General features: G+C 35.8%; 1 protein-coding gene and 3 pseudogenes across 1 annotated transcript; all 4 read left to right on the forward strand.

The window, feature by feature from the left end:
* The first annotated feature begins 2,180 nt into the window (after window positions 1-2,180).
* On the forward strand, window positions 2,181-3,143 carry LOC138920009 (olfactory receptor 2T5-like; annotated as a pseudogene).
* OR7A246P (olfactory receptor family 7 subfamily A member 246, pseudogene) lies at window positions 22,244-23,010 on the forward strand (annotated as a pseudogene).
* Window positions 25,580-26,533, forward strand: OR7A264P (olfactory receptor family 7 subfamily A member 264, pseudogene; annotated as a pseudogene).
* LOC138923116 (olfactory receptor 7A17-like) lies at window positions 41,269-42,237 on the forward strand. The gene has a single exon (XM_070259831.1). The coding sequence runs from the start codon at window positions 41,269-41,271 to the stop codon at window positions 42,235-42,237; it is 969 nt and encodes a 322-aa protein (XP_070115932.1).
* Window positions 42,238-72,089: the final 29,852 nt, after the last annotated feature.

Raw genomic sequence — 72,089 nt, forward strand, 5'->3', positions numbered from 1 at the left:
TATATGCATTTATTTAAAGTCTGATATCATAAATATTATTGTCCAAGACTACAGAATTTATCAAATCCAGATTCATTTTTTTGGAACTAGATATTTTTTATGCTTTATTTTTTAAGAAAAGTTTCCACACATTAAATATTTATCATGCTCAAGCTCAGTGATAATATTTGGGCTGAAAATGTGGTTAATAAACATTTTCTAAAAAATTAACATATATATATTTGCTTAGCGTATCTGAAAAAACTTGCCTTAATGTCAGAGGAAATTTCACATCTAGTTCACAACTTTGAAATATGCAGTACAGTGTTATTAACTGTTAACTATAGTTAACTATCATTGCCATGTTGTACATTACATTCTCATGACTCATTTACTTTAGAAATGGCAGTGTGTAGATTTTGGCTACCTTCACCCATTTCCCCCACCTCCTACGCTTTGCCTCTGGCAGCCCATGTGTTCTCTGTATTTATGAGCTTTTTTTTCAGTAAGATTTCATTTTTTATGGCTGAACAGTATTTCGTTGTATATACATCTACACACAACTTTTTCTTTATCCGTTCATCCACTGATGGAAATTAAGCTTGTTTCCATATCCTAATTATTGTAAATAATGCTGCAATAATCATAAGGGCACATATGTCTTTTTAAGCCAGTATTTTCATTTTCTTTGCATAAATACCCAGAAGTGGAATTACTGGATCCTATGGTAGTTCAATTTTTAATTTTTTTGAGAAACCTCTATACCATTTTCCATAGTGGCTGCACCAATTTATTTTCCCACCAACAATGCACAATGGTTCCCTTTCTACACCTCCTTGTCAGCATTTGTTACCTCTTGCCTTTTTGATGATGGCCATTCTAACAGGTGTGAGGGGATATCTCATTGTGGCTTTTATTTAATTTCCTTGGTGATTAGTGATGTTGAGCACCTTTTCGTGTTCTTGCTGGCCATGTGTATGTCTTCTTTGGAAAAATATCTATCCGGATCTTCTGCCCATTTTTAATTGGATTGCTTTTTTTTATAATGAGTTGTATGAGTTCTTTATGTATTTTGGCTATTAACCCCTTATCAGATAAACAATTGGCAAATATTTTCTCCTATTCAGTAGATTGCCTTTTCATTTTCCAAAATCTTATATATATTAATAGTTACTAAAACTGGTGAGTTGAAGAAATGCATCTCATATCATAGGTCAATAATATAAAAATCATCTCTTACATAGATTCTGTACAATAATTACTATAGATATTAAGTCTTTAAACTAAGAGTATATGCACTTATTGATCTGTAACTGTATATGTACTTATTGATCTGTAACTGGTAATGTTTCTAGCACTTTTATTATTTTACCTCATTTAATCCTTATCACATCCAAGGTCAAACATTTTTATCCTCTTTGTAGAGTGGACAGAGGAATGGTGGGTACAGGATAAGCTGAACCCATAGCCACAGTCGAGCCTCAGAATTTGGACTCCTCACTTGGTGACCCTAGGATATCTAAGGGTTTGGTCATTGGTGAGGACCCCAACCTGCTCCTATTTATGTGTTCTTGCTCCACACAACCACAGAGCATCACAACATGGTACAATAATACAGGCAAATGGGGTACAAATTTTTGGTATAGACTTTACCCAAATTGTGTTTCATTTACTTTCGAAATCTTTATTATATGAAATACACCTCCCAGATTTTTAAGATCTCTGTTGAATACTTAAATCAGAGAACTTGATTCACTTCTGTCTCCTATAACAAAAAAATCTAGAAATAAGGTATTTTATTTATCTTTTTTCAATGATTTATTTTTGTGTTTGCACAGGTCAGTGATTTTGCAGATTTCCATACTTATTGATAAACAACACTATCATCAGGAAATCCATGACCTTCAACTGTGTCAATCTTACTATAAGTTACTGATTTCCTTGACATGCAGTTGAGGATTCTTAACTGAGGATTCTTAGTTTTTTGGTAAATATGTTGAATTACAGATAATTTACAACCCTTAAATCTGAAGGCCCATGGAACTTCCTCCTGTTAGCACAATTGGTTTGGCATGCACACACACACACACACACACACACACACACACACACAAGCTCACAAAACATTCATTTCAGGTGATCATATCCCATGAGTAATCTATTAATGTCAAGCTCTCCTTGACTGATCTAGGTGAAATCTCATGGACAACACCACTTGGGAGGCCAACCACACTGGAGAGTTGGATTTAATCTTGGTGGGACTCTTTAGTAAAACCAAGCACCCAGCTCTTCTTTGTGTGGTAATATTTATGGTTTTCCTGATAGCCTTGTCTGGAAACGCCATCCTGATCCTTCTGATACACTCTGATGCCCACCTCCACACCCCTATGTACTTCTTCATCAGCCAGTTGTCTCTCATGGACAAAAATGTACATTTCTGTCACTGTGCCCAAGATGCTCATGGACCAGTTCATGGGTGTGAATAAGATCTCAGTCCCTGAATGTGGGATACTGATGTTCTTCTATGTTACACTAGGAGGTTCGGAATGTTTCCTTCTGGCTGCCATGGCCTATGACCGCTGTGTGGCCATCTGCCATCCACTCCATTATCCTATTCTCATGAACCACAGGATGTATCTCCTTTCAGTCTCTGGCTGCTGGTTCCTGGGAGCTGTGGATGGCTTCCTGTTCACACTTGTCACCATGACCTTCCCCTTCTGCAGATCCCAGGAAATGCATCATTTCTTCTGTGAGGTGCCTGCTTTAATGAAGTTTTCCTGCTCAGACACCTCTCTCTATGAGACACCCATGTACCTGTGCTGTGTACTCATGCTCCTCATCCCTGCAACAGTCATTTCAAGCTCCTATACTTTCATCCTCCTCACCATCTACAGGATGAATTCAGCAGAAGGGTGGAAAAAGGCCTTCACCACTTGTTCTTCTCATGTGACTGTGGTCATGCTTTTTTATGGGGCTGCTGTCTACACCTACATGCTTCCCAGCTCCTACCACACTACTGAGAAGGATATGGTTGTCTCTGTCTTTTACACCATACTCACTCCTGGTCTAAACCCTTAATCTATAGTCTTAGGAATAAGGATGTCACAGGGGCTCTAAAGAAAATGTTAAACGTGGGATCTATCTTTCAGGAAACTATAAAGTAGGAAACTTTGGTACCAAAGGTTTATTTTCCTTCTCTCTACACTTCAGAAGTTTAGGATCTTATAGCAATGTTATTCCTCATATTCTCATACCATATGTCACCTTATATTCATCCCTTTTGCAGGAATTGTCTTCCTGTCCTGGAAAGCTCTTCGGTTTTACACTCCTTTGCTCAACCTTACCAGGTTACAGAACCCATAAGCACAGTACCAGGCCAATATTTCCAAGTGGCTTTATTCCAGAATGTCAACCTTCATTCCTCAAAAGCTGTCGTGTTATATCCAAGCCTGTATTTTTTTTTTTTTAAATATGATGTTCCAGTCAAAGCCTTGGTAATATAACCAGTGTTTCCAATTGTGTCCTGTTAAAAGAGGACCAGATTCTTATTGTACTCATGCAAACAACTATATTGCCAGGAGAATAAGAATACTTATTCATCAGGGGATTTTACGTTTTGGAGGGAGGAAAAGACAAATGTTTCAATTTTGTTTATGAATGGCTGTAAGTCATAGTTCTTTAACAGAATAGAGAAAAAGGTTTTCTTAACTCTGAATAAAAGCAAAACATCAAAAACCAGAAATATCTCAATCAAAAAGTCATAAAAATTATAATCATCCCCATCAGTTTATTCTGTCCTGTGTAATTGGTTCTTGATCTTAATCTTCTGTCAGCAGTTTGTGAGGTCATCGGTTTCTCTGTGGGAGTTCTGTAATTTTTACCCAGTTTAGTTTTACAATCTGAATGTTTATCGGAAACCTGTATTCTAGAGTGTCAGAGTCCTTTCCATGAATTTCTCTGAAGATGAAACATATTTGCAAAAACATTACAGTAAAATAGCCACTGTTCATAAATAGCAAAACATTCAAAAATGGTAATTGACAAAGGCATTTGACCATCTCTGTGATATACAATATTTTGAGATAATAACCAGGATTATAGCTGACAATCAGAACAGATCAGATAATTTTTAAAATATTTATATCAGTAACATTTATATAATATCATTTAAGAAAGTTTATCTTTACTTATTTCACAATGCTTTTCATTTAATTTAAAATACAAAATAAGCCTTATTAGTTTAGCTTTCTTTTCTTATAGGAAGAGAGCAAATTTCTCCGAGAAGTCCCAGGGGCCCTCTTAAAATCTCCAGAGAAAGCTTCTCTCCTCTTCCAGGTCAAAAGAAAGCTTTTATTCAATACTTGGATATTTGTGTCAGGGGGGAAGCTTGTCAAAAATATTAAAAGCTTTAAAACATTTGTTCAGACAGGAAACAAAGTTCACTTGTAAAACCATGTTCAGGTATCTATTCAAAGTGACAACAGAAACAGTCAAGGCGAAACAGAGTTAAAATAGTCAAAAAAGCCTTTTTATAACCTTTTTATAAAGAGCAGATTAAAAATTTAGGAAAATTATCCTTTTAAGAAAGAGGAAACCAAGTTTTAATTTTGTACCAGTTTACTTTTGACATATAGGTTTATCTACTTAATTGGATTTACTTTAATCCTGGACAACTTATAAATAAAACTCTTTAGGGCTTTACTTTTACAAACCTTTGGTTACTTTTTTACATTCAGAATTTGTCCCAGCACTTTAGGACAAATTTATCTTTCTCAATTCAAGAAACAAAACTATTTCCATTCTTTATATATTTTTACTGAAAACATATATTTTACTTTCCTTGTATACAGACCTTTTAGAAATATATGTTTTCTCATAGAAAATTTCTCTACTTACATATAACATGTTAGTCAATAACCTAAGCACTTTTCAGTCTCTTTGATATAAGAAACCAAACGCAGACAAATACATGCTTAGTAGGCAACCTTTAATATTTTATCTTATGTGGAAATGACCTAGATACCCAATAAACTGTTATTATTTAACTTAACTTAGTAAAGTTATAAAATTTAAATTTCCAAAAAGATTTCGGAAGCTGTTTTTAATTATGCAGACTATAAAACATAATTATTGTACTTAAAACTCTTACCCAGTTTTAACAATTACTCTTCAAAACTTCATGTGACATTACAGCAGTTAACAATTGTCCTCAGTTGTTTTAAGTACATATATCATAATATAATTATTATACATATAATTATACATATAATTATTGTTAAAAAGTTTTTCCCAAAACTTTTATTTTTTTACATTTATTTAGTTTACCTGTTCTTAACAATTATATTTAGATCATCTACGGAAAATCCATTAAACAAAATTAACTATTATACTGAGTTATGAGTTTTGCTGATAAATTTTCTAACATAGATGACATGAGCTCATTTGACCAGTAAACCCAGGCTGTATGTCTGCATTGTAGCCAATGCTGATAACTTTAAGGACATCTTCCTTTTAAATGAAACCAGCAAACTTAAACAGGCTTTCATTCATCAAAGATCATTTTATATCATGTTAAATAACTTTGTCTCTTAGAAGTTTTTGCATATTCATTAAAGACTGCATTCCATTATGAGAGATTTTGAATCCTCTTCTGAAACAGGTTTTCCTAATGGTCATTACAATACCAAATTATCTCAAAAGTTTGCTTATTTTCACTTGTTCAATTTTAGGTGAGGAATTTTGGGGGAGTTGAAGCGAAGCTCAGCTTGCTGGGAAGCTCAGCAAGGGAGTAGACAAAAGCAGCAGATTTGGGTTCTGCTGCTGGCATCTTTAACTATTTAATTATTTTCTCTTAAAGAGGCAGTAAATTATTTCTAATTTTATTTAGAAGCCTCAAAAGATTAAAACAGGCTCCCCATTATTGCAGCTGACTTTTCCAATTGTATACAGCCGATTGCGTGAACTGAAATTGGCCTGTTTAAGTATACCAATTTTTACAAAACTTTAGCTTAGTTTTACTAACCCTTATACTTTTAATTATAACTTACATTAGAATTCTATTAACAAGTTTTGATATTACAATATTGTTCAGTGGAAGCATTCCCGGTTAGACATAACATTTATTCCCAAAGAAAACATCCAGGCAAAGTTGACATAAGCTCTTCATATAACATTAGCTTAAACACTTTAATCTTTCTAGTCTTATTAATCTTAGTAGCCTAACTGTTGCCCCAAACAATTGTTGGTCAGATTTTTCACTCTGATTTTTGCCTCCTGACCTTTTAAATTTTTCAAACTGTGGTAAATAGAACAGATTTGTCTGATGTCCTCTAATGTTGGGGAGCCAATGGGTGGGTCCCTTTAGTCCATCCAACCTTAGGCAGTGTTTCATTAAAACCTTTGTTTTAACTTCATTCATATCTCTTCCATTTATCTCATTGGGAGGAGTCCTGTGACTCTTCCCTTTCTCATTTCTCTTTGTTGATTTAACGTTTCCATTAGCATCTGTAAGACTACGAGAAGCTGAGACCCCAAGTTTGATCAAGTTCTTAAGACTAGTCATTATAGTTTCTTCTTAATTTGGGCTTATCATAGGTACCGATAAAACAGTTGTTTATCATAAGAGCTCTCTAAAAAGTTTCCCAAGTTGAGGATCCATCGTTTGGCCATTTTTTTTCCCCTCCGGAGTCTAAAGAATATTGTGACCACATGGTGTTACAAAAGAAAATCATCCTCTTTAGACATTGGCTTATAGCTATAGGTCGACCGTCAGCCAGAAGTTTTTCCCAAGGGGCTCTTAGGTGGAATAAATGCAGCATCTCCCATGTTAACACTTTTAAAAGGACAGACAACAACAACAAATACCAAACAAGCGTGCATTCCCAAAAACCCTCGGCCACAAACGGAAGCCACAACAAAGACCAAAACCAAAAACCAAAGTGCTTCCAGTCCCAGCTTAGTCCATGTCCTACACACGGTGGGCGCCCAAAAAATGAAGATCCGCTATGCAGATCTTCCCAAGTGAGCAAGGGCAAGGGACCTCTGTTGTGCACACCCAGGGGACTTACCAAAATTGGGCCGGGGCATCACGGTGACTTCAAAACAAATGGAGCCCAGAGGGCTGCCAAGGTACCCATTATTTCCGGCTGGTCCTCTTGGAAAAGGTTAGCACAAAGACAAAAACAAAAACTACCAGCTACTTAAAAGAGACGTCTTCCTATGTCCTAAACTTAGTTTCTTCCACCACCAAAGCAAAAGCGCCGTGGGCCAATGACGTCTGGCTAGCAGCCAGCCACTTGGGGCTGTCCCTGAGACAAGGGGCTCAGGCAGCTGCAGGACAGCTTCCAAGAGAGGCCTTTAGCCAGAGGCTGGTGTGCTACAGGCAAGACGTCCACCTGGGACATTGTCCCATCTGGGTCGCCAAATTGTTACCGAACCTGAAGTGAGTTTGCTTACCCATTGTGCAGCAAGCCAATCTCTGACACCAGGTGTGGTGGAAGAAAGTAGGAATTTAATTTTTTTTCACAGCACTGAGCAAGGAGAGAGGGCAGCTAACTCTCAAATCCCAAACTTCCCAAAAAGCTAAAAGGAAGGGTTTTTATTTGGGGTTTTAGGTAGGGGAGGGGGAGCATATGGCCTTGCTGGTCAGAGCTTTCCCACCAGCCTGTCTTTGGCCTTGAGACACTTGCAGAGAGGAGGGAGCTCATGACCTTGCTGGTCAGCAGCTTTCCCACCAGCTCATATCTCTTTGTGGGGAGGAGATGGTCCAGGTGCTTGTCCTTGATGGTGTCTGTCTCCATGGAGGATAGTGGATTCTGGAGCCAGGAAGCCAGAGAGTAAGCAGGGAATGTGTTTTAGTTTTAATCCCATATATGCTGGGTTTAATGGTCTTTATTATGCTGAAGTACATTCTTCTATACCCATTTTTTGTGAGTGTTTGTCATAAAGGAATGTTGAATTTTCTCCAATAGTTTCTCTGCATCTATTGAGATGATTGCATGATTTTTATCACTCATTTTCTTAATACTTTTTGTCATATTGATTAATTTGTGGATCTTGAACCATCCTTGTATCCCTAGAATAAAACGCACTTGATCATGGAGTATGATCCTTTTAATGTGTTGTGGAATTTGGTTGGCTAATATATCATTGATATTTTTGCACCTATATTCATTGGCTTGTAAATTTTTCTTCTTGTCCGGTTTTGGTGTTAGGGTAATTCTGGTTTCCTAAAGTGAGTTTGAAAATGTTCCCTTTACTTCTATGTTTTAAAAGAGTTTGAGAAAGATTGGTATTCATTTTTCTTTGAATGTTTGGTGGAATTTATCAGTGAAGCTGTCTGATCTTGGAGTTTCTTGGGAGGTTTTTGATTACTGATTTAATCGCCTTACTAGTAATTGGTTTGTTAGAATTTTCTATTTCTTCTTGGTTCAGTTTTGGCAGGTTGTGTGTTCCTAGAAATTTCTCCATTTTTTCTAACTTGTCTGATTTGTTGGCATATATCTTGTCTGATTTGTTCCTAGTGGTTTCTGATAATCCTTTGTATCTCTGGCATCAATTGAAATGTCTTCTCTTTAATTTATTTGAACCCTCTTTCTTGTTTTTTTGGTGAATCTATCTAAAGATTTGACAGGATTCTTTGTTTTTAGGAAAAGAGCACTTAGTTGCAATTATGTTTTCTATCATACTTTAAATCTTTATTTAATTTATTTCCACTCTAATCTTTATTGTTCCCATTCTTCTACTTGCTTTCGATTTCTTCTATTCTTTTTCAGTTCCTTGAAGTGTACAGTTAAGTTATTTATTTGAGATACTTTTTTGTTCTTTGATGTAGGCATTTGTTACTATGAACCTCCCTCCTGGAACTGCTTTGACCACATCCCATAAGTTTTGGTATGCTGTATTTCCACTTAAGTTTGTCTCGAGGTATTTTTTCAATTTCTTATTTGAGCCATTGGTTACTCAGTAGCATGTTATTTGATCTTCACATATTTGTGATTTTTTTTTCCTGGTAATTGATTTATAGTTTCATACCATTGCGGTTTGAAAGGTGCTTCATATGATTTCAATCTTCATGAACTTACTGAGTTTTTTTTCTGGCCTAACATATAGTCTATCCTGGAGAATGTTTCATTTGTTCTTGAGAAAAATGTGTATTCTGTTGATTTGGGATGGAAAGTTCTGATATATCTGTTAACTCTATCTCACCTAACATGCCATTTAGGACCAATGTTTCCTTATGAATTTTTTCCCTGGATGATCTATCCATTGATGAAAGTGTAGTATTAAAGTACCATACTATCCTTGTATTGTTGTCTATTTATACTTTAAGTTTGCTAATACTTTATTTATACTTAGAAGGTCCTACATTGCATAAATAGTTACAAATGTTTTATTCTTTTGTCAGATTGACCGCTTTCTCATTATGTAATGTCCTTCTTTGTCTTTTATTGTCTTTTCTTGAAAGTCTTTTTTGTGTCATTTATGTCTCCTTGGTGTTCTATCAGTTTTTGTCTCACATATTTCGGTGTCATTAGATATATATACATTAATAATTCTATTTACTCTTGAAGAATTTACCCAATTTATCTTTATGTGATGCCCCTCTTTATCCCTTCTGATTTTTCTTCCTCTGAAGTCAGCTCTGTCTGAAATTAATATAGCTACCCCAGCTTTCTTTTGATTATAGTTAGCATGCTGTGTCTTGTACCAGTTTTTATCTCTTTGTATTTATATTTAAAGTGAGCATATTGTGAAAATATTTATATATGTATGTGTATGTTTGATGATGACATTCTTTTAATTTGTATATTTAGAGCACTGACATTTAAAGTGATCATTCCTGTGGTGGGATTCATATCTACTATATTTGTAACTATTTTCTATTATTTGGAATTATTATTTGACTTTTGTGTTCTATTCTTTTTATGCCTTTTAATTGAGATTTTTATATTATTTCACTTTATTTTTCTTTCAGTCTATCAAATATATTTTTTAAACTTTTTTCTCTTTTATCAGTAATTTTTCTACAGTTGAGGATATATATTCACATTTAATCTGTCAACATTCAAATGGCATTTTACTGCTTCACAGGGAATGCAGGTATTATACAATATGGTATTCCTAACTCCTCCCTCCCGTCTCTTATCTTATTCTTGTCACATATTTCACTTGTCTATTAGCTATACTGACTCAATACATTTTTGCTATTATTATTCTGAAAAAATTCGTATCTGTTATATAAATTGAGAATAAGAAAAATAAAATATTTTAACAATTTATTTCTTCTCTAATGTTCTTCCTTTCTTTATAGTAATCTAATTCTCTGAACTATGGCATTGTCCTCTCTAAAGGGAGATTTTTTTTTAACATTTCTTACAAGGCAAGCCTATAGTCAATAAATTCCCTCATTTTTGTTTCAGAAAAATTTTATTTCTCCTTCACTTTGAAAGATAATTAGGTATAGAATTCTAAGTTGGTGAGTTTTTTTTTCTTTCAATACTTTAAATATTTAACTGCACTCTGTTCTTACTTGCACAGTTTCTGAAGAGAAATCAAACTAATGCTTATCCTTGCTCCTCTATTTGTAAGGTTTTTCTTATCCCCTTGCCTCCTTTCAATATTTTCTTTGTCTTTGGTCTTTCTGAAATTTGAGGGTAATATATCTAGGATAATTTTTTATTTATTTATACTGCTTTATGTTCTCTGGGCTTCCTATATATGTGGTTTGTTATCTGTCATTAATGTCGGAAAATTCTCAGTCATTGCTATTTCAAATATTTCTTCTCTTTCTTTCTCGCATTCTTATCCTTCTGATATTGTCAGTAAGTGTATCTTGTGCCTTTTATAATCACCCCTCAGTACTTCGGTTTTCCCTTCTTTATCCTTCTTTTTTCTCTTTGAAGTTTAATTTTGAAAGTTTCTATTGACATACTCTTAACCTCAGAGATTCTTTCCTCAGCTGTGTCCAGTCTACTAATAAGAACCACATACGAATTCTTCATTGTTGTTTCAGTTTTCGATTTTTAGCGTTTCCTTTTGATTCTTTACTAGTGTTTCCACCTCTCAGCTTACATTACTCTTCTGGAATGTTTCCCATTATTTTATCTTAGGTCACTTAGCATATGTTCATAGTTATTTTAAATTCCCAGTCTATTTCAAAAACATTGCCATATCTATATCTGGTTCTGATACCTGCTTTTTCTCTTCAGGCTATGTTTTTGCCTTTTTAGCATGCTTTGCAATTTTTTGTTAAAAGTTAGTTTTAGTTTGCTAGGGCTTCTGCAACAAATTACCACAAAATGAGTGGCTTAAACAACAAAAATTACTTGTCCTATAGTTCTGGCGGCTAGAAGTCTGAGGTCAAAGTGTAGGTATGATTGAATCCTTCTGAGAGCTGTGAGGGAGAAATATGTTCCACACCTCTCTCCTCACTTCTGGTGGTTTACTAGAAATTTTTGGCACTTCTTGGCATGTAGAAGCATAATCCTAATGTCTGCCTTCATCTTCACATGACAGTTTCTCTGTGCCCAAATTTCTCCTTTTTGTAATACATCAGTAATATTGGGTTAGGGCCAACCCTAATCCAGTATGACATCATCACAATTTAACTTATTACATATGCAACAATACTATTTCCAAATAAAGTCACATTCTGAAATACTGTGGTTTAGAACTTCAAAATATGACTTTTTAGGAGACACAACTCAATCCATAACATATGCTCACTATGTATTAGGTAATATGAATTGAGGGAAATAGGGCTTTAGTGTGAGGTTGACTTTTGTCTGGGTATGAATTAGGCTGTATTTACTGTTTGCTGTACCTGTGGTTTCATAGACTGTAATTTCCTCTAGTGTCCTTGGTTTTGTGTACTCTATTGTCTTTTGGTTCCCTAAAGATTTCTGCTTAAATAGGGTCTATGGCATGCATACCTTTCTGCTGTAATCTTCTGTTATTAAACCAGAGACCTGGTATGTGGTTGTATGATGTGAGGGGGCAAGAATGTCTTCTGTAACCCTATGATTATGGCTTAATCTTTTAACCAGTCTGTGTCCCTGGACTGTAATCTTCACAAGTGATTTCCCAATTTCTCCCATCCTTTAGGTAAAACAAGAAGGCTAAAGGGGATTAATGTGGGGAATTTCCATCCCCCCAGATCAATAAGACTGTGGGGAAACCTAAGTGCTCTGGTAAATAGTTTCCACTGAGGACAGGAATTTGTTAAAGATAACAGAGAGCTCTGGAGATATTTTAAATGGTCATATTTTCCCTCCCATTTATAGAAACACAAGGGAATTTGTCTCTGGTATTTGAGGTTAAAACATGTTGGAACTCATGGGATTAAAATCATGAATGTGTGGAGGTTTCCCTAAGGAGGCCCCCCCCCCCGTAGATTTTATTTCTTAGTTAGCCCATGTGAGTTTCCAGAAATTCATTAATTCCAGTTTGAATGTTCCTACTGGTACTGGCTCCAGCTCCTGACTGCTGATCCTGAGCTTCTGTTTCCAATAATCTGTGAGTCTATGCATCCTCCTGCCTTTCCAGTTTTCAAAGTAGCAGTTTATTCTGTGACCTCAATTTTCTGATGGATCTAACAAGAATGTTTGACTTTCAGTTTGTTCAAATTCTTTTCTTTTCTTTTTTGGGGGGTGGGAGATTAGCCCAGAGCTAACATCTGCTGCCAATCCTCTTTTTGCTGAGGAAGACTGCTCACCCCTGAGCTAACATCCGTGCACATCTTCCTCTACTTTATATGTGGGACGCCTGCCACAGCATGGCTTGCCAAGCAGGGCCATGTTTGCAGCCAGGATCCAAACTGGCGAACCCCAGGCCACCAAAGTGGAATGTATGCACTTAAACGCTGTGCCACCAGCTGGACCTTCAGATTATTTTCTTATTGTGAGGAAGGAGTGATGACCTCCAAGCTATTCACATGTTGGACCAGAAATGTAAGTTCTCACGAAATTATTTTTATGGATAAATGAATCACATTGATTATTATTGCTATAACATAGATATTCTTAGCTTTCACAGCGCTTTACAATGTTCTTTAACTTTTTGTAATTTCTGTGCTTCTTTCCTCTTGTTATATACCCTTGCATATTTTCTTCTGTGATTAATTTTGCCAACATGATGAAGTTAGTTACAATAACCACTAACACTAACAAGTTAACATACTGTTTGGAGGTGCCTGTTCTGGTAAATAGAGAGGGTCCTGGCTGAAACTGACAAACATGGGTTCGTGAGCGACCAAAAGAAAAACATATTACCAGAGCTCTAGCTAGAGTCACCAAGGCCAACATCAATCAAAGTTCGTCTGTAGATGACAATACCCATTTTCTCCTTACATCATCAACTGGGGATAATCAGTACTGTGGCCCACTGAGCCCTCTCCTGCATGCCAAGGAGCCCATTTTTACACTCAATTATAATCTCTTGTTCATATTTTTTCTTAATACTGTAGTTATTTTCTGTCACAAAGATTAGAAGAGGGAGAAGTCCAAATAAAGCTTGGATCCTTTCTATTTGGAAAATTGTTGATTGAGGAGAAGAATAATTTACTAATTTATGGCCCTCTTTTTCTGTTGGACTCTCCCTTTTTTCATTTTATCTAGTGTTCACTCCAAGTATTTGTTTTCACTCACATAGTTATTTTTCTCCCACATAGGAGAGCACGATCCTGGTAATAATCTTTAAAAAAAAAATGGCAGTAAATACTGAAGTTTACAGCTTATCCAAACATGTCTGTTTTTTTAAAGTTACATTCTGATGACCAACAGGTGTACCATTCGGTATGGTAAGATGGAGATCCATAATACAACTGGAGGTCATTAGTGGTCATGGTCACAAGGGTGTGCTGAGGGTAGAGAAGGAGATAGGAATTATCCTCACTTTATCATTGTGTATCCTTTCTTTGACATATTTCCTAAGTTTAAACACTGTATTCAGTGTTCCTTTTTCATGTTTTGCAATTGCTCTTTAATTTCAAACTTTTTTTTGTCTGAACAGTTGGAAGTTTAATAGGCAAAATCAGTCCTTATTTGTTGTTGTTGTTTTTTAATTTCCTTATGATGAGATCAACCCTCATGCTAACCCATTGCATAGAGATTTAATAGTGATTTGCTAAAGTATTGACTAATGCCCTTTGAAACGTTCCTTCCTCTCGTTGTTCATGAGTCTTCTTATAAATAAAATAAACTTTTATAAATATTTATTACATTTATTTCACAATTATAATGTACTCATTGGTATGTTTCCCCTTTCTGATCCTGTAGGTCAATCGAGTCCTTACAGTGGCACATCTATTCAGTGTTAAAAGTGCCATGAACTCACCATTCTAACAGGTCCAGTGTCTTAGGGACCAAAAAGGCCAACCGCTTGGTGGCTGTGTGAACATATTTTTAGTTCTTTTTTCCCTTGGCTGGATAGACACATTCTACTTTTCCTTTCCTTCAGGAAAGGCATGGAGATTGTGTTGACTGGCCAAAAATAAAATAGCGAAAGTTACAAAAATGTATGTATGGAAAAGTATTGCATATAGATTGAGAAAAGCAGGTAGGGAAACAGAATGTTTAATCACTAGTTTGACTCGGAACCTGACTTTATTACTATTTCAGGGGATGACCTCATAAAAGTGAATAAAATATGGGACAAAGAATATTTCTCCATCATCAGGTTAGGATGTGAGTGAGTTAGAAACTGTAAAATCAATACTTTTAGTCCTTGAGGAGCTCTATCTACAAAATCATCTTCCTTCCTACTCTAGAGAAATTTTGCCAAATTGTACATCTGTGACAGCATTACAATTTATGGGATTTTGTGAGATTTGCTGCCAGCAGCTCCTGTGTGATCTGTTGATTTCTCTAATTCTTGTCATGTCCTTTATTAAATATCCTTCTAATTTTTGTTTCCACTTTTGGACAGCAACTCTCATGTACTTCTTCCTAACACTTTTTTCCCCTATAGATCTCTTTTATATCTTGGACATTCTCCCCAAAGTCACTGTAGACAACTTGAACAACAGTAGCTCCTTCTCTCTCTAGGTATAAGTCCCTCAAATTTGTTCTCAGCTTTATTGAGGTAAAATTGACAAAAAAGCATTATATATTTAAAGTATACAAATTAATGTTTTGATATATGTACATTTGTGAAATATTACAAAAATCAATATAATTACCATATCCATCAGTTCACATAGACCCTTTTTTGTGTAGACAGAATATTTGAGATTTACTCTCTTTGAAAATTTCAAGTACACAAAACAATATTATCAAGTATTTGCACCAGGCTCTGCATTAGATCACCAAAACTTATTAATCCTGTATACCTGAAACTTTACACCCTTTGAGCAATAGCTCCCCATTTCTCCCAACCTCTAATCCCTGGATCTACCATTCTATTTTCTGCTTTTATGAGATTGACTTTGTTAGGTTCCACATATAAGTGACATGCAATATTTGTCTTTCTGCGTCTGGCTTATTTCACTAAGCATAATGTCCTCCAGGTTCATCCACGTTGTTGGAAATGGCAAGATTTACTTCTTTAGGGCTGAATAACATTCCTCCATAATAATAGTTACATATGTATATATATATGCATATACATAATCACATATATATAATGGAAACTTAGGCTGTTTCTATATTTTAGCTATTGTGAATAATGCAACAATGAACAGGGGAGTGCAGATATTACTTCATGAGTCTAATTTCATTTTGCATGCATATTTACTCAGAAATGAGATTGATAGTTCTGTTTTTACTATATGCAGGAACCTCTATACTGTTTTCCATAGCGTCTATACCAATTTATTTCCCCACATCTTCTTCACTCTGTTGATTGTTTCCTTTTTGTGGAGTACATTTAGTTTTATACAATCCCACTTGTCTATTTTTATTTTATTGACTGTTTGAGATCATATCCAAAATATTATTGCCCCAGACCAGTCTCAAGAAGCATTTTCTCTATGTTTTATTCTAGCAGTTTTACAGTTTCAAGTCTTACATTTAAATATTTGCTCCGATTTGAGCTGCTTTTTGTATATATTTTTATAGAAGGACGATACTTATTGCTTGATTACTGTAGCTTTGCAATTCCTTTTGAAATCAGGTAGTGTGATGCCTCCATCTTTCTTCTTGCTTAAGATTGATATTTGTGGACTTTTTTGGTTCCATGTGAACTTTGGGATTTCTTTTCTGTTTCTGTGAAAAGTGTCATTGGAATTTAGATACAGCTTCCCTTGAATCTGGAGAACACTTTGTGTAGTATGGACATTTTAACAAATTTAATTCTTCCAATCTATGACATGGAATTTCTTTCGATTTATTTGTATCATCAGTTTCTTTCATCAAATTTTTATATCTTTCAGTATGCAAATCTTTCACTTCATTTCTTAAATTTATTCCTAAGTATTATCTCCTTTTTGGTGCTATTGTATAGAGTATTGTTTTTGTTTTTTTGTTTTTGAGAAAGATTAGCCCTGAGCTAACTACTGCCAGTCCTCCTCTTTTTGCTGAGGAAGCCTGGCCCTGAGCTAACATCTCTGCCCATCTTCCTCTACTTTATAAGTGGGACGCCTACCACAGCATGGCATGCCACGTGGTGTCCACACCCGGGATCTGAACCAGCGAACCCTGGGCCGCCAAAGTGGAATGTGCAAACCTAACCGCTGTGCCACCTGGCTGGCCCCTATAGTATTGTTTTGCTAATGTCTTTTGGATAGTTTATTGTTAGTGTATAGAAAAACAACTGATTTATGTATGTTGATTTTGTATCCTGCAGCTTCATGAAATTTGTTTATTTCTAACAAATTTTTGGTGGAGTCTTTAGTTTTCTGTATATAAGATTGTGTCATCTGCAAGCAGAAAAACTTTAAATTTTTCCTTTCAGATTTAAATATATTTTATTTCTTTTTATTGGCCAATTGCTTTGGCTGTGACTTCCATTTTTAATTTTATTATTTTGGGTCTTCTGTCATTTTTTTTGGTCAATTCTGGTTAATGTTTTGAGATTTTTATCTTTTAAAAATATTTCTTAGTTTCTAAAATTTTATCTATTTTATTTCTAGCCTCCACCTATTTTATTAGTTTTAACTCTAATCTTTGTTATTTCCTTCCTATTGATAACTTTGGGCTCAATTTGTTCTTCTTTTTCTACTCATTGATGTGTAAATTTAGCTTGCTTGAGATCTCTCTTTTTTCTTAATGTAAGAATTCATCACTATAAACTTTCTTCTTAAAACTGCTTTTGTATATTTCAAAATTTGCATATGTTATATTTACATTTTCATTTATCTCAAGATATATTTTGATTTTCCTTTTGATTTCTTCTCTTTTTTATTTCAAAGAACAATAGCCCTGAACTAACTACCGCCAGTCCTCCTCTTTTTGCTGAGGAAAACTGGTCCTAAGCTAACATCTGTGCCCATCTTCCTCTACTTTATAGGTGGGATGGCTATCACAGCATGGCTTGCCAAGCGGTGCTGTGTCTGCACCCAGGATCCAAACCGGCAAACCCTGGGCCACTGAAGCAGAACGTGGGCACTTAATCACTGCACCAATGGGCTGGCTCCTGATTTCTTCTTTAACCCATTAATTTTCCAAGGATGTGTTATTTAATTTTCATACATTTGTGAATTTTCCAGTTTTCTTCTTATTTTAAGTTGGTTTCTGGTTTTATACCATTGTGGTTGAAAAGTATATTTGGTATGATTTCTGTATTGTTAAATTTTTTGGGATTTGATTTTTTTCTCAAAATATCATCCTAGAGAATATTTTGTATGTGCCTGAAAAGTATGTGCTTTATGGCTTTGTTGGATGGAATGTTTTCTCTATGTCTGTTAGGTCTCCTAGGTGTAAAGTGTTATTCAAGTCCATTGCTTCCTTATTGATTCTCTGCCCAGATACTCTATCCTATGTTGTAAATGAAATACTGATGTCCCCTACTATTATTGTATTGCTCTCTATTTCTGTCTTTAGTTCTTTTAATGTTTGTTTTATATATCTTGGTACTCTAAAGTTTACCAAATATGTAATTGTTATGTCCTCTTGGTGAACTGACCCCTTTATCACTATACAGTGATATTCTTTTTTCTCTTGAGATGAATACGACTAAAAGTCTATATGGTCTGACATAAGTAGATGTATGCCTGCTCTCTTTTTCTTGTCGCTTGTATCAAATATCTTCTTCTATCCCTTGGCATTAGGTCCATGTGTGCCCTTAAAGACAATTTGAGTCTCTTGTAGGTAATAGTCCACTAGGTTTTTTATTTGTAAATCCATTCAGTCATATTTTGTATTGGAGAATTTAATTCATTAATATTTAAAGTAATTATTAAGTAAAGATTTACTTTTGACATTTTGTTCATTGATTTCTGACTGTTTTGTTGTCCCTTTCTTCATGTTTTGTTGTCTTTCTTTGTGATTTGAACTTGAAAACACAAAGGCATAAAGATACTTGCACCCCTATGTTCATTGCAACATTATACACAATAGCCAAGACTTGGAAGGAACCTAGCTGCCCAACAAGGGATGAATGGATAAAGATGTGGTATGTATACATGATGGACTACTACTCAGCCATAAGAAATGATGAAATCCGGCCATGTGTGACAACATGGATGGACCTTGAGGGTATTATGCTGAGTGAAATAAGTCAGAGGGAAAAAGTCAGATACCATATGATCTCAATCATAAGTAGCAGATAAAAACGACCAACAAACACATAGCAATGGAGATTGGATTGGTGGTTACCATAGGGGAAGGGGTCAGGGGGGAGGGCAAAAGGGGTGATTAGGCTCACATGTGCAGGGATGGACTATAATTAGGTTTTGGGTGGTGGACATGATGTATTCTACACAGAATTCAAAATATATTATGATGTACATCCAAAAATAAAGCAAGAAAGAACAAAAAAAGAAGATCCCCAAGTGATTTCTATATACAGTGATGTTGGAGAAGTTCACGTCTAGAATAGTGTTTCTCACCTCCCCACCTTTGACACTTGTGATGGATAATTATTTTTGATGGGGCCATAGTCTGCAGAGTAGGCTGTATTGCAACACCCTTGACCTCAACCCTCTAGGTGGCAGTAGCACCTCCCCAATTGCTACAACCAAAATTTCCTCCAGAGATTGCCAGATGTTCCCTGGAGGCAAAATCACCCTGGTTGAGACCCACTGACATACAGCATGACAACTGGAAACCTCTTGAGGGAGTTCCAAGCAAAGTTCATCCATTACTCAGTTCATAACTTTGAACAGATCACATAATCCTACTGGGCCACATTTCTTCAAATATAAACTGAGGTTTATGAAAGTACTGATCACATAGAATGGACTTTTGTAAAAATTAAATGAGACAATCCATATAAGATCCTAAGTTCAGTTCATAGTGCATAAAAATATGTAAATATATCCTGTAACTTACAAATATTTTTAAAGAAAATAAATAAATGACAGCTCTTAGAGTTACAAGCATGAATCTGCTACTTGATTTGACACAAGCATCACGAAGCCAAGGATTATATTCCCCATGGTTTTGTAGCTCAGGAGCACACATCTCTTCCTTGTTGAAGAGGAGGACGCCAATTATCCGGAAATATCAAGTGCTGTTCTCTGCCACAAGTCAATGCTAGTCGACAGGTTCCTCAGTTGCAGATTTGGAAAAAAAATATTATCTCAAAGTTAGGATAAGATGCAAGGAGTTTAGAACTCTGTCAGGAGAAGGAGTCAGGCCAACTGGATTCCCTTGACTCCATACCTGGCCTCTTGGGACAGTGTATGAGCAGGAAAATTTTGTTTCTTTCCTGCACAATGCCTCACAGGCAAAGGATGTTCTCAGAGGTGGGATAATAATGGAAACAGTGTCTAGTGAACAAATACAGGAAGCTTTAAATATCTTCTCTGCTGCACTCCCTCAGTGTGGGCAACCTTGAGCTGGACAGGGCACAGTTGTTATATTTGAAATGCTAAGTATGGCAGAGGAACCCATTCTTCACTTCTCTCTGCTGTCCAGTTTGGAACAAAGCTTTTGTCTTCATCATCAACTATCCAGGGAGGAATTTGGGCTTTCACACAAACACTTTCCTCTCAGAGACTGCATCCAGGTGAGACTGAGAGACCAGTGTGTACTTCAGGGAATGTTCTGAAAGAATACAAATGGAGAACATTTATCTGAGAACACCTGAGAGCCTAACCAGTCTATCCCAGAGCTGAGAGATTATGATATTTGTTAACTAGGTTGACTAATTAATTTATAATTAAGTTATTTAATATGTTAAAAAGAGAAATGCCTGTCGGTCTCAGCAATCAAAGGATCATTGCTGACAGTTAAGTAATGGGAATACCAGTCTAGTTGGATAAGACTGAGGAAAGAAAGGGAAGCATTAAGTGCCGCAATACAATTAGAACATATCTGAGGAGCTTGCAAGTAATTGGAATAGGAAAATAGATGATTAAGTGTGGGGGTGTGAGCAGTGAACCGAGGGCATTTTTTTAGCTTTTACGATGGGTTGTATTTGAGCATGTTCTTTATTTACTAGAAAGACCCAGTCCTGTGGATGTACATATTACCTTACAAAAGCCATTCTTGAAACATACATTTTACAGTATCATCTCTCACATTGGGTATTCACATAAAAATGTTATTTAATATGCAAAAGGCATATGATAATGAGCTTTACTTTGCAATCACTTCCTTACCAAGAGGGGGGAGGCAATGGAAACATTTGACATGCAGGGAAAAAATCAGCCAAAACTCATGACCAGTGATAATCATTCATTTAGTAATGGAAATGATGTAAGCTTTTTACATATATTGAGTAAATCTGTGTACCACCTTAGAAGGATGGATACCACCATCCCCACTATTTGAGTGAAGATATTAACATCTAGAATGCATATCTTGTCTCAAGTTCAAAAAGCTTATCTGTGGTAGATTGGAGATTCAAAACGATTTTTTAATTTCAAAGGTTTTACATTTAAAATCATTTAGAAAAGCGCTTTACCATTTCATCTTTAAAATTACCCTTCTATTGTTGTATATTGTATATTTTCTGTTGTAAATGGTGGGTTTATTCTCTTTGCTTATTTTTCTAGTGCGATGTTCCATCACTAAGGCGTCTTGACATTGTAATGATATCACTCCTTTCTCTTTTATAGACTTTTTTTGCTACTTTATTAGTTATTCTGAGCATTAAGGGGATATTACTGGGATTGGAAGGCTGCCAAAACCAACAAGGTTTCTCCTCATCACAATCTCTCAGGGACCTTCTGAGCTTATCATATCTTTTTACCCCTTGTGTCCTTTTATTTCCTCTCTATAAGTATTTTGAACTGCTTTTTTGTGATTCCTTAAATGCAGGACACAAAGTTTTCATATTAAAATGGATGTCTATGTTTATATGTCCATGTGAGGCTTATCAACTTGAATTTGAGTCCTATTTCTATATTCTTTAGGGTAAGGATAGTTTGATGTTGACAGCTTGCCTTGCATTATCCCTTTTCTATTGTTGTGTCTGGAAGTGAGAAAAACATGTTAGAAACACTGTTCCAGGAGGCCATGGTGTGCTTTGTGTGTGTGTCTTTGAGTTTTCTGGGGCACTGCTGGTTCTCAGAGCATTGGTACCAAAGCTCATATACTCCAAAATGTGACTCTTAAAATAAAGTTGCCAGAATGTTAACCAAAAGATGGAAATAAAGAGGGGGTCCATCTCTATTCATAGAATACCTTGTAAAAAATTAATAAAGTACAAGGAACAGCGTGTGAAAGAGGGACTCCCTGTGACTTGAAGTTCCCTCTGTAGCAGGAAGGCCACTTGTTCCTCAACATTCTCTGATGCCATCTCTCATCACTCTCCCTCTTGATCATTAGTCACCAAAGAAAGCTCCACACTGGCTTCCCTTTGAGTCTTCAGCATTTGAAACAAGTGTGTTGCTCAGGATCTCTGCAGTGTGCTTTCCCTTGCAGGGCACACACTTCCCCCAGACAAACTTGTGTGTCCTGCTCAGTCTTTCTTGAGGTCTCTGTTAAAATGTCACTTTGTTTTCAGGCCTTTAAGAATTCCCAGAAAAAATAACACCCCATTCACTCTCTTTTCTGCCTGCTTTATTTCCTTCACAGTACCTGTCACCAACTGACATGGCATAGGATTTTTTTTATGTCTTTATTTACAGTCTATCTCCATTGTTTGGACTTTTCTTTCTCAGCACTCTATATCCTTTGCCTAGAAGATGGGCAGCACTCATAATATCTTCCTCAAATGCATGAAAGAATTTCTCAGTAAAACTGGATAACATACGCTGTCTTCACCTCCGCCACTGTCCTAAAGATGCTGGTGAATATACAGACATAGAGAAATCTAATTACATATGCAGGCTGTATCACCCAGATACATTTTTTCATATTCTGTGCAGAGTTGGATGACTTTATCCTGTTCGTCATGGCCTCTGACTGGCTTGTGGGCATCTACCACTCCCTGCACAGCAGTGATCATGAACTCCCATATCTGTTGACTGCTGGTTCCAGTGTCCTGGATCATGAGTGTCCTTAAGTCCTTGTTACAAAGCTTAATGGTGTTGCAGCTGTCTTGTACTGACAAGTAAATCCCCCACTTTTTCTGTGAACTCATTCAGGAGGTCTGGCATGCTTCTTCTGGTGCCATCTTAATGACATAGTGATGTATTTTCCCAAAGTGCTGCTGGGTGGTGGAACTCCAGCTGGTATCCTTTACTCTAAGATAGTTTCCTCCAAATGTGGAATTTCATCAGCTCAGGGTAAGTATAAAGCCTTTTGCACCTGTGCATCTTACCTCTCAGTGTCTCATTATTTTACTGTACAAGTCTAGGAGTGAGGCTTAACTCAGCTCCTACCAACAGCTCACACACCGGTGCAACAGCCTCAGTAAAGTACACTGTGGTACACAGTGAAGCACACACCCATGCTGAACCCCTTTATCTACAGACTGAGGAACAAAGGTATAAAAGGGGCTCTGAACATATTCTTTGGGATAACAGCTGTAAAAGAGCCAATTGTCATAGGGCTGAAGAAATACCATTGATTGCAGAGCTCAAAGCTCAGATCCAAAAATTTATATTCTTTGAACAGATTATGAGACTAGAACTTGCTCTATTTACATCCTGAAATACACTTTTCTTTGACTTCAATGTCTCTATATAATTTAAGTGGCTGTCTTTATTACTCTTTATGCTCTGTATGATATATAGACAATTTTCTCTATTTCCCATTTTCCTACTTTCTCAAAGTTATTTCCAAACTTGGTTCCAAAATATTTGGAATTTCTTATTTATTTCATAGGGCAATATGGGTTTCTTAAAAAAATATTTTTCTCAAATGATCTATATCATTCCAAGTAATTTTTCTCTAGCTTTCCTGAAAGACTAGTCATGAATCATATTACTCATGTGGGAAAATGTACACTTGACAACAAATATAATTTTATTGCAGAGGAAATTCTGAAACTGCAGTTTTTACTTTGTCTATAAATATTTTCTATTTTAATACATTAACTTCTGTTAGTGTTAATGTAGACTCTAACATGCTATGTGTTTTATAACTGGTCTCCTTGTTTTATTCTGTTGCTCAGCACTTAGTTCCACAATGCCTATCATAGTCACTGACAAAAGATGGTTATCAAATATATACCGTTGAGTGGATTTTACATGGAAAGAGAAGTTTGAATAAACAAATTGACCTAATATGGTCTAGAGTGAGAGATAATCTTAAATATGAGGAAGAAAAATTGTAAATCACCTATTTTATTACATGCAAAATATTTCTTCTTCATCTAGTACCTCTACTGCATTGAACTATGGAAGATTTGTATCCACGTGTGCAGCATTTTATGCATTTGGGTGAATGAGTAGTTGGTATATTTATGTCTTTTATGGAAGCATATTCTTTTTCACTGTTTGAAAAATTTTAAGCTTCCTAAAATTGTGATTCATCTATTGCTCTAAACAAAATATCTCCACTTTTCTAAATTTCGTTATAACCACTAAAGGGACAGTGAATGAACAGTATCAAGGTCATCCATTTCATATCTCCTTCATGCTCAGAAATCTCTTCAATATTCATGTCAGAGGATGACTGAAAACGAAGCATGAATTTCTCCCCAGTCGTGTGTTTCAAGGTCTGCATTTTTTCAACATAAATATCCATGTCCTTTCAACCTCTCCAAGTTCTCTGGAACAGAACCTCAATATAGCCGCTTAATACAGATATTTGAAATAAACTTGAAATAATCATGAATGCTGTCTCTAATATCAGAACATATGCCAAAAATAAGAAGCAGCAGATTATTAAAATAACACTCAGTGCTGTCTGCTTTTATTATTGTATCAGTTAGCTATGGCTGCACAACAAGTTTTCTGAAGTCCAATGACTTATCATAATGCCTTTATTATCAAATGGGATTATAAGATAGGGAGCTGTTCTGATCTTGGCTTGGATACTCATGAGTTTGTAGTCAGCTCTGGATCTTTATGTTGTGTGTCTGTAGCTCACCTATGATGTTGTTTGAGGCTATAGTGCACCTCTGTCTTGAAGTAGTTTCTGTCAATTTACTCTACTTATAAATGCAGGTTAATCTACTTTACCAAAAAAGTGAGCTTTCAAATGTGATTTGTCTAATTTAATCCCATTCTTTTTATATCCATACATGATATTTTGCTTTCGACCCAGTTAAAACATGCATTTCCCACTCCCGTTAAAGTGTGAAATAGCTACCTGTGCTCTTGATCCTACCTTGAGTCATGAATTATTAGATTTTTTCCTTTTAAATAATTTATTGGAGTATAAGGATATGCAATAAACTGCACATGTTGAAATGTGAAATATGCTGAATTAAAGGAGGCATAGACTGGCCCCATGCCTGAGTGGTTAAGTTCACGTACTCTGCTTTGGCATTCCAGGATTCACTGGTTCAGATGCTGACCACAGACCTAGAACTGCTCCTCAGGCCATGCTGTGGCAGTATCCCACATGGAAGAACTAGAATGACATACAACTAGAATATACAACTATGTACTGGGGCTTTGGAAAGGAAAAGAAGAAGATTGGCAACAGATGTTAGCTCAGGGCCAATCTTCCTAAGCAAGAAAAAGCATGCCTTAAAAAAGAAAACCTTCAAAAAAAAAAGAAAAATACTTTTAAAAAAATAATGCCCCATCCTCTTTCTCCATTATACCTGCTTTCCTTTTCTTCATAGATCCCATTATCAGATTACATGTTATTTGATTATTTTTATTTGCTTATATTCTCTCTCCATCGTTGAATTGTAGGAACTTTTGCGTTTCAGCACCCTATGTTCATTTCCTATACAATACCTGGTATATTGTTTACACTTAATATGGATTCCTCAAAGAAATAAAAAAATATACTAAGACATAGTATACATTATGCTTGAATAACAGCAAGTAGAAAAGAAATTTCTAATGAGAAATGGTGCTAGGGATGTCCAAAAGGGGACCAAACCATACACATATATTAAAATTAATTTTTGACCCTAAAATATAATTGGTAGCATTTATGCTAGGGTGCTAATGCTTGTTCATGTAAAATTTACTCATTTTCTTCTGTGAACTGGTAGTCACCTCCAACACATTGAATCGTGGAACCTTACAGGAGTTTCAGAATTTCTTCTGGGATTTTCAGAGAAATCAGAATTTCAGCACCTCATATTTGGGCTTTTCCTCTTCATGTTCCTGATCACTATGTTTGGAAACCTGCTTATCATCCTAGTCATCTGCTCAGTCTCTCATCTTCAAACCTCCATATACTTCTTTGTCTCCCACCTGTTCTTTGTAGATATCTGTTTCATCTCCATCACCACCCAAAAGATGCTGGTGAATACGCAGACAGAGAACAAAGTTATGGCCTACACAGGCTGCATCACTCAGATGTATTTTTTCCTACCCCTTGCAGGATTCGACAACTATACTTTGACTGTAAAGGTCTATGACTGATTTTTGGCCATCTGTTACCCACTGCATTATGTTATCCCCATGGACAAACAATTGTGTGAATGGCTGCTTCTTGTGTCCTAAACTATGAGTATTCTTCATTCCTTGTTACAGTGTTCAATGGTTTGTAGCTGTCCTTCTGCGCAGACACACAACTCCCCTTTTCCTATGAAATCAAACAGGCGGGCCAACTCATCCATTCTGACACCTTTCTTAAGAATATGGTGACGTATTTTGGAGCTGGGCTACTGATTGGTTGTCCCCTGGCTGGAATCGTTTACTCATACACTAATATACTTTCTTCCATTTGTGGAATCTCATCAGCTCAGGGGAAGCACAAAGCATTTTCCACTGGTGAATCTCACCTCTCAGTTTTCTCCTTATTTTATTGTTCAAGCCTAGGAGTATACGTTAGCTCTCCTACCACCTACAGCTCAAACTCAATGTAAATAACCTCAGTGGTGTACAATGTGACCACACCCATGCTAACCTCCTTATTACAGTCTCAGGAATGAAAACAGAAAAATGTCTCTGAAAATATTCTTTAAAGAGGAAGTTATAAAAGGACCAATTGTCTTTGGACTGATGCACATGATAGCAAGGCTTAAAGCCTCAGAGCCAGATATTGTGTTTCTTTGATCAGATTGTGAGAGTAGAATTTACTCCTTCTATTTATTTCCTGATGTTTCTGCTTCTTTGATTTCAACTTCTTTATACAATTTGCGTAACTCAGTTTATTAACCTTTCTCCTATCTGATACCTAACTGGGTCTTTTTGTTTGTTCTTTTCCTATTCTCCCTAATAGATTTCCAACCTCAGAAAAAACACTTGGAAATTCTCATCTACCTCATGAGACTGCATGGATTTCTTAAGAATAATTTCTTCTGAAATGAAGTATGTAATATTGAGTAATTTTTATTTTGTATTAAAAAAAGAATAATCATGACTTGTGCTACTCCTATGGGGAAAAAACACTACACTTGGCAACCAAGGCCATATATATAATTTCATAGGAGAGGAAAATATGAGACCACAGTTTATCACTTTTTTGTACATCATTCCTTCGTATCACTACAGTAGCTGCTCTTCTTGAAAATATGGACTTTAATTTTAGCGTTTTTTAACAGATCATTGGGTGTTATTCTTTCAGTAGGACCCTGTTCTCTTATTTAGCTCAGTGTTCACACTACCACAGTCACTGGTAAAACTGATAATTAGATACACGTCTCCAATTGTAATCCATGTGGGAAGAAAAATTTCAATAAATAGTTTAACTTAATATGGTCTTACAGTCAGATATCACCTTAAGTATGACAAAGCAAAATGTTAAGTTATAAGTTTATTACTATGTGAACTATTTTTCTGGTGTACATTTACTTATTAAAGTATGTAATATTGGTATCTATACCAATATTAAAGCAGTTTATCACTGAAGTTCAGGATTGTTATGTGTAATTGTGTTTTCTATTGAATTACTTCCTAATTCTGCTTGAGAACTTCCATTATCACCTACAAATATATTTCCTTCCATTGCTCTAAATGAATACCTCCCCTCATCCTAAATTTTGTCATAAACATTAAATGGGTAGTGAATGAACAATATCAACATCATCTATTATATATGTCCTTTATGTAATGTAATATATACAAATGATTATATATATATATATATATATAAGTGATCAAAGGATGACCCACTAGAGACCTTGAATTCATGTCTGATCCTGTGAGTCAGAGTCATGGGTTTTGTACAAATCTGCATATCCTTTCAACCTCTCTGGTTCCTTATTGGAGAACCTCAATAGAGTCACATTTTAATAGAATTATATGAAGTAAACTTGAACAACAGAGTGGTCATGAATGCTATCTTCAAACATCAGAACAAATGTCTAGAATGTGAAGTAACAGATTATTACAATTTCCTTCAGTTTTGTTCACTTCGATTATTGTATCAGTTAGCTGTTGCTGTATAACAAGTCATACTAAAAGCAAATGGTTTAATATAATGCATTTATTCTCAAATGAAAACATATGATGAGAAGTTATTCTGAGTGCTGATGACCTCCTCACAGGCTTATTGTCAGCTGGCAGTCTTTTATTGTGTTTCTAAGGAGAATCCGTAATGTGTGCAGTTGTAGTGCTCTTCTGTCTTAATCCACTTTCATTCATTCCACTCCTTTTGTATCTGAAGATTAGTCTTTAGTTTATTGAAAAATGGGTTTGTCAAATGTTAATTACTTTATTTTAATTCCACTGTTCCTATATTCATATAAGACATTTTTCTTTCTTCCCAGTTAGAAGAGATATCTCTCCCCACTTTTAGGCATGACTCAGCTACATGTGCCCTAGATCCTACCCTGAGCCATGCACCAGCAAAAATTTTAAAATCTTAACTGATTCACTGGAGTATAATTACACAAAATAAATTGCACATATTTAAAGCATATTTTTTAAAATAAAGGAATCATACAAAAATTGAGTATATAGTACATGATTCCTTTTACATATAATTCAAAAAGATGTACAGTAATGTTTAACTGCTTTGTTATGCCATCATAACAAAATGTAATCACCTGAGCCCCAATTTCCTTATTTCTGAAGATAATGTGAGATTTACCCTAAATTCAGATGAATGTTGGAGGAATAAATAAAATGTGTAGAAATACTTTGTTGAGTCCAAATAAAATGTTCACGTTCAAGAGTATGTCATTGTATATGTGTGTGTGCATTTGTATAATTTTTGTATAAACACACTCACATACATATATGTACACACACGTAGAATTATTTAAATCCCATCTCTTGTGTTGAAAGAAAATCTGAGAGAAATTTGCATGGGATAGAAATGAAAAGAATGAACATGTGAATTAACATAGAACAGAAAGAATGTAGAAGTTTTGACACAGAGATTTAAAGTATAATGAGCGACCTTAATTTTAATAATGAACTACTTTTCCAATCTTAAATCACCAAAGACCTCAAAAATAAAACCATATTTACATTTATGCAGTGGGCAAATCTCTGTATCAGGTAAGGGGGCCAAATACCTCAAAATTTATTTTAAGTTTCTTCTTCTACATGACAGGATTTCAACACAAAATTTCTTTATCTAAGGGAAGCTCACTGAATAAATTGAAAGGCTTGCAATCACTTCCTACAAACAATATTTGATTGGATGAATGCCTGTATTACATTTATTTTGTTGCTGTAGCAAATTGCTACACTAGTGGCTTAAAACAAACAAATTTCTGTCTTAAAATTCTAGAATGCCAGAAGGTTGAAATGGGTCTCACTGTGCTAAAATCATGATGTCTGCTAGACTGTGATCCTTCTGGATGCTCCAGGAGAGAATGCATTCCCTTTCCTATTTCACTTTCTGGTGACCACCTGCATTCCTCAGTTCATGGCCCTTCCTCCATCTTCACATCCAGCTACATAGTATTTTCAAACGTCTATCAGATTCCAATTCTTCTTCCTCTCTTTCCATGCTTAGAGGACACTTTGATTACATTGGCCCAACCTGGATAATCCAGGCTAATCTTATATCAAAGTCAACAATTGCTTTAGATTCTGGGAAGATGGTGGCATAGGAGGACTCTGAACACACCTCCTACCATGGACACAACAAATCTACAACTAGCTGTGGAAAAATTTCATCTGCAAGAGATATGGAAACTGGATAAAAAGGGCCATCACAAAAATGGACAACATTGACAGAGTGGAAAAGGCAGAAACATACTTTTGCTGAGGAAAAAAACACATCCTAATTGTGCCACTTTGTGACCAGGAGCAATCTCAAAGGTACAAAGCTTTCCCTAGAGGAGTGGAGGGATCTAAGCAAGGGTTCTGTGCCACAATAGGCATTCCATACTTAAGATTCAGCACAACCAAGGCAAGATTCTATAATACCTGGCTTTGAAAACAAATGAGGAACATCCCCAGAAAAACTATCAAACATCAGAGAAAGAAAAACCTGCTTTTAAAGATCTCACTCACAGAGTCACCCATTCTGGAAATGAACACAAAAACACAATAAAATTCTATAGTCTTTTGGTGCAAGTGACTCAATTTCTAAGCTCTGAGTGAATCTCAGAGAGGCTGGAGTCAGCTGTTTCACCACCCCCCATGGACCCAGACACTGGTGACAGCCATTATTGTGACTTAGTTCAGTCATGTTGACACAGACACTGGAAGGTGCTATTGGATTCCTTCCTCTAGCCTGTTAGTGCAAGGTTTTGCCCCACCCACTAGAGCAAAGATTCAATCAAGCACAGTCAGCCCACCCTAGGAACAATTCCGGTCCACAAGCAAGCCCACAGCAAATTTGTGCACCCACATAGGCAGGGTGTGTGTGACTTCTGCAGCAGGACAAGTGAGTCCACCTAGGTGGGGCTTGCATGGATGGTGGGCCTATGTTGACAGGTGTGTGGACCCATGGGCATTCAGGCATGTCAGCCAAAGAAAACTTATGATGCTGGCCATCTCAATAAGCCACACAGGGCATCTTTCCTGCCTTTAAATGCTTGAAAATGTTGTGTGCTGCCCCACCTGGGGCCAGCCCAACCCATCTGCACTCATGAGAGAAACAACAGCAGCTGTGCTCCACAAAGAGCCACAATGGAGGCCTGCAGCAATTGTGAGGCCCTGAGCCTAGCAACCAGCCCAACTGGGAGCCTAACTCTAGAGAAAAAACAGCAGTAGTTGTGTGTTATTAGACCTTGCAGCCAGCCATGTTAGCACTTGCCCCACCCAATAAAACAATCATTGCAGCCATTTACAGCTGAGCTTTACAACCAGCCAGCCTGGGGGTAAGCCTAGCCTACTCATGTGCCTGCAGCAAGAACAACCTCTCCACAAAAAAATGGTACATGTAGCCCACACATAGGACACTCCTGGAATATTTGAAACAGGTGATGAGAGGGAAGCTCACTGCTGGGCCCCATAATAAGGCATCTCTTACATAAGGACAAATTTCCAGGATTGGAAGATATAGCTGATTTAAAACATATATATAAGCACAGAGAAGTAGGCAAGGTGAGGGGATAAAGGAAGGTATTCCAAATAAGGGAACATGACAAACCCTCAGAAAAATAACTAAACAAAACAGAGACAATCTACTGCTAAAGAGGAAAAACTAATAATCTTAAGTATGCTCACTGATCTTGGGAGAAGAATAGATGAACACAGTAATAACTTCAACAAAAAAATGGAAATTATAAACAGAACCAATCAGAAATGAAGAATACAGTAATGGAAATGAAAAATTCACTAGAAGGAATCAATAGCAGAATATATGACATAGAAGAATGGATGAGTGATCTGGATGAAAGAGTAGAGGAAATCACCCAAGCTGAACATAAAAAAGAATTTTAAAAATGAGGACAGTCTAAGGGACCTCTGGGACAAGATCAATTATACTAACATCCTTATTACAGGTGTAGAAAAAGAAGAGAGAGACAATGGGGCAGAGAACATATTTGAAGAAATGATGGATGAAAACCTCTCTAACCAGAGGAAGGAAAGAGACATCTAGGTACAGGAAGCAGAGAGCACCAAACAAGATGAACCCAAAGAGGCCCACACTAAGACATCTTAAGATGTTGAGAGTTAAAGATATGGAGAGAATCCTAAAAACTCCAAATGAAAAGCAACAAATTACATACAAAAGAAACCCCTAAGGCTACTAGCTGACTTCCCAGCAGAAATCTTACAGGCTACATGGGAACAGCACAATATATTCAAAGTGCTGAAAGAGAAAAAAAAAACTGCAGCCAAGAATATTCTACCTGGCAAGGTTATCATTAAGAATGGAAGAAGACATAAAGAGTTGTCTGGGCTGGGCCAGCCCGTTGGCATAGCGGTCAAGTTCATGAGCTCCACTTCAGCAGCCCAGGGTTCACAGATTCAGATCCCAGGCTTAGACCTAGCACCACTTGTCAAGCCATGCTGTGGGGTGCCCCACATGAAATAGAGGAAGATTGGCACAGATGTTAGCTCAGCAATGGTCTTCCTCAAGCAAAAAGAGGAGGATTGGCAACAGATATTAGCTCAGGGCCACTCTTCCTCACATGCACACAAAAGAGTTGTCCAGGCAAGGAAAAACTACAGGAGTTTATCACCACTAAAACATCCTTACAAGAAATGTTAAGGGGGCTTATTTAAGTGGAAAAGAAAATATCACAAATAGGAATAAGAAAAATATCAAAGAAAAAATCAATGATAAAGGCACATATACAGTAAAAATAGTGGATCAACCATCCATACATTTAGTATGAAAGTCAAAAGAAAAAAGTACTAAAAGTACGTATCTAGATAAAAAGAGATTAAGGAATACACCTAAAAAAGGAAAATTATAGGCAAATATCACTGATGAACATAGATGCACAAATCCTCAAAAAAATACTAACAAGTCAAACATAATATTACATTAAAGAGATCATACAACATGATTATGTGGGATTTAATCCAGGGACGCAGGGATGGTTCACCATCTGCAAATCAGTCAACATGATACACCGAATTAACAAAATGAAGAGTAAAAATAACATTATTATCTCAATAGATGCAGAAAAAGCATTCAACAAGATACAGCATTTATTTACTAAAAACTCTGAATAAACTGTGTATAGAAGGAAATTACCTCAACATAATAAAGACCATATGTGACAAACCCACAGCCAACAGCATAGTCAATGGTGAAAAGCTGAAAATTATCCCTTTAAGAACAGAAACAGGACAAAGAAGCCTACTTTTGCCATTCTTACTTAATATATTACTGGAGGTCTTATCCAGAGCAATCAGTAGAAGAAAAGAATAAAACTGATCCAAATTGCAAAGGAAGAAGTCAAATTGTCACTATTTGCAGATGAAGTGATTTTATATATAAAAGAACCTAAGGAATCCACCAGAAAACTATTAGCTATAATAAATGAATACGGTAAAGTTGCAGGGTGCAAAATCAAAACGCAAAAATTACTTGTATTTCTATAAGTATATAGAAATAACAATGAAATAACAGAACAATAAATCAATAATGCAATCCCATTTACAATAATAAAAAAGAATAAAATGCATAGGAATAAATTTAACCAAAGAGGTGAAAGCCCTGTACATGAAAACTAGAAAACATTGTTGAAAGAACTCAAAGAAGACACAAAGAAATGGAAATATATTCTGTGCTCATAGATTGGAAGAATTAACAGATTTAAAGTGTCCATACTTCCTAAAGTAATCTACAGATTCAATACAATCCCTATCACAGTCCCAACAACATTTTTGATGGAAATAGAAAAAAGATCCCAAAGTTTCTAAGGAACAACAAAAGACTCCAAATAGCCAATGGAATCCTGGGAAGAAAGAACAAAGCTGGAGTCAACACATGCCTTGATTTCAAAATATAATACAAAGCTACAGTAATCCAAACAGCATCATACTGACACAAAACCTGACACACGGAATAATGGAACAGAATCAAGAGCCCAGGAATAAACCCACACATCTGTGGACAGCTAATTTTTGACAAGGGAGCTGAGAACATGTGATGGAAAAAGGAAAGTCTCTTCAATAAATGGTGTTGGGTAAACTGAATGGACACAAGCCAAAGAATGAAAGTAGACCATCTTACACCTTACACAAAAATTAATGGAAAATGGATTAAAACCTTGAATGTAAGACCTGAAACCATAAAAATCCTAGAAGAAAACATAGGCAGTATGCTCTTTGACATCAGTCTTAACAGTATCTCTTTGAAGATCATACCTCCTCAGGCAAGGGAAACAAAAGAAAATATGAAGAAATGGGACTACATCAAACTAAAAACCTTTTTCACAGCAAAGGAAACAATCAACAGAACATAAAGATGATGTAACAATTGGGAGAAGATATTTGCAAATCACATATCTGATAAGGGGTTAATATCCAAAACATAAAAAGAACTTATACAACTCAAGAACCAAAAACAAGTAACCCAATTAAAAAATGGGCTAAGGATATGAACATTTTTCCAGAGAAAATATACATATGGCCAACAGACACATGAAAAGATGTTAAAGAACAGAACTAACATACGATCTAGCTACTCTAATTCTTGATATTTATCCAAAGAACACAAAAACACTAAGTCAAAAAGACATTTGCACCCTTTTGTTCATTGCATCATTGTTCACAACTGCCAAGTTGGAAACAACCTAAGTGCCCATGAGTGGAAGAATGGATAAAGAAGATGTGGCAATGGAATACTACTTAGCCACAAAAAAGATGAAACCTTGCCATTAGCAACAACATGGATGGACCTTATGCATATTATGCTAAGTGAAATAAATCAGATGCAGAAAGTCAAATACCATATTATTTCACTCATAAGTGGAATATGTAAACAACAGCAACAACAACAAACAAACACATAGTTACAGAGATTGTATTGGTTGTTACTAGAGAAGAAGTGGGGGAGGGTAGAGGGTGAAAGGGGTAATAGAGCACACATGTATGATGATTGATGGTAATTAGTCTTTGGGTGGTGAACATGACATAGTCTATGGAGAAATCAAAATATAATGATGTACACCTGAAATTTATGATGTTATAAACCAATGTGACCTCAATTAAAATAAATCATTTTTAAAAGAAAAGATCAGCAATTAGCCACCTTATTTCATCTGCTAGCTTAATTCCCCTTGCTTTGTAAGCTAACTTTTGTAATATTCAAAAGTTCTTGGGATTAGAATGTGGACATCATTTAAGGCCCTCATTCTACCTACTACAAAGTCTTTTTCAGATATATACTATTTGATGTCACTCAAGAGCTCCTATATAAAAAAATAAAACACAGAATTTATGACTCCCTATAGCATGAGTGAAAAACTTATCATTCAAAATTACGTACTCAGAAGTTTCTTGGTGGAGAAGACCTAAAACTACCTACACTTGACTTAACACAGGAACACAGCCTTCCTACTCAAACTGATTCACAGACCAGGAACTGCAGCATCAGTACCACCTGGGAACCTGTTAGAAATACAGAGCCCCTGGGCGCACTAGAGACCTGATGAATCAGAATTCCCATTTGAAGTACAAACTTGGTATTCGCACAACGATTAGAGAACTGCTGGTGTAGAACAGGTTTCTCACCTTCTTACTGCTGACATTTGGGGTTGGATAATTATTTGTGCAAGGTGCTAACCTGTGTATTACAGGTGTTTAGCAGCGTCCATTCAGATATTGCCAGGCATTTGCAGGGGAGAATTATTTCTGGTTGAAAACTACTGCCCCAGTGTTTGAGAACTAGAAGCATCCTGACAAAATTCCAATCAAGACTCCATCCCTCACTTGGTTTATACCTTTAAGCAGAACATAGAATCCTTCTGATCTGTCTTGTGCATTATAGGATGCACAATTCCACGATGAAGAATTAGTTCATAAAAGTATTACCTCATACATTTAACTTTTGGAAAAATTAAATCAGACCATACTTTAAATGTACAAAACTAGAATATGTGTCTCATAATTAATAAACATTTTTATAATGAGGGACTAAATGGCATCTCTGTATTTGTGATGTAAGTATGGGATTCCTAATTATGTTGTCAAAATTATGTAACCAAAGAGTTTAGTGTTCAAGTTTTTATATTAAAAAACAAAATTATCCCCCTTCGTAAAGAGGAGAATAGTAGTTTTCTAGATATATTAGGGTTTTGTCCTCACCACAAGTCTATGCTTTGAAGATCCAAAGGTCTATCAGGACAAATTCCTCAATATTAGACTTTTGAGGAAATTTGAACTCAGGGTTGTGATAAGGCACTGAGAGGTTTAGACCCCTGGAAGACAGAGAGTTCATGGAGAAGGAGTAATAAATCAGAGTTCACTTGACTGAAAGCCTATTCTCCTAGGATCAGCTAATCAGCAGGAATAATTGCCATTCTGTCCATACCAGTGTCCCCAAGGGAAATCATGTACATAGAGGTTAGAGTAACAGGAGGGAAATGTGCCCAATAAGAAGACACAGGGAACTGTAAATATCTCTTCTTTTACAGTCCCTCAGTGTGTGGAAGCTTCGACTGGACAGGATATGGTTGTTTCTTTTTCACCCTAAATCTTCCTGGGAAACCAGTGCTTGACCCCTTGCTGCTGTCATATCTGAAGATAGAGACTCAGTCTCTATGATCAACTATCCAGGGAGAAATTTGGACTTCCAAGAGGAGAACTTCCTCTCAGAGATCCCATCCAGGTGAGTGGGAAAGCCTGGTAGATGCTGCTGGAGGTCAAAGAGACTGAAGCCAATATCATCTACCTCAGGTCACCTGAAAGCCAATGCAACCTAGTCCTGGGTCCAGAGATCTTTGTGGTTGTTTGCTTGCTTGATTAATAAATTAAGTATTTACTTATGATGCTGAAAAGAGAGGAGGGCATCTAACTTAGCAAGGAAAATGTCATTTTTTACACTTAAATGATAGTAGAACATAAGTGTGTGAGTCTTGTTAACTGGAGTAAAGAAACAGGGTATTTGATACGGACAGACATACAGTGAAGTGAGGGCATGATCCATACCAAGGAATGCTCCCCAATACAACCTTGCAGCATCAGTGGGACATACATTTCACAGTATACTCTCTTGCTCTGGGGTTTCACATTAGAAATGCTGTTTAATAGGTTAAAAGGGGTATGCTAATGAGCATTACTTAACAATTATTTCATTGCCTGTGAAGGCATATATTAGCGATTTACTTGTTCTATTGTAAATTGTCTGTGTGAGGCCTTTGCTTTTGTATAGTGAGGTCATAGTGTTTTTATTCCTCATTTGGATTGCATCCTGTCAAACGAAGAATTGTTCTTTCTGTCACCAACTGGCTGGTGACATTTAGTTATTTAATGTATGTATAGATGTATTTGTGGGGAATGTATTGGAGTTTATAAATTGTGTGTGATCAAATCTAGCAGTCAGTTATTTCATGTTCTCTCCATTGCCTGTTTATTTTTTATTTTTACACTGAAATAATCGAGATGTGATTTCAATGCTCTTCGTTTATGAATCTTTGCTTTAAATAAAAATGATAGTAAAAGTTTTGCATCCATAGGGATAATAAATCATTCTTTTATAGGAGTCAATTATATTTTATTATTTTTGCATGCATAATTTTGAACATTTTATAGGGGCATTAATATATAATGTTATATTAGTTTCAGTTATACAACATAATGACTAGATATTTGTATATATTGCAAAATGATCAGAACAAGTCTAGTAAACTCCCATCAACCTGTATAGTCACAAAATTGTTTTGTCTGGTGAAAGAACTTTGAAGATCTACTTGTCTAGCAGCTTTCAAGCACACAGCACTGTGTTAACTCTGGGGACCATGATGTGCTTTACATCCCCAGGACTTAATTATTTTACTGTTGGAAGTTAAGCGAGTGGCTGAAATGGATGAAGGGGTTAAAAGGTACAAACTTCCAGTAATAAATTACTCTTTATACATATTTCTGCCTTGTTTTCACATCTTTGGTATTTCATATTTTGCTTTTGGGCTGTTGGGATTGTATTTATTTCTAAAACTCACATCAACTTAGGCATTTGGAAGGCATTTATCATTAGGAAGAGTATTTTTTACCTTATGACTAGTGATAACCAATATCTTTCATAAAAAGATTTTAATCCATATATCTTTATATAAGATGAAATTATAACTTAGCTACTGCTTCTCCCTACACACATATGAAAACCCCTTGTTATATTATTTTATTTCCAACTCTTCGACAATTTAATCTTGAATTAGTGACTTATCTTGATGTTATTATTATATTTTATGTCTTTATATGATAGGTGCAGATTTTCATTCAATTTTGTTACATAGAGTTGTTTTGGTACAACTATACTTAACCTCAATTCATTTTCACTGACTTTTTTCCATGTTATTATTTTCAATTAAAATTCATGATTCTGTATCATATACTTTTATACAAATGCATGAATAAAATCCTATGCACAACATAAATTCTGTCTATATTTTAGTGCAGTCTTTTTTTTTTTAACTTCCTCTCCTCTTATCGTTCTTACTAATACCACATGGACTTGCCTCCAACCAACTAGTATAATGACAACTCCTTATTTAAGTGGCTGCAGAATATTTCATAGTGTGACTGTGCTACTCTTGCATGTGTTTCATATTCTTTATCATTACATTGTTATATCTATGCTACAAAATTATTTTGGAATTAAGCTCCAAGTGTGGTTATAACCAAAAGTGATTTTGTCCCCCAGGGGATATTGGGAAATATTTGGAGAAATACTTGGCTGTCACACAGAAAAGAGGTGGATGGAGGCCAAGGATGCTCTAACATCCTATAATGCACAAGACAGATCACATCACAGAGAATGATCTGGCTCAGAATGTCAATGAGATACCCTGAGTTAAAGAATACCTGTTTTTTTAAATAATTATAAGTATCATCAGATTATTTCCCCAATGTTGCAACACTTTACAATTCTGCCAGAAAAGTTGGAGTACTCCATTCATATCTGTTTAAAAGTTCTAACCTCAATCATTGTAATAGCTCTTTAGGTGTTTTCCCAGGCTGATGGGTGTGAAAGAATTTATTGGTTGTTTCCTAAACTGTCACCGAGTTTGCCTAAAGAGTCATATAGTTGATTACCAGTGTGATTGGCCTATTAATTTTATATGCCTATACATTATATGCATGTTACTGTACCATGTTCAGCCTTTCAAGTGACATTTGACAATTATTGTCAACCAACAATTTGAAAAACGTTTATGCCATAAAAATATTTTAACATTTATTAATATGTCTGTCTTCATACATCTGAGTTTCTTACTGTTATTAAGACAACAAAGCTTCTTTATTAAGATGACCAGTAGACTTCAATATGTAGTTTTCTAGATTTTCACTGAAAAGTGTTGGATACTCTTATACTGAGTATGGATATCCCTTGATTTCTTTGTAATATGACTGAGGGAGGGGAACACCTTCATTTTCTTCCACTTAGATATCCATTTTCCCCAGCTTTTACTGAACAATCCAGTCTTTCCAAATAAATTGAAATACAAACTTGTCGTACAGTAAATGTACTTATATCCTGAAGCCTAATTCCTGATTTCACCAATAATAAGTGAGCAACTGCAACCTGTCATAATTTCTAGAAACATTGTATACTATATTCTTTTATGTCTATGCCTTAGCCAATTTAATTATTAACCTATGCTTATATCATTAAATTATTGTCATTTAATATCTTGTTTTGGTTAGTTTTTGATCCTACACTCAATTTTGTTTAATACAGTTGCTTTGAAACCATATTGACCACTCTGTTTTCCTTCTACCTGCCATTCTTTTTTTAATAACTTCACATTTACTTACATTTGTTTCTATATAAGTGTGCATATATTTACATACAATGTGAAAATGTAAACATAAACAAACCAGGTGAGTTCCTTCTCATTTGGTATTTGCAATATAATATCAAAGACAGAATGCAATGAAATAAATGTGTGTTTGACATAATATTCTCAGGCATAAATCATATGAACAAAGTTATTCAGTATAAAAGGTTGGAATTGTCATGGCGATTCAAGATTTTATAGAGCATCGTCTGAGGAGGTCTTTGCGTGTTGGATAATGACCATAACCAGAACTAGAGTGTGCCTATTGGATTTATCAAAGGCGAGCGAAATACCCAAAAGTACAAGAAAAACAAAGAAAAGTTGCCACATAAAAGAACTGACACAGGGCTTGTCTTATCTTCTATTCAAACATAGAAAAACCAAGTGGTCAAATAATTATAGAATAGGCGCAGAAAAAGTAACTCTTCTACTCCTTGATATTAAAAATATCCCACTTTTGTTTTATTTTTGTGTATATCCTTTTGTGAAGTATTGGTTTATTTTCTTTGTTTAGTTTCCAGGTATTCAATCTGTAAGGCATTTCACACCATAGATTTATCGATACTTTTGCCTTTAGAACAAATTTACTTTTGCTCTTTCATTATTTTTGCTCGGCAAAAACAGTTGCAACTGGGATTGGAAAGGTGCCAGAACCAAGGATGCTTTTTCTCCCTCACAGTCTCTCAGGGACCACCTGAGCTTATCAGATCTTTTTTGTTCCTCATGCCCATTTCATTTCTTTCTCTACCTCTATGTTTATTGAACAGATTGATTCTGTTTCTTTCAACACAGGGCAGAAACTGGAAATTCCATTATGGAGCTCCAAGTTTATTGTCCATGGGAGGCTTATGATATGAGTATCTGGGTACCATTTCTAAATTCTTTAGGGGATAGATACTGGATCAGGACGGCTTGAGTTATATCCACTCAGAGCCTAAACAGTGAGGGATGGGGGAAGTACACAGAAGTAGCACAGATGAGGAGGCCTAGGTGCGCTGTTCTGTGTGTCTGCATGTGTGCATGAGCCTTGTGAACTGAGAGCAATCCTCACAGCAGGAGTACCTGCACTCATATACCCCTAGGTGACTCTTGCAATATAGGGGCCATAATTAAATCAAGATAAGGTACTAATGAGGGGATGCTTTAAAATTCTTGGGATGCTTTTACAACCATATTAATAAAGTGCAAGATTTGCATGTGTTGACAAGGGGCTCCCTGTGTCTAGAAGGGAGGCCACCTTGTTCCTCATCATTCTCTGCACCATCTCATTACTCCCTGCCTTGCTCATTCCCTTCCACACGCTGGCTCATTTTGAGCATTGAGTCTCTAAAAACACCACCTTCCTCAGGACATTTGCACTGACTGTTCCTTCTGCCAGGCACACACTTCCCCAGACAATGTTGTATCTCCCACTCACTCTTCTTTCAGGGGTCTGTTTAAACATCACCTTGTTTACAGGTCTTGGCTGAAGCCCAATATAAAATAACATCCCCTGTCCACTCTCTTCTTTATATATGTTTTCCTCTCCATCATCACCTCTGCACCGTCACATTGTTATATTCTTATTTTTATTTTATTTCATTAGATTGTAGGCACTTTTGTTTTTCAGCATTCTATTGTCTGGAAAGTGATTGGAACATGGTCTATATTCTATATATATTCATCAAGTGCATGAAAGATACTTAATGAAACAGTAGTATACATTATGCTTGAAGAACAAGTAGACAGTGAAAAGGAATTGCTAAAGAGAAATAGCACTATGGATGCCTAATGGAGACCAGACCATGTAGAAAATATTGAAATTAATTTATTGATTCTAAAATACAAATGTAGCATTTTTCCTAGGTTACTGTTTGCTTGTGTGAAAATCAGTCATTTATTTATTTATTTTTATTTCCTGCTAGTCACTCCCAACACATGGAACTGGGGAATGCAACACGTTTTTCAGAATTTCTTCTTCTCGGTCTTTCAGAGGAACCAGAATTACAGCCCCTCATATCTGGGCTTTTTCTCACCATGTACCTAATCACTGTGATTGGAAACCTGCTCATCATACTGGCTGCCATCTCAGACTCCCACCTCCACACACCCATGTACTTCTTCCTCTGCAACCTGTCATTTGCTGACATCTGTTTCACCTCCACCACGATTCCAAAGATGCTAATGAATATACAGACAAAGAGCAATGTCATAACCTATGAAGGCTGCCTCTATCAGATGTTTTTTTACATATTCTTTGCAGGATTAGATGACTTTCTCCTGACCGTGATGGCCTATGATCGGTTTGTGGCCATCTGTCACCCCCTGCACTACATGATCATCATGAACCCTCGGCTCTGTGGACAGTTGGTTCTGGTTACTTGGACCATAAGTATCCTGAATTCCTTGTTGCAAACCTTATTGGTGTTGCGACTGTCCTTCTGCACAGACTTGGAAATCCCCAACTTTTTCTGTGAACTCAAGGAGATGATCCAACTTGCCTGTTCTGACACCCTACTTAATGACATGGTGCTGTATTTTGCAACTGTCCTGCTTGGTAGTGGTCCTTTTGCTGGTATCCTTTACTCATACTCTAAGATTGTTTCCTGCATATGTGGAATCTCATCAGTTCAGGGGAAGTATAAAGCATTTTCCACCTGTGTGTCTCACCTCTCAGCTGTCTTTTTATTTTATTCTACAAGCCTAGGAGTGCACTTTAGCTCTGCTGCTACCCACAGCTCACAGTCAAGTGTAGCAGCCTCAGTGATGTACACTGTGGTCACACCCATGCTGAACCCCTTCATCTACAGTTTCAGGAACAAAGACATAAAAAGGGCTCTGAAAAAATTATTTGAGAAGAGTACTATAAAAGTGACATTTGCCCTAGGTCTGAAGAAGTGCTCATGATTGCAGAGATCTAATCCTCAGAGTCAGAAACTTCAATTCTTTCATCAGATTGTGAGAGAAGAATTTACTCTTTCTATGTATTTCCCGGGGTTTGTTTAATCTTCTCTATTGAAATTAAGTAACTCACTTTATTAAGCTTTCTGATCTCTCTGATGTCTACTGTTGTCCTTTTGTTGTTTTCCTACTTTCTGAAATTTATTCCCAAGCTTGAATTAGAAATATGTGAAAATTCCCATTTACCTAATGGGACAGCATGGATTTTTAACTATAATTTTTTCTCAAAGGACATATATTATACCAAATTTTTGTCCATTTGTTTTACTAAAAGAATAATCATGAGTTGTACTGCTGCTATGGTAAAAACCACACTTGGCAACTAAGGCCATTTATAAAAGTTTACAGTAGAAGGAAATCTGAAACCACAGTCTTTCACTTATATGTGCATCAATCTTTTGTATATCGCTACCTTAACTGCTCTTTCTGAAAATGTGTATGATAACAAATAGGGTGTTTTATAGCTGGTCATTGAGTTTTATTCTCCTCCTTAGGAATCTGTTCTCTTATTAAGCTCAGTGTCCAAAATGCCAACCATAGTACCTATGGAACACTGATCATCAAATACACATCTCCAAGAGGAATTTTCATTGAAAGATAAATTTTAATGAACAGGTTAACCTATATGACCCTCGAGTCAGAGATGACTTTAAATATGATGGAGCAAAATTAGTTTCCATACAACGTATTGCTATGCAAAAATATTTCTTTTTCATGCTGAACATCTACTTATTAGTACATGAAGAATTGGTGTCCATACGTAAGGTTGTTTATATATATGGTTGAAGAATTGACTGGCTTTAAAAAATATTGTTTATTGAATTAACTTCCTGTTTCTTCTAGACAAGATCCAGTGCTGCTGATGACTCCTTTAGTTGTTCTAAATAAAATATCCCTCCACTGATAAGTTTTATCATAACTACTAAAGGGGTGATGAATGATCATTATCAATATCATCCATTATATATTTCCATTATGCTCAAGAATATATGCACCTTTATGATCAAAGAATGACACAAGACAGAGCTTGAATTCCTGTCCAGTCATGTGAATTAGAGTCTACATGTTCCCTGCACAAACATGCATGTCTTTTCAACCCCTCCTTGTTACCTGGAGAGATGCCCAGTGAGACGCTTTTTAAAACCGTTGTCTGAAATGAACTGAAATATCTATGAATATTGTCTTCAAATATAAGAATGAATTCAAAGAATAAGCAGTAGCAGATTATTATAATCGTCCTCACTTCTGTTAGCTTTGATTATTGTATCAGTTAGTTATTGCTGCATGATAAGCCATCTTTGAAGCAAATGAATAGATTGGATGGTGAGAAATTGTTTGGTGCTCTGTTGGTCTCCTCATGGGGTGATGGTGAACTGTGAATCTCTACATTGTTTCTGTGACTCATCCATGATGTTGTGTGTGGCCATGGTGCTCTTCTGTCTTGGACAAATATATGATCTGTTAACTCTATTTCTATGTGTATTTTTATCTTCTATTTTACAGAAAAAAAGGAGCATCAAGTGTGAATTGCTGTAATTTACTTCTACTGTTTCTCTATCTGTAAATGGCATTTTTCTTTCTTTTCAGGTAGAAGCGATATCTCCTACCATTGCTCAGTGTGAATCAGCTGCCAGTGCTCTAGATACCTCTTTGATTCATGTTTGATAATCCAGGATTATTTTTTCTTACAACTAATTTACTCGAGTTAATTCCATACTAGAAACTGTACATATTTAAAATGTACAATTTAATTAATTAAAGAAGGCATAAAATTATACAATATAAAATATACTGTATCTTTCAATTTGTGTATAATTCAAGAAAGTACTCAGTAAGCTTTAGTGGCTTTATTTTTGGTAATTGTTAAAAATTCAATCTCCCTGAGGATCACTTTCCTTGTTTCTGAGGGTAATGTGGGATGGTAAACATAACTTCAGGTGAATGTCACAAAATATAAATGAAATATGTCACTATGATTGTTCAGTCTAAAAGAGATGCTCGAAATTAAAGTTGGGTGTATATTCGTGTGTCTTTGTATTTGTATACATTCTTATTTCAGGCAAATATACTCACACATATATGTACACATTATTTAATAATTAAATTTAATAATTTAACAATACTTAATGAAACACTTATAATCATATTTTATGTGTGAATAAAATGAGAAAAAGTTGGAGGAAATGAAAAAGAAAAGAATGAATGTTTGAATTAATATGAAATTAAACGAATTTAGACACAAACATTCAAAGAAAATGTAATACATAAATTTAAGTGATGAATTACTTTTCCTACCTTAGTGCCTCAAAAGTGTCAAAGTCTGAAGCACATTTACAATTGTGCATGAGAAATTCTCTACCAGCTAAAGAGGATGAATATCTTCAAAATGACTTTAAATTTCTTCTTCTACATCACATGGTATTACACAAAATACCCTTACCCAGTGGAAGATAAATGATTGAATTGAGAAACTTAATTTCAGTTTCCTAAACAAAATTTAATTGCATAAATGCATTTACTTCTTATTGCTAAAGTAAAATTACCACACTAGTAATTTAAAACAAATATAATTTTACTCTTACAATTCTGGAGGTCAGGAGCCTGAAGTGGGCTAGAATCAAGATTTTTTTAGGTTTGGGTTCCTTCTGGATGTTATGGGGAAAATCTATTTATTTCCTTATTCCAAATTCAGATTACAGTGCAAAAATGTGAATCTATCTCTTATAATTAATAAATATTTCATAATTATGGACGAAATGACAGCTCTTACCTTGTATTATAAGCATGAAATTGCTAATTTGTTTTGACAAATGTATTGAGAAAAAGTATGTAGTGCCCAAGGTTTATATCAAAGGAGTTAAATTCTTCCCCTTGATGAAGAAGAGTATAGCCTTATTCTGTAGATATCAGGGGCTGTGTCTCTGCTACAAGTCAATATTTCAAAGATTCAATGTTTCTAATCCAGACAGGATATGTAGTCTTAAATTTGGAGAAAAATTTTTTATTGAGTTCATAATAGTTTACAACATTGTGAAATTTCAGTTTTACATATTTCTTGTCTGTCACCACACAAGTGCTCCCCTCACCCACTGTGCCTACCACCCACCCCATACCCCTGGTAACCATAGAACTGTTTTCTTCATCCATGTGTTTGTTTATATTCCACATATAAGTGAAATCATAAGGTGTTTGTCTTTCTCCATCTGGTTTATTTCACTTAGTGTAATACCCCCCAGATCCATCCATGTTGTTACAAATGGGATGATTTCGTCTTTTTTAATGGCTGATACAGATGGCTAACATACTCATGAAAAGATGCCCAACATCACTAATTATTAGGGAAATGTAAATCAAAACTACAATGAGATAGCACCTTACACCAGTCAGAATGGCTATAGTTACCAAGACCAAAACAACAAATGTTGTAGCAGATGTGGAGAAAAGGGAACACTCATACACTGCTGGTAGGGGTGCAAACTGGTGCATGTCCAAACTAGTGTCCACAGGGAGTAACATGAGGGAAATGTGCCTAATGAGCAGACACAGGGAGCCGTAAATATCTCCTTTGTTGTAGTACCTCAGCATGTGCAAATTTGGGCTGGACAAGGCATTGTTGCTATTTTTGGAGTCTTATGTTTGGCTAGGAGACTAATGCTAAGCACCTTCCTGTGCCTTCTGTGAGTGGAGAGTTTCAGTCCCCATCATTAAGCATCAGGAGGAAGTTGACTTCCACAGGGAGATCTTCCTCTCAGAATTCACAGCCAAGTGAGTCTGAGAGCCAAGTAGATGTTGCTGGAAAGTGTCAGAGAGAATCAAAGTTGAGTGCATATATCTGAGGTCACCTGAGAGCCACCAGCCTAGGCCAGAGCCAAGAGATTGCTATGGTTGTTTGCTTGACTGATGAACTAATTTATGAATTTATTTATCACGCTACAAAGAGAAGTGAACTTTGAACTCAACAATGGATGGGTGATTGTTGACAGTTAAGGGATGGAAGCCCAATTAGAGGAGGGAATGGGAGGCATAAAATGCTTCCAGTAAAATTAGAACATATCAAAGGAGTTTTGCAGTTAAAGGGAGTAGGAAAATATGATATTAAGTGTGAACGCATGTCCAGGGAGGTGAGGGCATTTCCTTTATTTCTAAAGTGGGGCATACTCAAAGGTGTTTTCATATTGATGAAAAAGGTCCAGACCAATGTATTGCTTGCAAATATAACTTTGCAACAATTTATGAGAAATTTATTTCAAAGTATCTTCTTTAATTCTGGGTATTCACATTAAAATTTTATTTAATGAGTAAAAAAGGATGTGCTAAATAGCTTTACTTTACAATTGTTTTATTGCCTATGAAGTTGAATATATTTGTGGGTTAGTTATTTGATTTCTCCATTGCAAATTGTCTGCACAAGTACTTTACAATTGTATAATGGGGTCAGAGTGTTTTTATTCCTGTTTTTGATTGCATTCTTTCAATCAAGGAATTGAAGTTTTTTTTCACCAACTTTGCTGTTTCTCATTGAGTTCTTTTATGTATGTGTAGATGTGTATGTGGAGAATTCTGAGTGTTTCTTAATACTATGGGGTCAGATCCATCTCTAGTCATATTGAGTTCTCTCCATTGCTTTTCTATTTTTTATGTTTCTTCCTGAAAGAATTTAGCTCTTATATTCTTCACTTGCAAATCCTTGCTAAAAACAGAAATGAAAGTGACTGTTCTTCTGTATACTTAGTGCTAATAAATCACTCTTTATACAGATTACCAAATTGTTTTAACATCTCTGTTATTTCTTATTGGTTCTTTTACCTTTTGTGATTAGATCTATTTCAAAAAGTTGCATCGTGTTCAATATTCATCTAGAAAGCATTCTTATTTACACATGACTAAAGATCGATCACCTTTACCTTCCATATTTGAAGCATATTTGAATCTATATATCTTTATATAGGATAAAATTAAAACATATATACTGCCTCCTCCCAATTTTAAATACCCTTCTATTGTATTCTTTATTTCCAAGTATTTTGAAATTTTATCTGGAATTAATGACCTATTTTGATATCACTAAGTTAATATTATTTTGTGTCATTATAAAGTTTAGATTGTCATTCCATTTTGTTTTATATAATTGTTTTGAAAACATTATATTTAACCTAATTTTATCCTTCCTGACAACCTTTATTCCATATGTTTTAGTTTCTTTTAAAACTTGTCTTCCTGTGTTATGCACACACACATGTTCAGACACTTGTATACAAATGTATGAATAGTATTTTGTGCTCACTATAACTATTGTTTATGTTTTAGTATAGTTTTCTTTTTGTCTATGTCCACTCTTCTTTCAATCCTATAACACATCATAGTACAATCATCTAGTACAATGCTGACTTATTATTTCGATGTCTGCATAACATTTCATGGTGTGGTTATGCTATCCACACTTTGAAAGCCTTACATATTCTTTCTCAAATATTGCTATTTTAAGATATATATAGAAATATTTTGAGATTATCTTAAAAATCTGGTTCTACACCAGAAGCAATGTTGTTATTCCTGGGAACGTTGAGCAACGTCCAAAGACAAATTTGGCTGTCACAAGGGGAGTTCTCAGTAGAGACCAGGGACACTCTAAACGTCCTACAATGCACAAGACAGATCCCACCACAAAAAAAAATGATCTGGTCCAGAATGTCAACTGTTATTTAAAAAGTTTTAACTTTTATATAGTTCAGCATGTCTATCTTCTTACTTCTGATTTTTTGTCTTAATTATGATGGATTTGCCAGCTTAAATCTTCATATGTAGTTTTTTCTTTTACACAGTCACCTAGAATGTACTCTTTCCCTTTATACTGAGGGCTTAAATCCCTCTGAATTTTGAAAGATGTGTGACATATGAACCTGATTAATTTTCTTCCAGATGGATAGCCATTTATGCCAGGTTCCATGAAGTAATCAACCTTTACCCTCTAAACTGAAATACACCTTGACATATATTAAATGTCTATATGTACTGAGACCTAATTTCTGATTAATTCAACCAATAGTAACAGAGCATCTGCTACATGCCAGAGAGTTATAGGTACATTCGATGTTATATTCTCTGATGTCAAGGTGTTTGCTAAATTAATTATCGATCCATGTTAATATTGCTCAATTACTGTAATTTTAGTTAGTTTTTGATGCTCCATTCAATTCTGCATAATACATTTGCATGAAACCACTCTATTTAATTGGTTTCATTATCTCTGCCACACCTTTTTTTGGGTGAGGAAGATTGTCCCTGAGCTAACCTCTATGCCAATCTTCCTCTATTTTATGTGGGATATCACCACAGTGTGGCTTGATGAGTGGTACTAGGTCCATGCCCTGGATCCGAACCTGTGAACTCTAGGCCTTTGAAGCAGAGCACGCAAACTTAACCACTATGCCACTGGGCCAGCCCCCTCTCTGCCAATACTTTTATTCATGTCTCCTCATTTTCCTAAATTTCTCACTGTATAAGTGTACATATATTCACATACTATTTTTTAAAAAAACTACAGTGAACAATGAAAGTGATGGCCCTGCTCCTTTGGAACTTACGTTATAAAGGTGAAGTCACAGTACAGTAACATAAATGTGTATATGACATATGTACTCAAGCATAAAACTTATGAAGAAAGTTAACCAGAGTCATAGGATGAACTGCCTTGGCATGTGCAGAATTTTAGAGAGTATGGTCTGAAGAGGACCTAGCATGCTATACAAAGACCAGAATCAGGACTAGACTGTGTCCATTGCATTTGTCAAAAAATGACCAAAACCCGAAGCCTAGGAAAAACAAGAAAAGATACCAAATAAGAAAAGTAAAAGTGAATTTCCTCACATCCTATAAGATCATATAAGTTCCAATTGGTCAAATAAATATGGAATAGTCACAGAAAAACAACTCTTCTGCTTCATATATAGCAAACCCAATTTCTGTTGTACTTTGTGTATTTCTTTTGGTGAAGTGTTGGTTTATTCCGAAGCAATTTTTTTTCTTGGAGAGTTCATAATAATGTCACTACTTTTGTCCTCTGGCCAAATTTATTTTTTTTCTCTTAGCATTTTTGCTGAGCATCAGGGAGCTGGAATGTTGCAAGAACCAAGGATGCTTTTTCTTCCTCATGGTCTCTCAGCACCACCTGAACTATTAGATCTTTTTTCCCACTTACATTCATTTCATCTCCCTCTCTTATCTCTCTCTCTTCTTCTGTTTATTGAACAGATTATTTACTTTTTAAAAAATATTGAGCAGAAAATGAGAATACCAATCTGTTCTCAATTTTATTTGTCCATGGGAAGATTACTAATAATAATTTCAGATACCATTTCTACATTCTTAGTAAAATGATAATTTATCTGGCCATCTTGAGTTATATCAACTCCTAGCCTACTCCCTGAGACTGAAGGTGATAAAGTCATGGTGAGAACACAGTCCAGGAAGAAATGGTCTGGTATGTGCATGTGTTTGTGTGTGCGTGTGTGTGTGTTTGTACCTTGTGGAATGAGGACAGTCCTCAGAGCAGGAGTACATGGTCTCATATATTCCAAGGTGAGTCTTACAATGGAGAGGGCAGAATTCAATCAACATATGATATTAAGGAGATCTATTTCAATTTAAAGGGTGTCTTTGCAACCAGATTTATAAAGTTTAAGGGGCACATAGTTTGGATGAGAAAATTCCTTTGTCTTGAAGTTTAATGAGCCGGCCCTTTGAAATCATCTGACACCATCTCTGATCACTCTCTCTCTTGCATATTCCCCTTCTCACATTGTCTTCCTTTTTTAGACTTGAACAGCTGAAAGTGGTATAATCTTTATTACCTTTGCAATGACTGTTCACTCTGCCAAGAAAACACTACCTTACATATATTCCTGGTTCCTGCCCTCTCTTACATGAGGTTTCTGTTCAATGTCATCTTGTTTACTGGTCTTCTCTGAACACCAATTTAAAAATAACACATCTTATCCACTCTTTCCTGTATACCTCCTTTTGTTTTCTTCATAGCACGTCACCATCAGACATATTATATAAGATTTTTATTTGCTTATGTTATTTCATTGTCATTGGATTGTAGCAGCTTTTGTTTTTCAGTACTCTATACTCATCATTGCCTAGACAGTGCCTGGGGCATGGTCAACACTCAATACATATTCATCAAATGCATGAAAGATATCCTCAATAAAACAGTAGAATGCATAACTTCTTTGGGAAAATACTGAAAATGGAACAAAAATGCATAATCAGAAATGAACAAGGAATCTCTTAAAGACGACAGATCCATACACAAAATAGTGAAATTAATTTCTTGACTGCAACATATAAATTGTAGCTTTCCAATTATGTGAGTAATGTCATTTATGTGAAAAGTAGTGCTACCTTCTTCCTCTTTCCTGGTAGTCAATCCAACCACATGAAACAAGACAATAATACATGGATTTCAGGGTTTCTTCTTCTGTGATTTTCAGTGGAATCAGACCTGCAGCTTCTCATATTTGGGTTTTTTTCTGTTCATGTATCTGATCACTTTGTTTGGAAATCTGCTCATCATCTTGGCCATCTGCTCTGACACTGACCTCCACACACCCATGTACTTCTTCCTCTCAATCTTTCCCTTGTGGATATCTGTTTTACCTCCACTACCATCCCAAAGATTTGAAACATTAGATGCAGAACAAAGTTATAACTTATGCAGATGGCATCACCTAGATTTTTTCCATAATTTTTCAGGGCCAGACATCTATCTCTTGGGCTGTGATGGACATGTGCCACCCCTTGAACTACATGGTCAACATAAACTGTTAGCTCAGTGGACTCTTGCATCTGATGTCCTGGATCATGAGTGTCTCAATTCCTTGTCAGACACCTTAATGGTAGTGCAATCGTTCTTCTGTACATATATGGAAATACTCCACTTCTTTTGTGAACTTAACCAGATGGTCCAACTTGCATATTCTGACACTTTTCTTCACAACGTGGTGATGTATTTTATATCCATGCTGTTAAGTAGTGGTCCCTGCATTGGTATATTTTATTCTTACTGTAAGATAGTTTCCTGCATATGTGGAATCTCATCTGCTGAAAGAAAGTATAAAGCATGTTGCACTTGAAAATCTCCTTTCACTTATCTCCTTATTTTTTAGCATGAGCCTAATAGTGTACCTTAGCTCAGCTGCTACCCACAGTTTACACTTGAGTGCAACAACTTCAGTGACGTACTCCATGTTCACATCCATGCTGAATCCTTTCATCTATAGTCTGGGGAACAAAGTCATAAAGAGGGCTCTGAAAATATTCTTTGGAATGGCAAGTAAAAAAGGGCCAATTTTCATAAGGCTGAAGAAGTGCCTATGATTGCAGGGCTCAATGCCTTAGAGATGGTAGTTGTGATTTTTTCATCAGATTATGGAAGTAGAACTTGGACCTTTTATTTATTTCTTGGAATGTTCATTTTGTCAACTTCTCTGTACAATTTAGTTATTCACTTCATTAATCTTTCCTCTCTTTTTGCTATCCAACAGCTATTTCCTTCATTTTCTCCATTTTTCCTAATTTATTTTTATAATTTATTCCTAAACTTTGACATGAAAAAAATCAGAAATTCCAATTTATCTATAGAAAAGTTTGATCATTGTTTCTGTTAGCAATTACTGCATAACTAGCAAACCTATAACAAAATGGCTTAACATAATGTATTTATTATCACATATGATGGTATGGTGGGGAGTTGTTCTGATGTCTGTGGGCTCTTCATAAGTATATTATCAGCTAGGAGTCTCTACATTGTGTTTCTAAGACTAACGCATGAATCTCTGCATGGCTGTAATTGTCTTCTGTCTTAAACCAAATTATGGTCATTTTATTAATTAATATACACAGGTTTATCTAATTTATAGAAAGAAATAAATTATAAAATGAAAATTGCCTTAATTTAATTTCACTACACCTATAACCATATATAACACCTTGCTTTCTTTCTAATTAGAAGACATATCACCCACTCTTGCTCAGTGTGACTCTGCGACCTGTGTTCTAGATTCTATGCTGAATCATGCATCTCCAGATTTTTCCTTTCCACCAAGTTATTTCAGAATAACAACATAAAATAAACTGTGTATATTTAAAATGTGCAGGCAATAGAGCGAAGAGAGGCATTTTCCTAGGGTTATATCAACAAGATGACAGTATAGGAATTTCTAGCACCTGTCCCCTACCAAAAATATCAAATCGAATAGGTATCTATTCACCTAAATACCTTCACAGGATCTAAGGATTCCAGATAAGGAGTTATATTACTTTGGTAGAGTAAAACAATAAAAAATACACATTTAAGAGAGTAGGAAGGAAAATTTCACATTACCCATGTCACCCTCACCCCAAGACTGAACAGTCCTCTGCAGAGAGAGACACTCTCTAAGTGGGGAAAGTGAAGTGAGCACCCAACTTCACCTCAATGCTGATACCAGTACCAGGCTAGCTCCTGTGAGCCTAGAATCCAAGCAGGTTGTGTACACTTAAGCTCTCAGCCTGCTCCAGCATCAGGTCAGAAATCATGGCCTCAGGCTACATGCAGGATCCCACAAACATAGGCTCCTGGAGCACCCAAACAACAGGCTGGACTCTGATACTCAACTTACAAGACTTGGCCCAGCAATATGTGTCACCATCCTCCAGGACAACAATCATAAACTAAAGAACCCAGCCCTCCCCAGGGCTAGATAACCTCCATGGACTGAAATGTCAAGTCCATTCCAGGGTTCTTTGGCATCTGTTTGCCACTCTGGACCCAGGATCCAGGCCTGACCACACAGAAGAAGGTCTCATGCCCATTTGTGCAGTCTCAAGAGTTAATACTCCCCCAGTGATTCCAGGCTCCAGCTGCCACCCCTTATGTTGTCAGATGCCAGACTGGACTCCAGGGATCCCAGCACCAAGCCTGCCACCTGCTGATCCAGGCATGAAGCCTGTACACTAAATGACTACAGAAGCACCTCATCTGCACATAGCACCAGATAGCCCACCCAGAAACTCTGACAGGCTGACTACTGAAGGTCTTTGCCTGCCAAAAGTAGTCTACAAAGACTAGAAGAGGTAATTTCTTCCTCAAATGCACAGACATCAATGCAAGGCCACAGGATCATGAGTATTCAAGAGACTATGAAACAATCAAAGGAAACTAAAAAAGCTCAAATGACTAACACAAAAGAAATACAGATATATAAATAACCTACAATTACACTTTAAAGAATTGGAAGCAGATGACAATTAAGCCCAAATTTATCAGAAATAAGGAAATAACAAAGATAAGAACAGAAATAAATATAATAGAGAGCAAAAAAACAAACAAAAAAGCAACAACATTAAGAGCTGTCTTTTTGAAAAGATGAACAAAGTTGACAAACCTTTAGCTAGACTAACAAATAAAAAATAGAGATGACTGAAATACATAAAATCAGAAATAAAAGAGGAGACATTACAGCTGATATGAAAAAAATACAAAGGATCAAAAAGGCTACTATGAACAATTATACAAAAACAAATTGGACAGCCTAGAAGAAATAAATAAATTTCAAGAAAAGTACAACCTACCAAGACTGTGTCATAAAGATGTAGAAAATCTGAACCAAACAATAAAGATTGAGGAGGACAAATGAGTAAAACAAAATCTCAAGAAAGAAAACCCAAGGACCAAATGATTTCACTGGTGAATTCTACTAGACTTTTAAAGAAGAATTAATGTCAATCCTTCCCAAACTCTGCCAAATAATTTAAGAGAAGGGAACACTCCAAAATTCAATTTATAAGGCCACCGTTGCCCTGATACCAAAGCCAGATAAGGATGCTACAAGTAAAGAAAAGTAGGGCTGGCCCAGTGGCACAGCGGTTAAGTGCACACTTTCTGCTTCAGCTGCCAGGGGTTTGCCAGTTCGGATTCTGGGTGCAAACATGTCACTGCTTGGAAAGCCATGCTATGGCAGGCATCCCACATATAGGGTAGAGGAACATTGGCATGGATCTTAGCTCACGGCCAGTCTTCCTCAGCAAAAAGAGGAGGATCAGCAGCAGTTAGCTCAGGGCTAATCTTCCTCAAAAAAGAGAGAAAAGAAATGAAAAGAAAACTACATGACACTAGCCCCAATTAGCATAGATGCAAAAATTATCAATAAAATACTACTAAGCCAAAATTAACAGCACAATGAAAGTATCACATATCATGATTAGTGGTATTTATTTCTAGAATGCAAGGATTTTTCCCCATAAGCAAAAAGAAAAGTAGAGAGAGAACATCATGTTGAAAAAATTAAAGGTAAAAAAAAACATTTCAATCGATGCAGAAAATGATTTTAAGAAATCCAAAATCCAATATCCCTACATGATACAAACGCTGAAAGAATTTGGTATAGAAGGGTGATACCTCAAGATAATAAAGACCATATATGACAACTCACAGATAACATCATACTCAACAGTGAAAGGTTTGAAGCTTTCTCTCTATGATCAGGAACAAGATAAAGCTGCCACTCTCACCACTCCTGTTCAACATAGTTCTAGAAGTCCTATTCAGAGAAATTGGACAAGAAAAGAAAGAAAAGGCATCCAAAATGGAAAGAGGTAGAATGCTCTCTGTTTCAAGGTAATGTTATCTTAAATATAGATTCTCTAAAGACTGCACCAAAAACTGTTAGAAATAATAAACAAATTCAGTTAAGTTTCAGGATAGAAAGTGAATTTAGAAAAATCAGTTACATTTCCATACATGAGCAATGAACCATATTTCTGTAAAAATAGAGAAAATACCCCATTTACAATAGTACCACAGACAATAAAATACTTAATAAATTTAACCAAGGAAGTGAAAGATTTATTAAAAAAAAACTATAAGATATTAATGAAAGAAATTGAAGGATACGCATGTAATGGAAATGGACTTGGAAACATATTCCATGTTCATGTATTGGAAGATTTAATATTGTTTGAATGCCTATACTTATTAAAGTCATCTATAGATTGTATGCAATCCATATCAAAATTCCAAAGCCATTTTCACAGAAATATAAAGAACAATTCTAAAATTTGTATGAAATCACAAAAGAACCCAAATAGCCAATGGAACCTGAGAAAGAAGAGCAAAGCTGGAGACGTCAGGCTTCCTGATTTCAAATTTTCTTACAGAGCTATGGTAATTAAGACAATATAGTACTGTCATTCTAAGAGCCACATAGATGAATGGAACAGATTCATGAGCCCTGAAATAAACCTATGCATACAAGCACAGCTAATATTTAATAGCTGAGTCCAGAATAATCAATTAGGAAAGGATATTCTCTTCAATAAATGGTTCTTAGAAAATAATAACCACATATAAAAGTATAAAATTGGACCTCTATCTTACACCACTCACAAAAATTTGCTCAAAATAGATTAAAGGATTAAACATAAGATGTGAAATCACAATTCTCATTGCTGCTACAACAAATTACCCCACTAATCAATTAAAACTATGAAAAATTATGATCTTATAGTTCTGGATGTCAGAAGCCTGAAGTGTGTCTTACTGGGTAAAACAATGAGGTCTGCATGCTCAGGTTCCTTCTGGAGGCTCCAAATGAGAATCTGATTGGTTTACTTTTCCAGTCTCGGGGGCCACCTGCATTCCATGGCTCATGGCTCTTCCCCTAACTTTACAGCAGCAGCTAAACATTTTCAAATCTCTCTCTCACTCCAACTCAGAATGCCCATTTATTCCAGATTTAGAAAACCATGTGACTAAATTATTCTCACTTGGATAATCATGGCTAATCTTATTAAGTTCAGTTTACTGGGAACCTCATTCCACTTGAAACTTTTAACACTGTTGCTATACAAAATGACATATTCAAAGGTTCTTGTGGTTAGGATGTGAACATTATTTGGAGGTCTTTATTCTGCCTCCTACAAAGTAATTTTAAGAAGTATACTATTTAGTGTCACTCAAGGCCCCTTAGATGAAGAAACAAACAAAATTTCTCACAGACTCAGGAGTGAGAGGTCACACTTTGTTTTTACCCAAAATTATGTGCAGAAATGATTTTGGGTGGAAAAATGTTAAAAATACTTACACTTGAGTCTAATACAGGAGCACAGACTTTTTACTCAAAAAGTGGTCCACAGATTAGGACCTGTGCATCAATATCACCAGGGATCTTGTTAGAAATGTGGAGTCTCTGGGACCAGAAGAGACCTGCTGAATCACAATCTGCATTGGAGCTAGAATCCCTGATGAGTCACTTGAAGTTGGAGAAGTGCTGGTCCTCGATAGTGTTTTCTCATCTTCTTATTACTGACATTTGGGGCTAGACAATTATTTGTGTTGTGTGTTGTTCTGTGCATTTTATGTCATTAGCAGCATTCTTTCAGACATCACCAAGTGTACCAGGAAAACAAACTCTCTGATTGAGAACTACTGGCCCACTATTTCAGAACTTAAAACATTTTGAGAGAATTCCAATCAAGATCCCATGCCATACTTAATTTGTAACTTTGGACAGATCACTAAGCCCCTCGGAGCCCTATTTCTGCAAGGTAGAATGGAGTTCATAAATAAATTACGTCATAGAATGGACTCTAGTAAAAATTAAATCAGGTAATCTCTATACTTTGCTAAGTTCAAGACATTTGGCATAAAAAGATCCACATAGATCTCTTGTAATTAACAGATATTCCACAATGATTGATGAAATTATAGCTCTGAACTTGTCATACAAGTATGAAATTCCCCATTGCTTTGAAAATGTGTCATGGTGACAAGAAATTTAGTGCCCAAGATTTTAAATCAATGGAACACAGTTTTCCCTCATGTTGAATATCTGAAAAGCAATTTTCTGGAGATGTCAGGGGCTGTATACCCATCAAAAGCCAATGCTTTGAGGATACAAGAGACCTAATTCACAGGATACTCTGTCTTAGCCATTGAACAAAACTAAAGCTGAGATATGTGATAAGATACTAGGAGGTAGATGTCTGGAAGCCAGGAAAGTTAAGGAGGAGTAAGAAAAACAAGATTTTACTGACCTCTAACCTGGTCTCCAAGGAACAGAGGATTAGTGAGAAAAATTTCCTTTCTGACCACATCAGTGTTCCAAAGGGGAATTATGCTCTTGGAGGTTTGAGTAACAAGAGGGACATATACTTAAGGAGCAGATACAGGGAGCTGTAAATATCTCTTCTGTTGCAGTCCCTCATCATTGCAACATTGGACTAAACTTCAGTAATGGTTGTTTTTAGAGCCCTAGGTCTGGTTTATGACCAGTGTTTCACTCCTTCCTGCTGTCTTGTCTGGAGATAGAGCTTCAATTGACCATCAATCATCCAAGAAGGAGTTCATATTTCTACTCAGAGATCCTCCTCTCACAGACCCCATCTAGATGAGTGAGTGAGCCCTGGAGACACTGTAGGAAAGGGTCAGAGAGAATGAAAGCCAAGAATATTTACATGAGCTCACCTGAGAGCCAGTCTTGTCAAGCCCAGAGGACAGAGATCATTGTTTTTGTTTGCTTTCTTGATTAATTCATTAATGTAGACACTTATGATGCCAAGATAGAAAGCGAATGTTGAATTCAGCAACACAGAGATTGATGTTGATAATTAATTATATTAATGGAAGCTCAATTAGAAAAGTGAATAGGAGGTGTAAAGTCCTTCCAGTAAAAGTAGAACGTAAGTCCAAGGATCTTTGCAACTAACAGCACTGGATAAATAGTGTAGTCACTGAGGAGGGATACACATTGAAGTGAGGGCATTTTTTTTAAGATTTGGCATATTTGACTATTTTTACCTATAGATGAGAAAGCTACAGAACAAGGGATGCTTGAAAATATTATCTTTTATCAGCACTTCATGAGGCATAGCTATCATGGTGTCTTCTCACTGTGAGTATTCACATGATGAAAAAGTATATAATATGTGAAAAGGGATACACTAACAAGCTTTACTTTTGGGTTATTTCATTACCTGTGAGGCATAATGTGTTTGTGGTTTGTTAGCCATATACGTTATCTATTGTAAATTGTCTGTGGGAATCCTTTACTTTTGTATAGTGAGGTCACAATGATTTTGTTCCTGTTTTTTTTGTTTTTTGTTTTTGCATTTACTCAAAAAAGAATAGGAGGTTTTTGTTTTCACCAACTGGCTGTTTTCCTTTTGGTTCATTTACACATGTATAGATCTGTTAGGAGAATGTGTGGAAGTTTATAAATTTTGTGTGCTCAGTCCGTCATATTGTGCGCCTTATTTGCTTTCTTTTAACTGAGAGAATTCAGCTGTTGGTTTAATATTCTTCACTTGTGCATTCTTGCTTCAAACAAAAATAAAAGTGAAGGTTCTTCTCATACTTTGTGCTAATAAATCACTCCTTATACCTATTTGCAACTTGATTTCACATCTCTGTTAATCCTTACTCATTCTTTTGGTGTTCATGATTAAATATATTGCTAAAAGTTGCATTGCCTTTGTCCATCACCAGAAGACATTCTTCTTTACATTTGATTAAAAATTATCTGTATCTTCATAAGCATATTCAAACCTGTATATCCTTATACAAGATGAAATTATAACTTTAAATATTACTTCCTCTCTGCATTTTAAAAGCATTTTTGTTTTCCATCCATTACCATACACATGTGCCTCCTACCCTTTTTACCCTCCCCTTACCCCTTGTCATCTGGTAACCACCAATATTTTCTCCTTAACTGTGTGTTTATCTTCCACATATGAGTAAAATCATATGGTATTTGTCTTTTTCTGACATATTTTGCTTAGCATAATAGCCTAAAGGTCCAGCCGTGTCATCACAAATGGCACACTTTTGTCTTTTTATGGCTAAGTAGTACTCCATTATGTCTATATGTATACCACATCTTCTTTATTCATTCCTCCATTGGTGTGCACCTGGGTTGCTTCTAACTCTTGGCTATTGTGAATGATGCTGCACTGAACAACAGGGTACATATATCTTTTAAGATCAATGTTTTCATGTTCTTTGGATGAATACCCAGAAGTGGAACAGCTGGATCATATGGTGTTTCTATTTTCAATTTTTTGAGAAATCTCCATAATGTTTTCCATGGTGGCTGCACCAGTTTGCATTCCCACCAGCAGTGTAGGAGTGTTCTCTTTTTTCCACATCCTCTCCAACACTTGTTATTTCTTGCCTTTTTAATTACACCCTTTTTGACTAGTGTGAGGTGCTAAGACATAGCATTTCCCTAATAAATAGTAAGGTCAAACATCTTTTCATGTGTCACTTAGCCACCTGTATATCTTCTTTGGAAACATGTCTATTGCTATCCTCTGCACATTTTTTATTGTGTTGCCTAATTTTTGTTGTTGAGTTGTAGGAATTCTTTATATATTTTGGAAATTAACCCTTTATTAGATATATGATTTGCAAATAATTTCTTCTATTTGATAGGTTGTCCTTTCAATTTGTTGATCGCTTCTTTTGCCATGCAGAAGCAGTGTATCTTGATGTAGTCCCATTTGTTCATTTTTCTTTTATTTATTTTGCCTGAGGAGACATGGTGTTGAAAAAAATAATGCCAAAACCTATGCCAAAGATTGTACTGCCTATCTTTTCTTCTAGGAGCTTTATTATTTCACTACTTGCATTTAAACCTTTAAACCAGTTTGAGTGAATTTTTGTGTATGGTGTAATATAATGTCTACTTTCATTCATTTGGATGTGTCTGTACAGTTTTCCCAACACCATTCATTAAAGAGACTTTCCCTTCTCCACTGTATCTTCTTGGGTCCTCTGTTGAAGATTAGCTGTCCATAGATGTCTGGTTTTATTTCTGGGCTCCCGATTCTGTTCTGTTGATCTGTGTGTCTGTATTTGTGCCAGGACCATGCATGTTGACTAGAATAGCTTTGTAGTATATTTTGAAATCAGGGAATGTGATACTCCAACCTGTGTTCTTTTCTCTCAGGATTGCTTTGGCTATTCAAGGTCTTTTGTTGTTCCATATAAATTGTAGGATCCTTTGTTCCATTTCTGTGAAAAAAAATTTCATTCTGATTCTGATTGGAATCGCGTTGAATCTTCAGATTGCTTTAGATAATGTGGCCATTTTAATTATGTTTATTCTTTCAGTCCATGAGCATGGAATATCTTTCTGTTTCTCTATGACTTCTTCAATGTGTTTCAATAATGCCTTATAGTTTTAAATGTATAGATCTTTCATGTCCTTGGTTAAATTTATTCCTAAGCAGTTTGTTCTATTTGTTGTAATTTTAAATAGGATTGTATTCTTGATTTATCTTTGTGCTAGTTTGTTGTTAGTGTATAATAAGGTGATTGATTTTTGTATATTGACTCTGTACCCTGAAACTTTACTGTGTTTGTTAATTATTTCTAAAAGTCTTTTGGTGAATATTTGGAGTTTTCTATATATAGAATCATGTCATCTGCAAATAGTGACAGGTTCAATCCCTCCTTTCCAATTTGGATGCCTTATATTTCTTTTTCTTGCCTAGTTGATCTGGCTAAGGACTTCTAATATTATGTTGAATAAGAGTGGTAAGAGTGGGCATGCTTGTCTTCTTCCTGTTCTTAGAGGAATAGCTTTCAGTTTTTCACCATTGAGTATGATATTGGCTCTGGGTTTGTCATATAGGGCCTTTATTATGTTGAGATATTTTCCTTCTATACCTGTTTAATTGAGAGTTTTTATCATAAATGGATATTGACTCTCGTCAAATGCTTCCTCTGCCTCTATTGAGATTATCATTTGATTTTTAACCTTCATTTTGTTGATGTGATATATCATATGGATTGATTTGTGGATATTAAACCATCTCTGCATCCCTGGAAAAATCCCACTCAATTGTGGTATATGCTTTGTTGAGGATTTTTGCATCTATGTTCATCAGCAATATTGGCTTGCAATTTTCCGTTTTTGTATTATGCTGGTCTGATTTTGGTATCAGGGTAATGTTGGCCTGGTGAAATGAGTTAGGAAGCATGCTGTCCTTTGCTATCTTTGGGAAGAGATTGAGAAAGATAGGTATTAACTCTTTTTTGGTGTTTGGTAGAATTCACCAGAGAAAACGTCTGGTCCTGGACTTTTCTTTTTTGGGAGATTTTGATTACTGTTTCAATCCCTTTACTTGTGATTGGTCTGTTCATATTCTCTATTTCTTTTTGGTTCAGTTTGTGGATGTCTATGATACTAAGAATTAAACTATTAATTCTTGGTTTTCCATTTTGTTGAGATATAGCTTTCATAATATTCTCCTAGAATCCTTTGTATTTCTGTGGTATCTGTTGTAATTTCTTCTCTTTCACTTCTGATTTTGTTTTTTGAGACTGTTCTCTTGTTTTCTTAGTGAATATAAAGGTTTATCAGTTTTGACTATCTTTTCAAAGCATCATCTCTTAGTTTCATCGATTTTTTCTATTGTATTTTGTATCCATTTCATATTTTTCTGATCTGAATTTTATTATTTCTTTCCTTCTATTGACTTCAGAATTTTTTCATCTTTTTCGAGTTCTTTCAGCTATAGTGTTAGGCCATTATTTGAGATTTTTCTTGTTTCTCGAGACAGTACTGGATTGTTATCAACATCCCTTTAAGCACGACTTTTGGTACCTCTCATAAGTTATGGCATGTTGTTTTTTCATTTTCATTTTTCTCTAAGTATTTTTTAAAATTCTCCTTTGATTTCTTATTTGATGCAATAGTTGTTCAGTAGTATAGTGTTTGGTCTCCACATATTTGTGACTTTTCCAACTCTTCTCTTTTAGCTGATTTCTAGTTCCACACCATTGTGGTCAGAAACGATGCTAAATATAATGGTAGTCTTTATTGAGACTTGTTTTGTTTCCAAGCATGTCATCTACCTTTGAGAATGTTCCATATGCACTTGAGAAGAATATGTATTCTGCTGCTTTGGATGGAATGTTCTCTAAAAGTTAATCTGGTCTAGTGTTTCATTTAAGGTCAATGTTTCCTTGTTGACTTTCTGTCTGGATTTTTTATCCATTGATGTAAGTGGACAGTTAATGTCCCCAACTATTATTGTGTTGCAATGAATTTCTTCCTTTACATCTATTAATAGTTGCTTTATACACTTTGGTGCTCCTATGTTAAGTGAGCATATGCTAATGTGTTTCTGTTTCTTGATGGAATGTCCCTTTTAAAATTATATGATGTCCCTATCCATCTATTGTTACAACCACAGAGATAAGGAGAACAGATTGGTGGTTACCAGAGGGGAAGAAGGTAGAGGAGGGAAAAAAGGGTAAAGGAATAGACATGCATGATTATGGATGGAAAATAGACTTTTGGTGGTGAACATGTTACAGTCTATACAGAAGCCAAAATATAATGATGTACAACTGAAATCTGTAGAACGTTGTAAGTCAATGTGACCTCGATAAAATAATAAAAATGGTAAAAAATGCAAGTCTTTCTGTTACACTTATTTTACCCTCAAGTCTTTGGCAATTTAATCATGAATTAGTGACCCATGTTTATATCTTTAAATTATTAATATTTTTTATTTATAGAAAGTTAGTTTCAGATTTTTTACCTATTTTTTCTTACAATTGTTTTGAAATGCTTAAACTAAATCTAATTTCATTCTTATTGTTATTCTTTCTTCCTTAACCTCAACGTTTCTTTTAAAAGTTTTCTTTTCATGTTATATGCACATGCATCTTCACATACTTTTAATTCAAATGATAGGAGCTCTTTATGTTTTAGGACAATCTTTTTCTCCAACTTGCCACCTTCTTTACTTCCTACACAATAATACCTTGTGTTGTCCCTCTAATCAATGAGCATCAACTTGATTCATTATTTTGATTTACCCGTAATACTTTATAGTATGCCTCTGCCATATTTTAGATATTCTTTCATAGTCTATGCCAAAATTGCTACCACACGATATAACAAAGCATATTTTGAGATGGTTAAGTGAAAACTTTGGTTTTTAATGGGCAATATTTTCCCAAAGGGTATATTGAGCAATGCCCCGTGATGCTGGAGAGGGATGGGTGAATGCCTTGGGTGCTTAAACTATCCTACAATGCACATATCAGATCCCACTACAAATGATGATCTGTCCCAAGATGCTGATCTTCCTGGATTTAGAAACCTTGAGGGAAAGAATATCTGTATTTTTAATATTTATAGCTGAGCTCTAACATACTACATACTTCTCACATCCACTCCATGATGTAGATGAAATTTCCTGAGTGTATAGAAAAATAGTCAAATGCCTAAAAGTTTCATTTTCTGTCATGAGGGAAATAAGAGGCATGTATAAACTTGTGTGTGCAGAAGCTGAAATACTGAGTCCAACATTTGACCTCATAAGGTCACATCTAAGGTTTTTGGAAGGGTTCCTGGTGAAGAAGTCCTCAGAATACCTACATCTGTCTCTAACACTGGACTCTAACGTTGATAATCAGATTGGTCCACAAACCAGGACCTGTGGCATCAACATCAACTAGAAGCTAGTTAGAAATTCAGAATCTCTAGATGGCACTTCCTGAGTCAGGATCTGCATTGGAACAAAATCCACAAGTGACTCAAATGCACAGTGATTTTGTAGAATAGTATTTCTCAATCATCTCATTGCTGACATTTGTGCTGGGTAATTCTTTGTGTGGGTATAGATGTGCATTGTAGGATGTTGAGCAGCATCCCTGGTCTCAACACACTATGTAGCAGTAGTTATTTCCAACTTGTGACAACTATTATTGTCTTCCAACAATGCCAAGTGTCCCTGCAGGCTAAATCACGGCTGGTTGAGAACCATTGTCCTAGAGAATAAAAACTGGAAATAGCGTGGCATTACAATAAAAGCTTATGCCTTACTCAGTCATAACTTGGGATAGATCATTTTACCCTTCTGAGCCATATTTCTGCAAATATGGAGTGAGGTTCATGATAGTATTGACCACATGGAATGGACTTTTGTAGAAATTAAATGAGGCAATCAATATAAGAATCTAAGCTCAATCCATGGTCATACAAATATCTAGATGTGTCTTATAATGAACTAACTTTTTTTTAAAATCAAGGACTAAATGATAGCTCCTTATTTATGTTTAAAACATGAAACTTCTAATTTATTTATTAAAAGCAACATGAAGCCAAAATTATAATACCCATTGTTTTATGGCAAAGAAACACACCTCTCTCCCTTGGTAAAGGAGGAAATAGAAATTTTCTAGAGATATTAGGAGATGTTCCCAACACAGGTCAGTACTTTGGAGACCCGTGACACTTAGTCAAGACAGGTTCATCAGTCTTAGATCTGGAAAAAAATATTAACGAAATCTTGTAATTAGTTGCAGCAGGTTAAGCCTCTGGAAGACGGTTGATTACATGCATAAAGAGTAATAAAACGTGGATTCACCTGACCTTTAATATGATCTCATGAGACCAGAGAATCAGAAAGAATAACTGTCTTTGTGTGTAGACCAGATTCCCACAAGGGAATGATGTGCTCAGAGGCTCAAGTAACAATGGAATGAGAAATAAAGAGCTGTACTATCCTCTCTGCTACAGGACCTTAGCATGTGCAATCTTAAGCTGGCCTGGACATTGTTGTTTCTTTGGGTTCCTAAGTCTTGCTGGGAGACTGATTCTTGACTCCTTCTTGCTGTCCTGTCAGCAAACAGAATTTCGTTCTCCATCATCAACTCTCCAGGAAGAACTTTGGACTTCCACCTGCAGACCTTTCTCTCAGAGATCTCATCCAGGTGTATTTGAGAGCTTACTAGATGCTCAGAAGAGTGTAAGATAGAATGGAACCTAAGAATGTATACATGGCGAGGCAATAATACACAAATTTCAGAATATCTTCTGGGACTTTCATGGAAACCAGAATAGCAGCCCCTTATATTTGGGCTTTTTCTCTGCATGTACCTGAACATTGTGTTTGAAAACCTGATCATCATCCTGGCTGTCAGCTCAGACTCCCACCTCCACAAGGTTATGCACTTCTTCCTCTCTAACCTATCCTTTCCAGAGATCTGTTTTACCTCCACCACTATCCCCCAAATGCTATGGAACATCCAGAAACAGCAAAATTATAACCTACAAAACCTTCATCATACAGATGTATTTTTTCATGCTCTTTGCATTGTTGTACATCTGATGGCTTATGACTGGTTTGTGGCCATCTGCCGCCCCTTGCACCACAGAGTCATCATGAAGCCCCAGCTCTGTGGTCTGCCCATTCTGGCATCCTAGATCATGAGTAGTCTGAATTCCTTGTTACAAGCTTGATGGCATTGCAGCTTTCTCTCTGCACCAACTTGGAAATTTCCCAATATTTTTGTGAACTCAATCAGATGGTCTAACTTGCCTGTTCTGAAACTTTTCATAATAATGTGGTGATGTGTTTTACAGCTATCCTGCTGGGTGGTGATTCTTTTGCTTGTATTCTTTACTCATACTCTGAGATAGTTTTTTTGCATGCATGGAAATTCATCAGCTCGGGGGAAGTATAAAGCATTTTCTACCTGTATGTCTCACCTGTCAGTCGTCTCCTTATTCTATTGTATAGTCCTAGGAGTGTACCTTAGCTCATCTGCTATCCGCAACACACACTCAAGCGCGACGACCTCAGTGATGTACATGATGATCACACTCATGCTCAATCCTAGCATCTATAGCCTGAGAAATAATGATATAAAGAAAGCTCTGAAAATTTTCTTTGTGAGGGAAACTATAAAAGGTCCAATTGTCCTAGGACTGAAGAAGTGCTCGTGAGTGCAGAGGTTAAATCTGTCTTAGAGTCAGGAATTTTGATTATTTGATCATACTATGAAAGTGATGTTGAAATTTCTATTTACTTTTGGGAATTACTATTTCTTTGACATCAAATTTTCATTTTATTTTAAGTAACTAACTTTATTATGATTTTTCTCTCTGATATCTGACAGTTTTTCCCTTTATTGTGCTCCTACTTTCCAAAATTTATTCCAAGTATAGATTAAAAATATTGGCAAATTCTAAATCACTTAATTAAATAACGTGGATTTTCTTTAGAATGTTTTTCTCAAATGACATATCATACCAAATACTTTGTTTTACTGAAAGAATTATCGTAGTTGTACTACTCCTATGGGAAAAAAATTACATTTGAATACCAATGCAATTTTTATAATTTTATACTACAGGAAAATCTGAGATCACAATTTTTAATTTTATTTCCAACATTCCTTTGTACATTACCTTAACTACTCTTCTTGATAATGTAAACTCTAATATACTTTTGTGATTTGAGGCTGGTTACTGGGTTTTATTCTCCTCAGTATGATCCTGTTCTCTTTCAGCTTGGTGTCAGCAATGCCTACCATAGTCACTAGCAAAATGATTATCAAATGCATGTTTCTTTTCTTTCTTTCTTTCTTTTCCTTTATTACTTGCATAACATTGGATTATGACATTATATAGTTTTGAGATGTACATCATAATATATTTTGAATTCTGTGTAGATTACATCATGTCCTGACCCAAGAAGTAATTATACTCCATGACCTCACATGTGACCCTAATCGCCCATTTTGCCCTACTTCCCTTCCCCTATGATAACCACAAATCCAATCTCTGTTGCTATGTGTTTGTTTGTCATTGTTTTTATCTTCTACTAATATGTGAGATCATACAGTATTTGACTTTCTCACTCTGACTTATTTCACTCAGGATAATACACTCAAGGACCATACATGTTGTCACAAATGGCTGGATTTCATCATTTCTTACAGTTGAGTAGTATTCCATTGTGTATATATGTGCCACATCTTCTTTATCCGTTTGTCCCTTGATGGGCACTTAGGTTGCTTCCAAGTCTTGGCTATTGTGTATAATGCTGTAATGAGCATAGAGATGCAGGTATCTTTATGCCTTTGCATTATCAATTTATTTGGATAAATACCCAGCAATGGGATAGCTGGATCAAATGGTAGATCTATTCTTAATTTTCTGAGGATACTCCATATTGCTTTCCATAGTGGCTGCACCAGTTTGCACTCCTACCAGCAGTGTACAAGAGTTCCCTTCTCTCCACATCCTCTCCAACACTTGCTATTTCCTGTCTTGTTGATTATAGCCATTCTGACCAGAGTGAGGTGATACCTCATTGTAGCTTGATTTGCATTTCCCTGATAGCTAATGATGTTGAGCATCTTTTCATATGCCTGTTGGCCATCTGTTTATCTTCTTTGGAGAAATCTCTGTTTAGATCTTTTCCCCATTTTTTAATGGGACTGTTGGTTTTTTTGTTGTTGACATGTATGAGTTCTTTGTATATTTTGGATATTAACGCCATATCTGATATATGGTTTGCAAATTTCTTCTCCCAATTGTTGGTTGTCTTTTTGATTTGTTTATGGTTTCCTTTGCCGTGTAGAAGCTTTTTAGTTTGATGTAGTCCCATTTGTTCATGTTTTATTTTGTTTTCCTTGCCCGGTCAGACATGATCCTTGAAAGTATGCTGCTAAGGCCTTAGTCAAAGAGCCTACAGCCTATGTTTTCTTCTAGACGTTTCATGGTTTCGGGTCTTACATCCAAGTCTTTAATCCATTTTGAGTTGATTTTTGTGCATGGTGAAAAGGAATGGTCTACTTTCACTCTTTTGCATGTGGCTGTCCAGTTTCCCCAACACAATTTATTGAAGAAAATGTCCGTTCTCCATCATATGCTTTTGGCTCCCTTGCCAAATATTAGCTGTCCATAAATGTGTGGGTTTATTTCTGGGCTCTTGATTCCATTCCATTGATCTGTGTGTCTGTTTTTGTGCCAGTACCATGCTGTTTTGGTTACTATGGCTTTGTAGAATATTTTGAAATCAAGGAGTGTGACATCTCCAGCTTTGTTCTTTTTTCTCAGGAATCCTTTGACTCTTCGGGGTCTTTTGTTTTTCCATATCAACTTTAAGATTCTTGATTCTATTTTGGTGGAAAATGCTGTGGAACTTTCATAGGGATTGTACTGAATCTATAGATTGCTTTAGGAAGTATGGACATTTTAGCTACGTCAATTTTTCCAATCCAAGAGCACAGGATATCTTTCCATTTCTTTGTTTCTTCTTCGATTTCTTTCAACAACGATTTGTATTTTTTGGTGTACAGATCTTTCACCTCTTTGGTAAAGTTTATTTCTAGGTATTTTATTCCTTTTGTTGCATTTGCAAATATGACTGCATTCTTAATTTATCTTTCTGCTACTTTGTTGTTAGTCTATAGAAATGCAACCAATTTTTCTATGTTGATTTTGTATCCAGCGAGTGGACTGTATTCATTTATTGTTTCTAAAAGTTTTTTAGTGGATTCTTTAGGGTTTTCTACACATAAAATCATGTTATCTGCAAAGAGTGACAGTTTCACTTCTTTTCCGATATGGATCCCTTGTATTTCTTTTTCCTGCTTAATTGCTCTGGCTAGGACTTCCAATACTCTGTTAAATAAGCGTGGTGACAGTGGGCATCCTTGTCTCATTCATGGTCTTAGAGGGATAGCTGTCAGCTTTTCTCTGTTGGGAATGATATTTGCTGTGGGTTTGTCATATGTGACCTTTATTATGTTGAGGTATTTTCCTTCTATACCCATTTTATTTAGAGTTTTTATCATAAATGTATGCTGTATCTTGTCAAATGCTTTCTCTGCATCTATTGAGATGATCATGTGATTTTTATCTTCATTTTGTTAATGTGGTGTATCACTTTGATAGATTTGCAGATGTGGAACCATCCCTGCATTCCTGGAATGAAACCCACTTTATCATGATGTATGATCCTTTTCATGTACTGTTGTATTCGATTTGCTAGTACTTTGTTGAGGATTGTTGCATCGATGTTTATCAGTGATATTGGTCAGTAGTTTTCTTTTATTTGTGTTGTCCTTGTCTGGTTTTGGTATCAGGATAATGTTGGCTTCATAGAAGGAGATAGAAAGCCTCCCTTCCTTGTCAATTTTTTGGAAGAGCTTGAGAAGGATAGGTCTTAAGTCTTCTTTCAATGTTTTGTAGAATTCACCAGGGAAGCCATCTGGTCCTGGACTTATATTTTTGGGGAGGTTTTTGATTGCTGTTTCGTTCTCCTTACTGGTGATTAGTCTATTCAAATTGCTACTTCTTCTTGGCCCAGTTTTGGAAGGTTGTATCTTTCTAAGAATTTATCCATTTCTACTAGATTATCCAATTTGTTGGTTTATAGCTTTTCACAGTATTCTCTTATCTTTTGTATTTCTGAGGTGTCCAATGTAATTTCTCAGCTTTAATTTCTGATTTTATTTATTTGAGCCTTCTCTCTTTTTTTCTTGGTGAGTCCAACTAAGGGTTTGTCAATTTTGTTTATCTTTTCAAAGAACGAGCTCTTTGTTTCATTAATTTTTTCTATTTTTTTTAGTCTCTATTTCTTTTATTTCTGCTAAGAATTTTTATTATTTCCTTCCTTCTGCTGATTTTGGGCTTTATTTGTTGTTCTTTCTCCAGTACTGTTAGATTGGTTATTGGGGATTTTTCTTGTTTCGTGATGTAAGCCTGAATTGCTGTAGTTTCCTCTTAGAACTGCTTTTGCTGAATCCCATAGATTTCGGCATGTGGTATTTTCATTTTCATTTGTTTCCAGGATTATTTTGATTTTTTCATTGACCCAATCGTTGTTCAGTAGCATTTTGTTTACTCTCCACCTGTTTGTGGCTTTTCTGATTTTCTTCCTGTAGTTGATTTCTAGTTTCATACCTTTGTACTCAGAAAAGATGCATGGTATTATTTCGATCTTTTTAAATTTATTGAGACTTGTTTTGTGGCCTAATATCTGAACAATCCTGGAGAATGTACCATGTGCATTTGAAAAGAATGTGTATTCTGTGGTTTCTGGATGGAATGTTCTATATATATCTAAGTCCATCTGGTCTAATGTGTCCTTTAAGGCCAGTGTTTCCATATTGATCTTCTGTTTGGATGATCTATCCATTGGTGTAAGTGGAGGGTTAAAGATCCCTACTATTATTGCATTAGTGTCTATTTCTCCTTTTATGTGTGTTAATAATTGCTTTATATATTTAGGTGCTCCTATCTTGGGTGCATAGCAATTTACAAGTGTTATATTTTCTTGTTGGATTGTTCCCTTTATCACTATGTAGTTCCCTTCTTTATCTCTTGTTATAGCTTTTTAAAGTCTATTTTGTCTGATATAAGTATTGCTACCCCCTGCTTTCTTTTCTTTGCCACTTCCATGGCATATCTTTTTCCACGCTTTCACTTTCAGGTTGTGAGGGTCTTTAGGTCTGAAGTACGTCTCTTGTATGCAGCATATACATGGATCTTGTTTTTTATGCAATTGCCCACCCTATGCCTTTCTTTTTCTTTTTCTTTTTTTTTATTAATGTTATGATAGATTACAACCTTGTGAGATTTCAGTTGTACATTTTTGTTAGTCATGTTGTGGGTACACCACTTCCCCCTTTGTGCCCTCCCCCACCCCCCCTTTTCCCTGGTAACCACCGATCAGATCACCTTATCAATATACTAACTTCCACCTATGAGTGGAGTCATATAGAGTTCGTCTTTCTCTGACTGGCTTATTTCGCTTAACATAATACCCTCGAGGTCCATCCACGTTGCTGTGAACGGGCCAATTTTGTCTTTTTTATGGCCATTGTGTATATATACCACATCTTCTTTATCCAATCATCAGTTTCTGGGCATGTAGGCTGGTTCCACGTCTTGGCTATTGTAAATAATGCTGCGATGAACATAGGGGTGCAACGGACTCTTGAGATTTCTGACTTCAGGTTCTTAGGATAGATACCCAGTAATGGGATGGCTGGGTCATAGGGTATTTCTATTTTTAACTTTTTGAGAAATCTCCATACTGTTTTCCATAGTGGCTGTACCAGTTTGCATTCCCACCAACAGTGTATGAGGGTTCCTTTTTCTCCACAACCTCTCCAACATTTGTCGCTCTTGGTTTTGGATGTTTTTGCCAATCTAACGGGTGTAAGGTGATATCTTAGTGTAGTTTTGATTTGCATTTCCCTGATGATTAGCGATGATGAACATCTTTTCATGTGTCTATTGGCCATATTCATATCTTCTTTTGAGAAATGTCTGTTCATGTCCTCTGCCCATTTTTTGATCGGGTTGTTTGTTTTTTTGTTGTTAAGCAGTGTGAGTTCTTTGTATATTATGGAGATTAACCCTTTGTCGGATAAGTGGCTTGTAAATATTTTTTCCCAATTAGTGAGCTGTTTTTTTGTTTCAATCCTGTTTTCCCTTGCCTTGAAGAAGCTCTTTAGTCTGATGAAGTCCCATTTGTTTATTCTTTCTATTGTTTCCCTCAACTGGGGAGTTATAGTGTCTGAAAAGATTCTTTTGAAACTGATGTCAAAGAGTGTACTGCCTACATTCTCTTCCAAAAGACTTATTGTCTCAGGCCTAATCTTTAGGTCTTTGATCCATTTTGAGTTTATTTTGGTGTGTGGTGAAAAAGAATGGTTAATTTTCAATCTTTTGCATGTGGCTGTCCAGTTTTCCCAGCACCATTTGTTGAAGAGACTTTCTTTTCTCCATTGTAGGCCCTCTGCTCCTTTGTCGAAGATTAGCTGTCCATAGATGTGTGGTTTTATCTCTGGACTTTGAATTCTGTTCCATTGATCTGTGGACCTGTTTTTGTACCAGTACCATGCTGTTTTGATCACTGTAGCTTTGTAGTATGTTTTGAAATCGGGGATTGTGATTCCGCTGGCTTTGTTTTTCTTGCTCAGGATT

The sequence above is a fragment of the Equus caballus genome, chromosome 2 (genome assembly GCF_041296265.1).
Source record: "Equus caballus isolate H_3958 breed thoroughbred chromosome 2, TB-T2T, whole genome shotgun sequence".
Taxonomy (NCBI): domain Eukaryota; kingdom Metazoa; phylum Chordata; class Mammalia; order Perissodactyla; family Equidae; genus Equus; species Equus caballus.

Excerpts from the sequence above, each read along its gene's own strand:
- LOC138923116 (XM_070259831.1), top strand. The coding sequence starts at position 41,269 with ATGGAACTGGGGAATGCAACACGTTTTTCAGAATTTCTTCTTCTCGGT.